This window comes from Halichoerus grypus, chromosome 13 (genome assembly GCF_964656455.1).
Source record: "Halichoerus grypus chromosome 13, mHalGry1.hap1.1, whole genome shotgun sequence".
In the NCBI taxonomy this organism is placed as follows: domain Eukaryota; kingdom Metazoa; phylum Chordata; class Mammalia; order Carnivora; family Phocidae; genus Halichoerus; species Halichoerus grypus.
The window spans coordinates 87,876,868-87,947,792 of record NC_135724.1 but is presented as its reverse complement, the minus strand read 5'-3'; the positions used below and the strand labels follow the sequence as shown (position 1 = coordinate 87,947,792).

General features: G+C 45.5%; 2 protein-coding genes across 16 annotated transcripts in view; one reads left to right on the top strand and one right to left on the bottom strand.

The window, feature by feature from the left end:
* The window catches only part of KDM2B (lysine demethylase 2B), a 115,830-nt gene extending 90,424 nt beyond the window's left edge, over positions 1 to 25,406 (top strand). For 8 of the 15 annotated variants that reach the window (XM_078061020.1, XM_078061024.1, XM_078061022.1 and 5 more), the window contains 11 exons: positions 6,464 to 6,688; positions 12,065 to 12,208; positions 13,403 to 13,490; positions 13,655 to 13,923; positions 14,129 to 14,242; positions 14,882 to 14,920; positions 15,066 to 15,745; positions 16,442 to 16,605; positions 16,687 to 16,848; positions 17,552 to 17,770; positions 24,101 to 25,406. In XM_078061020.1, the coding sequence (XP_077917146.1) occupies positions 6,464 to 6,688; positions 12,065 to 12,208; positions 13,403 to 13,490; positions 13,655 to 13,923; positions 14,129 to 14,242; positions 14,882 to 14,920; positions 15,066 to 15,745; positions 16,442 to 16,605; positions 16,687 to 16,848; positions 17,552 to 17,770; positions 24,101 to 24,282 (2,286 nt within the window). In that variant the 3' untranslated portion in view covers positions 24,283 to 25,406. The remainder of the gene's footprint in view (positions 1 to 6,463; positions 6,689 to 12,064; positions 12,209 to 13,402; positions 13,491 to 13,654; positions 13,924 to 14,128; positions 14,243 to 14,881; positions 14,921 to 15,065; positions 15,746 to 16,441; positions 16,606 to 16,686; positions 16,849 to 17,551; positions 17,771 to 24,100) is intronic. The other 7 variants (XM_036085050.2, XM_036085055.2, XM_036085058.2 and 4 more) reach the window with 3 other exon arrangements.
* Positions 25,407 to 29,097: 3,691 nt separating this feature from the next.
* Positions 29,098 to 48,840, bottom strand: RNF34 (ring finger protein 34). The gene is made up of 6 exons (XM_036085067.2): positions 48,712 to 48,840; positions 36,733 to 36,951; positions 34,339 to 34,746; positions 32,749 to 32,850; positions 32,276 to 32,477; positions 29,098 to 30,033 (listed from the first exon to the last, which is right to left on the bottom strand). Exons 1-6 carry the CDS (start codon positions 48,715 to 48,717, stop codon positions 29,843 to 29,845), a joined length of 1,128 nt encoding a protein of 375 aa, XP_035940960.1. The 5' UTR covers positions 48,718 to 48,840; the 3' UTR covers positions 29,098 to 29,842.
* Positions 48,841 to 70,925: the final 22,085 nt, after the last annotated feature.

Below are 70,925 nucleotides of genomic sequence, written 5' to 3'. Positions count from 1 at the left end.
CAGGACCCTCTTTTCACTCTGTCTTTTCTCCCTGGACAACCTGTGGACTTAACTAGCCTAACGGTATGTGATGCTGACTCCAGTTGTGTATCAGCTCTGGTCCCCCCTGCCTGCTGGCCACCTTCCTCGAATGTCCCGTTGGCCCCTCAGAGTCTGCGTGTCCATGATGGAGTCCCTGATCTCTCCTCCCTTCCTAAGCCCCTTGTTCTCCTGTTGCTCAAGCCAGAAACCTCAGAGCTTTTCAGGACTCTTCCTGCCTGCTCACTCCATGTTTAGGCAGCCTCATGGGTCTGCTTCTAAAACATCTCCTGAATCGTCCCCTCTTTGTCAACCCGTGTGTGGCTTCTGTTCATGCCTTCATCATCTTCAGCCTGGGCTACTGTAGTATCCTCATCTCTTCTCCCTGCCTTTCATCTTGCTTACCACCCAAAAAAATATTCATGCACTTGCCACGATGTGATGGTGTTGCTCCTGAATGTAAAGTCCTTTAGCGGCTCTTACAGGAGACACCATTTCTCTGTGTCCTATGAGGCCCTGCAGGATTAGACTCCTGCCATCTCAAGGCTGTTTTCCAGTAGCCATATCAGGCTACTGAATGTGCCATGTAGTTTCACATCTCTATCTTATTACTCTTCCTTCTCTGCCTAGAATATCTACTCTCTCCCCCACCTCTATCCCAATGCAGAGGCCTGTTCTCCCTTAGTCACCACCTCCTGTGTCTATGACCCTCTTCCCAACCTCCCTTCCTAGTGAGATGAGGCATTTCTTCTGGGTCAGCACTTCAGGATCCAGACTTTAGAGCTCCTGCCCAGACTCCTATCGCGGCTTCTTGTTCATTGGTCTTATGACATTAGGCAGATGACTTAACTCTGCTGTGCCTCAGTTTCCTCACTTCTGAATGGAGATAATAATTTCTATCTCATAGATTACTGATGGCAAATATTGAAAAGAGTGATTAGTTACTTTTAATATCATTATCATCATCACTGTCACATTGCACTGTATTTACATGGTTGTCTTTCTTTCTCCCCGCCCTGGACTGTAATGCCTTTGAGTATGGAACACATCTTACTCATCTCTGTAGTCCCAGCACCTAGCACTGAATCTGGTACATAGTTCTCAGCCAAAAAACACTTGGGTAGGCAGGTGGGTGAATGTGTGACTCATTAATGAATGAGTCTCCAGTGCAGATTACGTGCTCTGTTGGCTAGTGATGTTGAACATGTTTTCATGTGCTTATTCCCCATTTGTATATATGGGTTTTTTAGGTTTTGTTTTGTTTTGTTTTAGAGAGAGAGCGTGGTGGGGGGAGGGCAGAGGAAGAGAGAGAATCTTAAGCAGGCTCCATGCCCAGCGTGAAGCCTGCCACAAGGCTCAGTCTCACAACCCTGAGATCAAGACCTGAGCTGAAATCAAGAGTCAGAAGCTTAACCGACTAAGCCACCCAGGCTTCCCTATATATGTGATTTTGAAGAAATTCCTATTTAAATTCTTTGCCCATTTTCAAATTGGGATGTTTGTCTTTTTATTGTTGAGTTGTTAGAGTACTTTATATATTCTAGGTACTAGTCCCTTACTAGAGGTATTATTTGCAGTACGTTCGCCCATTCTCTGGGCTTTTTCACCTGATTGTGCCCCTATTAAGCACAAAAGTTTTTAGTTTTGAAGTCCAGTTTATCTGTTTTGTTGTTGTTGTTGTTGTTGCCTGTGCTTTTGGTGTCATATCCAAGACATCATTGCCTAATTCAAGGTCATGAAGATTTACCCTTAAGTTTTCTTCTAAGAGTTTTACAGTTTTAGCTCTTACATATAGGGCTTTGATCCATGTTTGAGGTAATTTTTGCAGATAGTGTGAGGTAGGGGTCCAACTTCATTCTTTTTGCATGTCCCTGCACCATTTGTTGAAAAGACTATTCTTCCCCCCACTAAATTGTCTTGACACACTTGTTGAAAATCACTTGGTCATTGAAAATTGTTCGGTCATAAGTATTATAAGGTTTTATTTCTGGACTCTCAGTTCCATTGATCCGTATGTCTTTATGCCAGCACCATGTGGTCTTGTTTACTGTAGCTTTGTAGTTAAGCTTTGAAATCAGGAAGTATTAATCCTCCAACTTTATTCTTCATTTTCAAGATCATTGTGGCCTTTCCAGGTCCCTGGCATTTCCACATGAATTTTAGGATCAACCGGCTGGGGCTTTGATAAGGATTGCATTGAATCTGTTGATCACTTTGGGGAGTATTGCCATCCTGACAATATTGTCTTTGAATCCATGAACATGGGATATCTTTTCATTAATTTAGGTTACTCCAAGTAATTTTAATCCCAGAGTTTTAGTGATGAGGGATTGAAGAGGTTCTGCCCATGAATATTCAGGAAGAGAGGATCTGATGGATAGGAGGGGCTCCGTAAATATTTGTGGAACGAATGAAAGAACTGCTGTACTGATGTTCCCTTTAAGGAAGATGCTTAGGAGTAGCTGGTGGAGAAGAGGTGTTGGAATGCTATGATTTGTGTGTGGGGGCATGGGGGCTGCAGATTTCCTTAGCAGGTGGAGCTGGGCTGATAAAATCAACAAGAGGCCTTGGGATTGAGAAGACTGGTTTGTAAGGGAAAGTCACTGAACGCCATCATTGCCTTTTGCTGAGAAGACCAGTTCGTGCTGAAATTAACAAAGATGCATTCTGGGTTACTTGAACAAATAGAGGCAAAGGTAGGATAGAGTGGAATTTAGAATTGGGCGATGAACCTTTAGATATCACACAGAAGAGATTAGGACAGAAGCTTCACGCCAGAATGACAGGGCTTTGGCTTGTTTACCTTCCTTCATGGAGACCCTCCAATGTCTTTCTCACCTGTTGATTTTTCTGGGTGGTCTGTCTTAGGCTCCAGCATTTCAAGTGTTGCTCGATTGACTCCTGACAAGCCAGCTGGCGCCCACTTCCCACAGAAGCTGGTCATGAGGCTGTAGGCAGCAGCAGCTTTTCTGGCTTGACTTGGCAGCCGGCTAGAGACCGCCTAAGTCGAGGTCTTCGGAAAACAGGGCCTCCTCACACCTCTTCCAGGACATTGTCTGTCATTTGCTCTGTCATTTTCCAGGATGTCTTAGCTGCCATCAGGATCCAGGAGGATTTGTTTTTTCCATGGGTTGGAAAAGTGCTTCTCTGGATGGGAATGTGCTTTGGAAAGCACTGGAAGGTAGGCTTGTTTCACAGTCACATTTGAGCTCTGTGACACTGGCTGGATCGGCCCAGCGTGTCACTTCAGAGAGACGCTGTCCTCGCGGCCAGTAACGCCAGAGGCGCCCAGTGGCTGTTTATGCCTGATGTTCCTGAGTGGGAGGAGAGAGCCATGTTTGGACTCTGGGAATTTTTTTTCTGTCCTTCACCAAAGCAGCTAGTCCTTAGACTCTCCTGCTCTGGGGGTCAGAGTTTGAGCCCTTCACCCCGTTTGTCCTTGGATGTTGGACTACACTGTCCTCTCTGTGCCCGACTTGAGGCTCAGAATCGTCCACCTTGTTGACTGTGTTTCGGGGCTTAGAGGAGTGAGCTGCTTCCAGGACATGCATTCTTTATAGGGGTGGGACCTCTGATTCTTGCGCGCTGTGAAGAGAGGGAAAAGCCTTCTTGGTGTCCGTTTCTCTGGAAGTGAACGTGCTTCTCCGTACATCTTTTCGGCACCTGCCCTACTGTGGGTGTGAAGGCACTAACCGTGGGCCCATTCCAGGGGTGTGTGCTCCCCTCCAGTGGACTCTCACCCTGCTCGTCGGCTCTGGTTTATGGTGTTCAGTTTGGGTGCGTGCTCATCCTCTGCTGGCTCCGTCACCATGGGCAAGTTACTTTGCCTCTCCCTCCAGTCTCCTCGTCTGAGAAATGGCATCTCTCATGGGCTTCTTGTTGGGAAAATAAGGTCTTATCATACGTAAAATGATCACAGTAGCAGGCATTCAGCAAATATCTGCTGTCACTGCTGTCACCATCCTTATGGCTGCTTCCGCCTGGCACACTTGCTGCTCTTTGGTCAGCTGCTTAGTGTTCAGGTCCGTGGCCCCTGTGTATCATTCTCTAACTCCAAAGGCTCTGAAACCTCCTTTTTTTTTTTTTTTTTTTTAAACTACTCCTCTGGCAGCAGTACCTGACTTGAATGGACGCGTGTGATGTGTAGGCCGATTTGTCCCTCTTCCGGGGTTAGGGCTGCTGAGCTCCTCCCGTGTGTGACAAGGGGGGCCGCAGGACCTTCACTGCTGGAAGACAGAGCAGCGTGCATGGGAGCCGCCCCTTCCCCGACGCAGCTGGTGGCATATAGGCCCAGTGGTGACAGGGCCGCTGGCCGGGCTAGCTGAGGGGGGCCTGACTGAGTGTGGAGTGGCTCTGTGGGAGCAGGCTGGGGTCGGTGAGGACGGATGGGCCACTGGAGCCATGTCTCGTGTCTCCCTTTCCTCGAGTTCAGAGCAAGTTGAGTGGGATAAAGATCCAGAGTAGCAGGGCTCCCTTGAATGTTGCAGGCTGCTAGGAAAATAAATTGGAGGGAAGGATCCAAGGTGTCGGTACCAAAGGGGGTTGAGGGGGGAGTGTGAGATTTTCAGCTCTCTGCAGGGACCACTGCTCTGCGGAAGAAATGGATGATGGTGAGGCTTTATTCACAGAGAAAGGTGGACTGTGTTTCTTCCTGATGTGGTTATAGGTTTCTAGATAGCCCCTGTGGTGTTGCGGGAGGGGTCTCTGGAAGGAGGACCCTTTGCACTGTTGTGATACATAGTAACCACACTTCTGGGCCCGGGAGCTGACAAGAGGAGGGGCTTTTGTTAGGGATCCAGGTGTGGCAAGCAAGTAAAATTAAAAGGCTAGGACTGGACTTGAGATTAATTGGCCGGGAAGGGGCTATTGTAAGCATTAGATGCCAATTCGATCAGATAGTTTTGGGGTAAGGAGTTGTCTCCCTGACTGACGAACCATTTTTCAGCAGACTCCTGCTGTTTGGAAAGGTGCTTCAGACAGCACACACTACCATCCCGGTCCCTCCCACTGCTGGTGCCAGGTGTGCAGGGGACCTCAGCAGACGGTGTCCTCTGGCAGCTGCCCTGGGAGCTCCCCGACGGATCCTGGTTGGCAAGGGGCTCTGAGGCTGCCCTCCCGGACAGCAGGACCCTGAGCAGGACCTGTGGCTGGCTGGTTCACTCTTCGGCATTTGTGTACCGCTCTTCTGTTCATCTCTGTTTCTCTCTTTTCTTTTGTTTCACTAGCTTTTGGAGATGTATCTTGAAAGAAGTTGCTGTGGGCTGTTTCTCTGTTTTCTGAGTCGCAGGGAAAGAAGCATTTGGAGCCCGTTTAGAGAAGAGCTCAGAAGTCAAGCCTCCTTAGGGTTACTGTCTCATTCTACCAGGCTTTGTTCAGTTCACTGAGCACATCCTTGTGTGCTAGGCCATCTTGTCAAAGGACAGTGGTGACAAGACACTCTTGATAACTGCCTTCCTGAGCTCTGTGTCTCAAAGGGAAGGTCCCTGAGAACACAGCCCGTAGAAGGCGCCCCGAACACAGGACAGGGAGGGCTGTCAGAAGAAAGCAGCGTGTAGACTGGGGCCTGCAGAATGAGTAGGTCTTAGCCAACTGGAGTAGGGAGGGGGTTTGTGTTTCTGGCCGAGGGGACAGAGGCCTTCCGTGTGGCCGTGTGCGGCCTCTCGGGGGAAGCAGAACCTGGCCAGAGGCAGGCAGGGGCCTGTGCTGAGACGCAGCTGCCACGGAAGGGTCTTGAACCAGGACGTGCTCTCAGAAGCAGGGTGGCCTCTGTTCACTTTCTGTAGCTGCCATAACGAAGTACCCAAAACGGGGGCGCTTAAAACAACAGAAACTTACTCTCTCTCAGTTCAGAAGCCAGAAGTCTGAAATCAAGGTGCTGACAGGACCATGCTCGCTCTGAAGACTCTAGGGGAGGATCCTGCCTTGTCTCCTCTAGCCTCTGGGGGCTGCCGGCTTCCTTGGCTTATAGACACTTCCAGTCACATGGCCATCTCCTTCCTGTGTCTCCACACGCACTCCCTCTGTGCCTGTGTCCAAGTCGCCCCTTTCCTAAGGACGCCAGCCCTATTGGATTAGGGCCACCCTAATGACCTTATTTTAATTGGATCACCTCTGTAAAGGCCCTGTTTCTTTTTTTTTTTTTTTTAAGATTTTTTTATTTATTTGGCAGAGAGAAGCACAAGTAGGCAGAGAGGCAGGCAGAGGGAGAGGGAGAAGAAGGCTCCCTGCTGAGTGGGGAGCCCGATATGGGACTCGATCCCAGGACCCTGGGATCATGACCTGAGCCGGAGGCAGCTGCTTAACTGACTGAGCCACCCAGGTGCCCCAAGGCCCTGTTTCTAAATAAGGTCCGCCATCTGAGGTCCTGAGGTTGGGACCGGAACACATCAGCCCCAGACACCCGGCCCTGTGGCCCATCTCACCGCTCCTGTGTGCTCTCCTGCAGAACCGGGCGGTAGGTCGGCCCAAGGGGAAGCTGGGCCCGGCCTCGGCCGTGAAGTTGGCCGCCAACCGGACGACGGCGGGAGCTCGCCGGCGCCGGACGCGATGCCGCAAGTGCGAGGCCTGCCTGCGGACCGAGTGTGGAGAGTGCCACTTCTGCAAGGACATGAAGAAGTTCGGGGGCCCTGGGCGGATGAAGCAGAGCTGCATCATGCGGCAGTGCATTGCGGTGAGTGCGGTGGCGCGACCTCTCCAGGGATGCCCCTGGGGGCAGAGCCCCGGGGGCAGCTCTGCCTTCCCCCAGGAACACCCTGGCCCTCCTCTGCATCCAGACCCCACCTCCCTGGCTTGTTCTGCTCCTTGGTCTGGTCTCTCCCTTAGAGAGAATGTTCCAGTTGCGGAAACCCCTAAAAGGTGCTCTCTCTGGGAAGAAAGGGGGCTCAGACCACTGCTGTTTCAGATTCCACATTGTAGGACTGGGGGGCAGACTTAACCGTGCTAGGCTCCTTTTTCTTCATAGGCTGCTGGTCTTAGAACTCCTTCCTTCCCTAGATGACGGAGTACTTTGAAGTCTCTGCCATTAAAGATGTCAGCCTGTCCTGTCTGTGACCCCATTGCCAACATTTATGGTCCAGTTCATGACGGTTCTAGGCCCTCCCTTCCTTCCTGTCCTGCCTTCAAAGTCAGAGGTCTAGGCGAAAGGTCAGTGCCCCTCCTGAGGGGGCTGCCCCAGATAAAGAGGACTGATTTATGGTGCCTAGGAGCTGGGCTGCTGCAGAGCTTGGCCCCTCCAGCAGACTGTCCCACTGTCCCCAGCCTTGCTCCAGGACAGGGCAGTGGACACAGACTCTGGCAACGGCATGGTCCCGGGGTCTGTCCGTGCATCCAGGACCTCCAGCACATACACACGCCCTGCCTTCCGCAGGGTGCTGCTCCCCGGGCCTCCGTGATCTCTCTGCTCCTGTGGGAAAGCAGGCTCAGCAGGAGGGACAGGATTCCTGGGTGAGCTCCGAAGGCCCAGCCTGGCATCGGGTACGCCTTTCTATCTGGCTGTGGCTGTCCCTCCGAGCCCAGGGGCACCTTCCCCTTCTCCCTCCACACGTACTGTGCGTGTTTTTTAGTTTTATGGTTTTTTTGTTTTCTTTTTTACTATGGTCAAAAACACAGAATTTACCATTTTAACCATTTTTAAGTATCCATTGCAGTCATATTACCTATATTCTCAATTGTTGTGCAAGCTGATCTCTGGAACCTTTTCATCTTGCCAAATGGAAACCCTATATCCATCGAACAACTCCGTTTCCCCTCCCCCAGTCCCTGGCAGCCACCTTCCTACTTTCTGAGTGTGACTGCTTTAGATACCTTATATAAGTGGTGTTTCTCCTTCTGCGACCGGCTTATTTCACTGAGCATAATGTTCTCAAGGTTCATCTGTATTATAGCATGGATCAGGATTTCCTTTTTTTTTTTTTTTTTTAAATAAGTGAACTCTGTGCCCAACATGGGGCTTGAACTCACGATCCCAAGATCAAGATTGCATCCTCTACCAACTGTGCCAGTCAGGATTTCCTTCTTTTTAAAGACTGAATAATACTCCACCGTTTGTATATGCTGCATTTTCTTTACTTGTTCCTCTGTTGGTGGACGTTTAAGTAGCTTCCACCTCTTGGCTCTTGTGAATAATGCTGCTGTGAACAGTATCTCGTTGAGATCCTGTTTTGAATTCTTTCGGCTATATAGCCAGAAGTAGGGTTGTTCGAACATACGGCAGCTTTTTTTTTTTTAAGATTTTATTTATTTATTTGAGAGAGACAGAATGCACGCGCATATGCGCGCATAAGTGGGGGGGAGGGGCAGAGGGGAAGGGGGAGAGAGAGAATCTCAAGCATGCTCCATGATGAGCATGGAGCCCATCCTGGGGCTTGATCTCATGATTCTGAGATCATGACCCGAGCCAAAATCAAAAGTCAGATGCTTAACCCAACTGAACCACCCCGGCGCCCTAGTAGCTCTATTTTTAATTGTTTTGGGGACCACTATATTGTTCTCCGTAGAGGCTGCTCCACCTTACGTTCCCCCCCCAGCAGTGCACAAGGGTTCCGTTTTCTCTACATCCTCACCAACACTTGGGATTTACTGTTGTTCTGGTCATGGTTACCCGAATGGTTTTGATCTGCATTTCCCTGATGATTGGGGATGTTGAGCATCTTTTCATGTGTGTGTTGGCCGTGGCTTCTTTGGAGAAATGTCTGTTTAAGTCCTTTGCCCATTTTTAAATTGGATTGTTTGTGTTTTTGTTATTGAGTTGGGGTTCTTCATGTATTCTGCATATTAACCCCTCATCACATACAGGGTTTCTGAATATTGGCTCCCATTCCATAGGTTGCCCTTTCACTCTGTGGATCGTTTCCTTTGCCGTACAGTTTTTGTTTCATTTCTTGTGTTTTTGTTACCTATACCCAGGTCATTTCAGTGGATTTCAGGAAATTTGGGAGTCCCCTTGAAATTAAATACAGCTTTTTGTCTCTGTGCGTGCCTGTATATACGTTTTTCTGGAGTGAGGGTCCACGTGACCTGCTGCACTGTCAGGATTTAAGAGAGGTTATCTGTAGGGACTAGTGGTTTTGAGGACAGTGTCGTCTAGAACTCGGCACGTGGGCCGTGACCCAGCACGGTCTCTTCAGCCTTGCCCCGCCCCGTGTTCGCGGCCGTTACGGGACCTGTCTCTGCTCTGGTGCCTATCCCGGTGCTGGCACAGGAGTGTTGAAGGAAACCTCACTTTTGTGTCTTTCTCCAACCTGACGGGTCTTCTGGAACTAATAGTAAATGTAGTCGTGGCCTGACCCTTGGCATCCTCCTTACTCTTCTTCCAACCTTTCCACTTTGTTGGGGCTCTTCCTGCCGTGCTTTACCCACCTCTGACACATGCAAGCCACCTCTCTTCCCTTTCCAGGCCCTTCTCTCTTGATGTGCCAGAGTCTCTCTCTCCCCATGACCAGCCTTCCCTTTGCTCCTCCTTGCGAGGTTTCATCCCTTCACACTGTCCAGCTCCATCTCCCTGCTGGCTTGGGCCTGGGGTCCCCTCCCGAGTCTCTGTGGTGGCTTTGCCTGTGGTTCTACCTGCTGATTCCAGAATCAGTCCCCTAGCCTTGCCCACCCCATCACACACCATCTTCTGGCCACCAGGTGTTCCCCACCCAGTACCTCCAGCTTTGGGCTCGCTGCATCCCCCGCCCCGGCTGGCCAGGCCTGCCCCCCTGTTGCCGAATGCTCTTGCTCTTTCTTCTCTGTCCCCTTTCATGTGGGTTGGAGGTCTCTTTTGCTTTTCCTGCTCCCCACTTCTCTGCCTGTAGGAGCCCAAATTCCCCGTCCTGGGAGTCCTGAAATCAGCCGCTTGCTGCTTCCCATGGCACTTTCCCATGTTTTCCTAGGATTTCAGCGTGTTCTGTCTCCCAGACAGCTCGAGGAAGCAGCTGCCTTTCTCGTTACTGTTCCCCTTTTGGTTGCTTGCTTCAGGCTTTAGCAGATGTTTATTAAGTATTTGTTGAACAAATGATGGCTCTTTTGCCTTCAATGTTCTATTTATTTGAACTCAAATGTTTGTGCCATCTTATAGACTTTTCATTTAGTGGAGCATATATCCCAGCTTATTTGAAGCTCTTCTAATTCAGTGTAATAAAAATTGACTGTGTGTTTCCTCTGGATCCCAGGTACTGGGACGTGGGTGTGTATAAGGGGAGGGTCTATGTGTTGACCCTCCCGCAGTACCTCAACGTTTGTAGCCCAGTACCTCAACGTTGTGGTCTTGGGAACTCTTGAAAATTATGAGGACCCCGAAGAGCTTTGTTGATGTGGGTTATTATTATTACTGTATTCAGAATTAAAACGGAGAAGTTTAAAAAAAAACTTTGAATTTATTTGAAAAGAACAGACTTAACTACATGTTAACATAAAGAACATTTTTTTCAAAAATAACATTTTTATGAGAAATAACTCCATCTTCCAAAACAAAAATGATTAGGAAGAATGGCATTGTTTTATGTTTTTGTATATCTCTTCTTTTATGTTTGGTTCATTAGACAAGACCTGCATTTTCGCATATGTGTCTGTTCATTCTGTCGTAATACGTTGTTTTGGAGGAACTATGTGAGGAAAATGTGGCCTCACACAGATCTGTAGTTGCAAAGGGGAGGCGGGTATTTTCATAGTCTTTTCAGGTGGTGGTGGGTAGCGGTGGATATCTCTGATACTCTGCTGGAACTCAACAGGTGGTAGTTTCTTAAAGGTTAGTTGCAATGTGGAATCTGAAACTGTATCAGTGAAGTTTTCATACTGTTACATTAAGATTCATTAGTCTTTCTTGCCCCCGGAACAGCTCATTTGCTCATGCATGATGTTACAACATCGTCCATTGGTTATTTGGAAAACACTGGCTCACTGAGTTATACAGATTTTCCAAATATGGGCACACAGTGTTACACAATATAAAAGAAAAAAAAAAAGTAATCACATTTGTTAACACCACCACCAGTCTCCTTAGAACTAAGTCTGTCCAGTTCATGGTGGCTGATGTAAGTTTTCCAAAATTCTAATTTTTGTTTTAAAATGTGAATTTTATCCTTTGTAACAAATGCTATGAATTTGTTTTTCTGGAAGTGACCAGCTCATTTCATCTTTGAGAAATCTGCCAATACTCTTTTTTTTTTTTTTTTAATCAGTCATTCTGTCAAGTAGAATGATATTCTGTGGAGAAAATGACCAAGTGCAGTCACAGCGTGGTCACGAGTGCCTTTCCTAGAGATAAGCGCCGGCCCCCGGCACACAGCACCAGTGCTCTGTGCATGTCCTGCCTGTTCTGTCGTACGCAACCCTACAAAGATACGTACTCCAATAACAGTAAATACTTTTCTAAAAGACCCTTTACTCAAGGGTCAAAGTTTTAATAACGTGAGGCGCTTTCTCTGCCCCATCAGAGCCCTTCTTCAGTGAAACCTGGCCATCTCTGTAATAAGCGTGCGGCGCTGACTAACTCAGTGCCGTCCTGACGAGTGCCAGAGTTTCACTCACCAGAGCAAATGTCAACATAGTTGGAAAAGGCAGATAACATCTTAGTGTTCCTCTGACGATGGTTTTGACCCCACGGACCTCCCTGGAAAGGTGGCGGGGACGGTGCGGTGATCGCGCTGGTGACGTGTGGCCTCGGCCCCCCCTCGGGTCTGGGCGCAGGTCACGCCCTGCCCTCCAGGTGACGCTGGCCCTGGCCTCCGTGTTTCCAGGGAGCCCCCCTGCCCCCCTCACCCCTGGGCCTCCTCGCTGTATTTTTCTCCATATCCCTTGTCACAACACACGCTGTTGTTCTCCGTTTGTCTGCCTCCCTCCGCTGAAATGTAGGCTCAGGATGGCAGAGATTTCCATTTGTCTTGTTCGGTGCTGTGCCCGGCACTGAGTATCTGGCCCACAGAGACGGTAGCGGCTGAATACCGGAATGAGTGAGTGGATGAACGGTGGGCAGGGCTTGGGCCGGGTCTCTGCTGCCCGCGGGCCTGTACTGCTCCCCGCCGTCCCGGCCCCTGCTGACGCGGCTGTGCTCTCTCCGGCCCTTCAGCCAGTGCTGCCCCACACCGCCGTGTGCCTGGTGTGTGGCGAGGCAGGGAAGGAAGACACGGTGGAAGAGGAAGAGGGAAAGTTTAACCTCATGCTCATGGAGTGCTCCATCTGCAATGAAATCATCCACCCTGGATGCCTTAAGGTGAGCAGTCCCGGGGGCTCTGGCCGTGCGGCTCAGCACGCCCACTGAGGGCCTCCGGTGGTGCTGGATGCTGGGGGGCCCGGTGAGCTTCCTTCCCCGGACGACCTCCAAGTCTGCGGGGCTCTGTGTGTCAGATAATGAGCTGAGGCCAGGAAGAGTCTGGAGTAGTTCAGACCTCCCCCACCCGTGTCTTCGAGGGAATGAACACGTACCCCCCCACCTCCCGATACCTCAGAACCACAGACAGTTCCCAGAGTCTTGCACCCAGACCAGTGGTTGTGCCGCTTGCTGGAATCCTGGCTCCGGGCTTCTGGGAGAACAAGGCCTGGGCCAGGGGAGGGCGGGTCCTGTGACAACAGGTGGTTGCGTCAGAGTTGCTGTGTGCCAAGGACCTGCTCCCTTGGTGTGCCCGGGGCAGGGCTGCCTTCTCGTGGGGACCGCCGTGCTGTGCCTGCCTGTCTTAGGCAACAGGTTCCACCGCTGAAGGGAAGAGACTGCTCTGGGCTGTCCCCAGAGAATGTCATCATGCCTGGCACCTCCCCATCATCCCAGGTGTCAGCCTATGTGTATCTGTGTGTTTTAGCAAGTTTGAGGTCGGCCTGCCCCAGATGTTAACTCAGCTCTGGAATGTCTCCGTTCCTCCGTGGTGGTAGTGGGGGTTTGCCTGGAGGCTCATCCTCCTGCACACACCTCCCACTCTGAAGGGAGCACTGTGATTTCTCCCTGCCTTTGGAAGTCAGACCTTCATGGTTTATTTGCCTGGTGACTTCAGTCTCCCAGATCAGATACAGCGCCTCGGAGCTGCTCACACTTAGCACCCAGGACAGTGCTGCTCCATGACTGAACAATTGGTGGGGTCCTTTCTGGGTGCCAGGCCTTGAGCCAGTCGCTTTACCTAGGTTATCTCCCTGACCTGTTGCAGAACGGTGGTGAGACAGGTACATTCCATTTCATGATCGAGGGCACCGGCCCACGGCAATGGAGTGATTTGCCCACGGTCACTGAACTAGTAAGAGGCAAAGTTAGGATTTGACCCCTGGCCAGAATCAAGAGCCACCCGTCTGAGCCACCTTTGTTTTCTTTTGGTCAGGGATGGGCTAGAAATGACATTTGGGAGGGGGCTGTTGATGTTCCTCGCAGGTGGGGCATCTTCTGCCCCCTCCCTGCTTGCTGACTGGCGTGTGTCCCCTGCAGATTAAGGAGTCAGAGGGCGTGGTCAACGATGAGCTTCCAAACTGCTGGGAGTGTCCAAAGTGTAACCACGCCGGCAAGACCGGGAAAGTGAGTGCCGGGCTCCAAGTCCCAGGGGTCAAGCCTGGGAGGGGAGGACCTTGGCCTTGCCAGATGCAGCCTGTCCCTGCGCTGTCGGCCAGTGGGGTGCTGCGGGTTCCGGGAGGGGGGCAAGTCCAAAGATATACAGTTGGTTTGTTCCTTCTCTCTTTTTGGCCTACAAGCAAAAGCGTGGCCCTGGCTTTAAGTATGCCTCCAACCTGCCCGGCTCCCTGCTCAAGGAGCAGAAGATGAACCGGGACAACAAGGAAGGGCAGGAGCCTGCCAAGCGAAGGAGTGAGTGTGAGGAGGCGCCTCGGCGCAGGTCAGACGAACACCCCAAGAAGGTGCCCCCGGACGGCATCCTGCGCCGAAAGACGGACGACGTGCACCTGAGGAGGAAGCGGAAATACGAGAAGCCCCAAGAGCTGAGTGGACGCAAGCGAGTACGGACTGGGAGGAGCTGGGCAGCGAGGGGTGGCCTGGCTGGTCCTGGGTGCGGGGCGCACGGGCGGGGGCGGGGATGGGCAGCGGGGAGAACTCGGGGTCCTGGCCTCTGGCTGCCCTGAGCAGGTCACATAAGTCCTGAGAGCCCGGCCCAAAAGAAAGGAGGGGAAAACCAGCGAGTCACTCCTCTTCCCACCCCTTTAGGCCTCGACGCTGCAAACGTCCCCCGGTTCCTCCTCTCACCTCTCGCCGAGGCCCCCTCTAGGCAGCAGCCTCAGCCCCTGGTGGAGATCCAGTCTCACTTACTTCCAGCAGCAGGTGCTCCCACGTCGCCCCGCCCTCCCGAGGCCCTGGGGACTTGCGAGTCCCGGGCCGCCCCCGCGACCCCCCTTCCCCCCGGGTCCTCCAGCCCATTGCCGCAGCCGCCGCAGCTTCCCAGGCCCCAGTCCCGGATCGCTGGCTCGTGGTTCTGGCGAGGAGCCTGGGAAGCTGAAGCTGCTGCGGGGAAGCCCTGTGGATCTGGGAACCTCGGAGGATCCTGGCGGCCCCGCTCCGCCCACCGGCCTTTCCCGCTTCGGCCACGAGGTGGCGCCTGGTTGTCTTCCCAGCTCCAGCCATTAAGGCTCTGCTGGGAACCCCACAGGCCCTGCCTCCAGGACTGGCTCCCAGGGCCAGGTCTGACCTCAGTGGGCCAGTGCACATCTCAGGGTTTGTCCAAGGGTGGGAGGTCGGTTGGGTGGGAACAGTTCGACCACATTTCTCCCTTCCAACTTCTCTCTTAAAAGCAGCAGGGAGGGCCCACTGTCCATCAGTCACAGTAGAGATGGGATTTGGGGGAAAGGTGACCCTCCAGCCCCTACTCTAGAGACTGTGGTTTCGTGGTGGGATTGGGGGTAGAGGGAACCAAATCCCATGAACCCTGGGAGCAAGCTCTGCATGCTTTTATTCCTGTGACAGCTAAAACCTGGCAAAGAAGATAAGCTTTTCAGGAAAAAGGTACCGTCTTCCATTCTCCTGTCTTCCCCTCCCCCCCACACCTGCCCCTGGGTCAGTGGGTCCCACGTGGGAGGGTGGAGAGGCCTGGGTGGGTGCAGCCCTGAGCCTAGGGGCTTAGCTGCCCTCGCTCCCCCTCCTCCCTCAGCGGCGGTCTTGGAAGAACGCCGAGGACCGGATGGCTCTTGCCAACAAGCCTCTCCGGCGCTTCAAGCAGGAACCGGAGGATGACCTGCCCGAGGCGCCCCCCAAGGCCCGGGAAAGCGACCACTCCCGCTCCAGTTCCCCTACCGCTGGGCCCAGCACGGAGGGGGCAGAGGGCCCCGAGGAGAAGAAAAAGGTAAAGATACGCAGGAAAAGGCGGCTTCCCACCAAGGAGCTGAGCAAGGAGCTGAGCAAGGAGCTGAACCAAGAGATCCAGAAGACGGAGAACAGCCTGGCCAACGAGAACCACCAGCCCATCAAGTCAGAGCCTGAGAGTGAGAGCGAGGAGCCCAAGCGGCCCCTGGGCCTCTGCGAGCGCCCCCACCGCTTCAGCAAGGGGCTCACCGGCACCCCTCGGGAGCTGCGGCACCAGCTGGGGCCCGGCCTGCGCAGCCCACCCCGTGTCATCTCCCGGCCCCCTCCCTCCGTGTCCCCGCCCAAGTGCATCCAGATGGAGCGACACGTGATTCGGCCACCCCCCATCAGCCCCCCGCCTGACTCGCTGCCCCTAGATGATGGGGCGGCCCATGTGATGCACAGGGAGGTGTGGATGGCCGTCTTCAGCTACCTCAGCCACCAAGACTTGTGTGTCTGCATGCGGGTCTGCAGGACCTGGAACCGCTGGTGAGGGGCGCTGGCTGAGCTTGGATGGGGAGGCAGCGAGGGACTGGCCCGGTGTCGGGCTCCAGGCTCAGGCTTAGACTAGCCCGGGAATGGCACATGCGGGGTATGTGTCCCCACCTTAGTCATCGTGGTGATCTTTCTTTCCTTCTAAGCTCAGTCCAGCTTAATTCTTCTCAAAGAGTTCCGGGTGGCTACAGCAATTTGGTCACGCTGGTCTTGTCAGAAGAGGTGAACCCTAGTTGATTGCCTGATTCAGCCCTTGGAAGCTGAGCTAAGGACCAGGCGGAGTCCTTGTCCTTAAAGAGGTAGCCCAGGTTCAAAGCAAGGGTTCCAGTTACTGATCTTAACTTCAGCTTTGGTATTTCCTAGCTTTCTGGCCTTTGCCGGGTTACTTACCTTCACCTGTAAAAGGGTATAATACGATGTCTGCCTAGAGCACTGTTGTGAGAAGTGGCCTGTAGGGGGTGTAGTAAAGCCCCCAGTAAATACTTAATGCAGAGCAGGTACTTGCTTCTCCCATGGGGGCCCGTGGCAGTCAGAGCAAAGGTGCCCAGGTGTGGGCAGGACAGGCGTTAAACAAAGGATCCAGAGGGTGGAGTTAGGGAGTCCCCCACCCCCGACCTTGGTAGTGGGGAAGTTGCCACAGCCAGAGCCCCCAAGTTTGATGATGCCCCCTCTGCTGGGCCTGGCCCCCAGGTGCTGCGATAAGCGGTTATGGACCCGCATCGATCTGAACCACTGCAAGTCCATCACACCCCTGATGCTGAGTGGCATCATCCGGCGGCAGCCTGTCTCCCTGGACCTCAGCTGGACCAACATCTCCAAGAAACAGCTGAGCTGGCTCATCAACCGGTTGCCTGGTGAGCACTGGGCCAGGGACCCCAGAGGTGCGGTGGTCGGGGCTAGGGTGCATCTCCTGACCTGCCACCTCTGTCCCCCAGGGCTCCGAGATTTGGTGCTGTCGGGCTGCTCATGGATCGCGGTCTCAGCTCTCTGTAGCTCTAGCTGTCCGTTGCTCCGGACCCTGGATGTCCAGTGGGTAGAAGGACTAAAGGATGCCCAGATGCGGGATCTCCTGTCCCCACCCACAGATAACAGGCCAGGTGAGTGGCCAGGCCCAGGGCGTGCCCAGGGGGGTCAGCTTAGAGGCGGTGTGACCAGGCTGTGCCATTGGATCTGGTTTTCACCACAGGCCCCACCTGGTGCATGTGTTCTCAAGCCTCCTCTGGTCTCAGCCCTTTCCCAGAAGGTGCAGAGATTGTCCTGGCTGACATGTTCTCGGGCACTTTCAGGAGTAGAAGCGATGCGTGAGAGTAGAGGCTTCTTTGCACGCCGAGACTCCACTGGGGGGGTCTTCGCGTGCATCTGACTGCTTCTCTGTTCATCTATCCTTCGTTGGCTTTAAGCCTCCATAAGCACGGGGGTCAGAGTAGTTAGAGATGGGGTCCCAGGAGGGAGCCTTCCTGGGCCGGGTTGCGAGAGTCATTGCTCCCCACCTGTCACTTACACAAGGAAAGCGTGGTGATCCAGAGATGCTGTGCTGTCCTGCCCCAACTGGCTGAGTACTGCTGGGTAGAGTGAGGGCTGTGTTTCTAAAATGTTCGGATTTTTCAAGACTCCAGAAGTGTGAGATTTGATGTGGAATCTTTAGATTTTTAAATGTAGGAACTAATGTGGGGAAATACTCAATGGCCAAGTGAAACCCCAGTGTGACACGTGGCTGGTCGGCCTTCGAGTGTTAGGTTAGTGTGACCAGATCTCCCCGGTCAGGTCGACATGCTGCCTCCCTCCTTCCTGCCCCCTCAGGTCAGATGGACAATCGGAGCAAGCTCCGGAACATTGTGGAGCTGCGTCTAGCAGGCCTGGACATCACGGACGCCTCCCTGCGGCTCATCATACGCCACATGCCCCTGCTCTCCAAGCTCCACCTTAGTTACTGTAACCATGTTACTGACCAGTCCATCAACCTGCTCACTGCTGTGGGCACCACCACCCGAGACTCCTTAACTGAAATCAACCTATCAGGTCAGTCGGGGGCACCCAGCAGGGTCTTTCTGGGACCCTGGGGGACAGGCTGGGACCTTCACATTTGTGGGGAAATAGTTTGTGTGCCTGCTCTCGGAGGGTCCCGGTGTTAGGGCGACGACAGATCTGTAACAATACAGACAGACGGCCTAGGCCAGAGGAGAAACATGAAACACAGCACTTACTGCTGGATTGCTAATACCTGCTGCCAAGAAACGGTGCTGGTAGCAGCCAGAGCACAGAGCCGTGGTTCCTGACCCAAAATACCGACTTGAGGAACTTCTCCCGGGTGGTGTAGATAGGCTGGCTCGCGCTGCAGAGAGGGGAGCAGGGCAGCGGCGGGCGGTGAGGCCGGGCAGGCTGGACCGATGAAGTAGCTTGGTTTCTGTTGCTGTTGTCCGCACTTACGTGCACCCCTCCTGACCCCGCTATCAGGGGCCTGTCGGAGGGGAGAAAACTCTGCAGCTGGCACCGGGGTTCTGCGTCTGCAGGATCCTCACTCTACTTGCTGATGGGCTGGAGTCGGTTTGCAAGGCCTGGGGCGTGACTGATGGCGAGCTGGACAGAGAGCGCGGCCCCCCTCCGCCCAGCTCAGCCAGATCTGGTCTCATTGCTTAGGATGTCAGATTGTGTATGTAAGATTTACACAAGACCTAAAAAAACACTTTTTTCCTCCAGAAATTAGCAACTAATAAAGGACACCTTCACTTCATGCTTGGTAGATACACACATTCCTGTCAACTGTGCCACACTTGAGGAGGAATGGGGAGGTTTGGCGGTACGAGACCGTTCTCTACCTAGGAAGCCATTCCTCCTCCTCCTCGGGGGGGTTTTGGTGGCAAGGGTTGTCCCTCCCTGTGGAGGCGGAGAAGAGAGCTCCTCCTGGTCTTGCACGGATGCTCCCCCCTGGGGAGAAGGGCCTGGGCGGGGCTGGGCATTGCGGTGACTCTCTCCTAGGAGTCCCCTGGCCGTGGGGCCGAGATCCCAGGATCAGTCCTCCTCCCCTGCGGTGCCGACCACGCCGTGCCTGCACGTGTGGAAACCCGCTTCTGCATTCGCTTTTCCACGAAGGCCCTCCCTTCGTCTCCGTACAGGGAGCTCTGCGTCCCGGTGAAGGGCTCTGCTGTCCGTGGCGGCAGACCTCTATACCCAGTCTCTTTGAGAGGCGTCTCTTTTTACAAAGTTTTCCCTTGCCATCAGTATAACTAATGATAAAAGTTAAGTCTGTGGCACAAAATAGAGGACAGTGGACATGCTTCAGGATCCATGAACTTGCAGGATCTGCTCTAGTAACAGAGTGAAGTCACAGTTGTCCAGCTTTTGTTATTCAGGCTGAATTTCACCGCAGAGTATTTATTTGGGTGCACAAGGCAGGCCCTTCCCTTCTCTTCCCCTGATCCCCCCCACCCCATACACAACCGCCTTAAAGTCTTTCTTCCAGTGTCTGTACTTCCACACAGCAAGCCTATGTTGCTATTTCTTGATTTTCTTTTTCCACTCGGGCATGCTGTTATTTATCAGCTTGCTGTGTAGAACACAAGGATTACTATTCTTACATCTTCTCCCCGCCTTATCTTTCTAATTCACAGTTAAGTCTATCTTTTTATGGCCACATAAGTACTGTCCACTGTTGAGCTAAATAGTGTACTGTAAGTACATTTCCCTTCTCGCACAAATTTTTTTTTCCTGGAGTTAATAATAATTGCCTTTTTTTTATTATGTTATATTAATCACCATACATTACATCATTAGTTCTTGATGTAGTGTTCCATGATTCATTGTTTGCGTATAACACCCAATGCTCCATGCAGAACGTGCCCTCCTTAATACCCATCACCAGGCTAACCCATCTTCCACCCCCCAATAATTGCCTCTTTTTTGCGTAGTCTCTAAGCGGACTCTGCACCAGACTCGAGTACTGTTCTGCCCCCACACAAATCCCTCTGGCCCCGACCAGTTTCTGCAGGAGCCCTCCTTTGTGGACTTTCTCCCAGACTCCTGCCTTCTGTTCAGCCTGGGACTGTCTCCCACTACCATCCTAGAAATTTTCTTGGTCTGTGTGTTGTGTAGGGTCCCCACTTTCCTTGATCCCACATTTTTGTCCAAAATGTTATTCCCTCACATTTAATTGATAGCTTAGCTGGATCTAGGAACCATGTTGTTTCAGAAAGTGGAAGGCAGGGGCGCCGGGGTGGCTCAGATGGTTAAGCGTCTGCCTTCCACTCAGGTCATGATCCCAGGGTCCTGGGATCGAGCCCCACATCAGGCTCCTGGCTCAGCAGGGAGCCTGCTTCTCCCTCTGCCTCTCTCCCTGCTCATGCTCTCTCTCTCTGTATCTCTGTGTCTCAAATGAATAAATAAAAACGTAAAAAAAAAAAAAATTCATGGCTTTAAAAAAAAAAAAAAAGTGGAAGGCATTGCTCCTTTTTCTTTGCCTTCCAGAGTCTAATCCAGACCCACTTGATACTTCATCCTTCGGTGAATATTTTCTCTACTCGGAAGTTTGTTAGGACATTTTCTTTGTTTCTATTTTTCTGTAATTTTTTTTAAAAGGTTTTGTTTCTTTTGAGAGAGCAAAGGAGCAGGGGTAGGGGCAGAGGGAGAGGGAGAAACAGACTCCTCACTGAGTAGGGAGCCCAATGTGGGGCTCCATCCAGGGACTCTGGGATCATGACCTAGGGCAGAGGCTTAACCCACTGAGTCACCCAGGTGCCCCTAGTTTTCTGTAATTTTTGATGATGAGCCTTGGTTTGAATCTTTTCATGCAGCACGCTCATGAGCCCTTTCGATCTAGAAACAAATGTCCTTCAGTTCTGGGAAATTTCCTTGAATTATTTCTTAATTTCCTTTTCTTCTGTTTTCTCTGTATTAACTAGTGCTCTGATACCCTTTTTTTTTTCCTTCTTTTTTTTTTTCCTCTTGTTTTCCACCATCGTGTCTTCTTTTTTCTTTTCTGGGAATTTTCTTCTACTTTATCACACAATTCATACAGTGTTTTGTTTTTTTAAGATTTTTTTTATTTGAGAGAGCAAGTGGGGGGAGGAGCAGAAGAAGAGGGACAAGCAGACTCCCCACTGAGTGTGAGCCCAGTGCAGGGCTCGATCCCACGACCCTGAGATCATGACCTGAGCCAAAACCAAGAGTCAGACACCTAATCGACTGAGCCACCCAGGTGCCCCGGTTTTTATTGCTGTTGTTTATGTAGGTCAAAAACAGTCAAAACATGGGCAGTTTCATATGGTTCAACCTATATTTTTAATTTTCCAGCTTTATTTTATTCACTGAACTCACACCCTCCCCCTACATCCCCCCATCCTCTCCCCTCACCTGTTCTTTGTACTTTTGTAAAGAGGCCTATTCCTGTTTCTTAGATCCATCCTGAGGATATTGATAGTTTTATTTTCTTCTCCCTGCATATACTTTTTCCTTCAGACGTAGTCAGTGGCCCTCATGAGAGATCCTCCTCGGATTTAGTGTCAGTGCGTGGTTGTCCGCTTTGGGGTGACTGGAGGCTGTGGACATCAGTCAGTGTGTGGTCAGCATGGGTTATTTCTTTGGGGAAACTCAGAGGTGAGATCTTTCAGACTTTTCTCTTGAGCTGGTCAGGGCTGCCAAAAGGATTCTCTTTGACCTCCCAACTGGAGGGTGCAAGCTAGGCTGCCCGGTGTCCTAGGGCCTGGCAAGGGAAGGCGGCTGGGGCATCTCAACAGTCAGCAGGGAAGTTTCCCCATAGACCCTGATTTTGGCTGGGTGCTCCAGCCTGCTGTGCCAGATGGTGCCCAGACCAGAGACTGAAACTCCACTCTTCTGCAGAGAGAAGAGCAGGTGCACGAGCCAGGGGTGGGCAGAAGCAGGCTCCATGCCCAGCAGAGCCCAATGCAGGGCTCCATCTCACAACCATGAGATCATGACCTGAGCTGAAATCAAGAGTCGGAACTGAGCCACCCCGGTGCCCCAAGCTGTAGTTCTTTATATATATACTCTGGATATTAATCTCTTATCAGATACATGATTTGCGAATACTTTTGCACATTTTTTGTGTTGTCTTTTCACTCACTTGTAGTGCCGTTTGCATAAATGTTTTTAACTTTGATTTAGTTCAGTCTCTTTTTGTTTGTATTTTTGGTGTGGTGTTAAGAAACCATTGAGAAATTCAGGGGCGCCCGGGTGGCTCAGTCAGTTAAGTGTTTGCCTTCAGCTCCAGTCATGATTCCAGGGTCCTGAGATTAAGCCCTGGCTTAGTGGGGAGACTGCTTCTCCCTCTGCCCCTCCCACCACTCCCCTGCTCATGCTCTGTCTCTCAAAATCTTTAAAAAAAGAAAAACGAAAGAAACCGTTGACTAATTCAAAGTCATACAGTTTTTAGCTCCTATGTTTATAGGTCTAAATAATTTTGAGTTAATTTTGTGTATGGTATGAGGTAGAAGGTCCAGCTTCATTCATTTGTATATGGATATCCAATTTTCCCAGCACCATTTGTTGAAAACTTTGTCTTTTACCCACTAAGTGGTTGTGGCACCTTGCCAGAAATCTTCGAAGATTCAAGGGTTTAATTTCTGGGCTGTCAGTTCTGGTCTCTTCGTCTATATGACCTTAATGCCGGTAATACATGCTGTGGCTTTGTAGTGAGTTTGGAAGTCAGGAAAATTGAAAACAATTTTGTTTTCTAGACTGCTTTGGCAATTCAGGATCCCTTACATTTCTACATGAATTTTAGGATGGATTTTTGTATTTCTGCAAAAAAATGCTGTTGGTATTTTATAGCAACTTCACTGAATCTGTAGATTGCTTTGAGTAGTGTTGACATTTTGACATTTTAACAATATTAAGTCTTCCCATGAATATGGGGTAGCTCTCCATTTCTGTCTTTAAATTCTTGCAGCACTTTTTTAGTTTTCAGTGTAAAGTCATTCACTTCATTGGTTAAACTTATTCCTAAGTATTTTATTCTTTTTGATGCTACTGTAAGTGGAATTGTTAATTTTCTGACTGTTCATTGCTAGTGTATAAAAATGCAACTGATTTTTGCGTGTTCATTTTGTATCCTGCAACTTGGCTGAACTTGTTTACTTCTTTTTTTTTTTTTTAAACCAATTGTTCTTTTTTTTTTTTTTTTTTTTTTAGATTTTATTTATTTATCTGAGAGAGAGAATGGGAGACAGAGAGCATGAGAGGGGGAGGATCAGAGGGAGAAGCAGACTCCCCGCTGAGCAGGGAGCCCGATGTGGGACTCGATCCCGGGACTCCAGGATCATGACCCGAGCCGAAGGCAGTTGCTTAACCAACTGAGCCACCCAGGCGCCCTGAACTTGTTTACTTCTTTATGCCACCTCCAACCCTGGGACGTGGATAATCATGAGGCCTACACTAGGGCTGTATTATTTTGATAGTTTGCCTGTACTGTTTTCATTCCTACTCACCTGAATGGAAAAAGGAAAGTGCAGATGCTAGTGATGAGAAATAGAGGCCTCCATCTGAACACCAGAGATGAAGGAATTTATCTGGCCCAGAGGGGGAGCTCTGAGCCCCAGTTGGATGCTAACTGGCATTGAAGCCAATTGACTATGGATTCAGTTCTAAAACAAAAGAGGGTGGTAAAAGCAAAATATAAATTAATAGAGTATGGGTAGAAGAGCGTGTCTCTAAGTGAGGGCATGATGAAGGATTGCAAATTCTGGGTTTGCTCGCTGTCAACAGAATCTCGCCAGCCCCTTTTAACACCCAGGTCTTCTGCATGGGTTTCCAGTAAACATTTAGTAAGGGGGCTCACAAGCACGCTGTGCCTCGCTTGAAAGCCCTGGTGCCCGTATCAGGGAAAAGGATCCCAAGATGACCATACAGATGTTCTCACTCTCACCCTTTGCTCCCTACCTTCCCCCGGAACTGATCTGAAGGGAATAAGCTGATAAGTGCACAAGAGCGTACACAGGGAGGACTTACCGACAATAAATTAGATAGGAAAAGCAAGCTCTTTAATATATCGTGTGATCCTGTCTTTGTTAAACAGCATAGACAGGAGACCTATTTATGTGAGAATATATACATATAAATTATGAGGCAATGATTTAAGCTTGTAAGTGATTTTACTGGGAAGTCTGAATGCTTTTCAAGCATACATGAACCTTTATAATGGGGAATTGTTCCAACTACCAATTTAATGAGAGCTTTCCAGCAAGTGCAGTTTTCCCTCGGGCACTAGGGACTGGACTATGCTCAAGGGCTCTGTCCTGTTTCTTCATTGCTCGGTGCTGGGGTTGGGGCGGGGGCGGTAGGGGCCTGTGGCCTCTGTCTGCAGTCCCTCCACCTCACATTGTCTCCTCTTCCCTGCAGACTGCAATAAGGTTACTGACCAGTGCCTGTCCTTCTTCAAACGCTGTGGAAACATCTGTCATATTGACCTGAGGTACTGCAAACAGGTGACCAAGGAAGGCTGTGAGCAGTTCATAGCGGAGATGTCTGTGAGTGTCCAGTTTGGGCAAGTGGAAGAAAAACTCCTGCAGAAACTGAGTTAGTCCAAGGACAAGTATGTAAATAAGGGGGGGGTGGGGGGAGGGGACACGGCCGGGGAGGGGAAAAAACTTTACAGAAACTAGGGCTTTTATTTTCAATTCGGAACTTGAAACAACAGACCACACGATTCCATTTGGCAAGTCTCGCTGAGGGAGAAGCCGTTCCACCACCTGTTTGGGGGATGAGTGAACCGGACACTTCGCTTTGGGCTCTGAATTATAACTGCACTGCTTTCTGGACCATTTCTAAAGGCAGCCTTTTTCAAGAAGACATTCCCACGGGCGAGGAGGATGGATGTTGAAGAAATTCTCTTACTGAAGCGTGAGCTTAGGAGTTTGGATGGTGGTGGTGGTTTGGTTCTGGACGCCTCATTCCTTGCAACTCTGGGGGGCGGTGTCAACGTCAAGTGGACCACACACCACATCTGCTGCCGCTGTGACACTTTTTGTTTGTTTGGTTTTGTTACATCTTACATTATGCAGAACTATTTTTGTACAAATTGTTTAAAAGTTATTTATGCAAGGTTTGAATGCATACCTGTGTTTTTATTGTTTTGAGATTGCCAACTTTCCTGGTTTCCTTAAGGTAGGAGAGAACTTAACCTGTACTTCATCGATACAAATAATCGTCTCCACACGTGCCCAGATCTGGCAAAGCAGGTGAAGACCTTCCAATTAAAAGCATGTTTAACTGGAAGTTGAGAGCCTGCTTTGTACGTCAAGAATTACATAAGCATGTGGATATATGTTAATTATAGTCGAAGTAAGACACTTTGCCAAGTTTCCTCTGTATAGAATTCACCCATTTCTCAAAATTTTAAAATTCAGACTTCAGCCTTTGCACTCAGGAGGGTTTTGCGCCGGCATGAGCTCTTGTACTCTACACAGATCTAATTTATACAGTGGGTCAAGAAGTAGAATAAATGATCCAACATAGCCTTTCTTTTCCTTTTTTTCTCTCCCTTGAAGTGAGTTGAGTTCTCGTTCAAAGTTGAGAACATGGCTGTTTCCGCGCTGTCAAGTTACGCCTTCATCGGTGCCATTGTTGTAAGGTGGTGTTTTCCTAGACCTTCCCCGATGCGGTTTTACCTTTGTTGAATTTGTATAAACAATTGTACAAAAAAGCACTCTTGGCCTTGGAGAGTTTCTGTTTGAGTGGACTCGGAATCGGATTGAGAAGTCCAGAGGCAGCGGTCTCGACATGGTATAAACACCCTAGCTCCGTCCGCAGAGGAGCGCGGCCCGTGTGTGCCACCAGCGGCAGGTGGCTTACCTGCGGGGCTGCCGGAAAGAACTGCCAGAGCCCCAGGGGCGCGGGGGGGGCTGTCCTCTCCTCAGCCTCTCCCTGGAGGCCACTGATGCACTGGGGCCAGCGGGCGAGGGAGGAGCCGACTCTTGGGCCAGGGCGGCGGGAGGCACGTGGTTGTGAGGGGACGTCTCCAACTGGAGACACACAAACCAGGGAGAAGGCCTTTTAGATCACAGAATTTTTTTAAAAGGGTCTTACAACCTTCTCCCCTTTGGAAAGGACTGCTCCAGTGAATCTGAAAATGGAGAAGATAACCCACCTTCCTTCCTCCGTAATTTGTTGCGCCCCCCCCCCTTTTTTTTGCCACAAAATGGTTTTAGATCCTACCCAGTCTCATGCTGCCTGTCAGTTTAAACCCAGAGATCCTTTGATGCAAACTGGAGACCTCTGCAGCTGTTACACCCCAAAATTGAACTCGGGAGATGCACTTTAAAGAGGTAAGATTCGTTGAACACTATGTTTTGTTTGTTTTTTAAGATTTTATTTATTAGAGCACCAGGCGGGCGTGGGGGCAGAGGGAGAAGCAGACCCCCCACTGAGCAGGGAGCCCAATGTGGGACTAGCCATCCAGGACCCTGGGATCATGACCTGAACCGAAGGCAGATACTTCACCAACTGAGCCAACCAGGGGCCCAACGCTATGGTTTGTTTATAAAAGTGTGGCTTACCTTTGCAAGCCTGTTCATTCATCATGGAGCAACCCCCCCCCCCCCCCAGAGGCCAGCCTGAGTTCTCCGAACTTCCAAATAAGTGTTACCCTGATGTCCAGTAAGGGCCTCCTCTTCTCTGGGAATTGCTTTAAGGATAACTGTGTTCTCCAGGTGAACAGTCACTGGGGCCGGAGAGCCCTGTTTCTCCTGTAATGTTTCCAGGAGTCCGCAGGTCTGCCAAGAAGAGGCAGAGAGGGCTGCCAGGGCTGGGGAGCCAAAGCTACCATAGGGACATGCCTCAGAACCAAGACACTGGTCTCTCCAGGCTTGAGGCAGGCCACCATCCTGTAGTGGTCGCATATGAGCTCCCCTGGGTGTCCTGAACAAACCAGTCAAAGATACCCCATTACAGTTTCGGTACAGACATATTATTTTTAAAAATGAGCTTTAGGGATACCTGGGTGGCTCAGTCAGTCATGATCCCAGGGTCCCGGGATGGAGCCTCGGGTCAGGCTCTCTGCTCAGCCGGGAGCCTGCTTCTCCCTCTCCTTGCCGCTCCCTATGCTTGGCTCTCTCTCTCACTCTCTGTCAAATAAAATCTTTAAAGAAAATAAAAATACAAATAATAGTAAAGGGCACCTGGGTGGCTCAGTCGGTTAAGCGTCTGCCTTTGGCTTAGGTCACGATCCCAGGGTCCTGGGATCAAGTCCCACCTTGGGCTCCCTCCACGGGGAACCTGCTTCTGCCTCTGCCTCTTTGTCTCTCATGAATAAAATCTTTAAAAAAAAAAAACAACAACACAAAAAAACAATGAGCTTTAGATGAGGCCAGCCTGAGCTAAATGCTTGTAAATAGTTGCTGAGTGCATAGACCATAACTGATGAAGCCAAAAAAGGACCATAAGCCAGAGGCAGTGCTTCATGGATTAGATCGCAGCTTCCTAATCCAGAAAAGAGGCTCCGCTCCGTCCCTCCTTCCTCTAGGGAACCTGAGGTTTACAAAGGATGAAACACCATGGCATGTCCAAAGCATCAAATGCTATCCTATATTGTGAGGATGGGAGCAAGGGAACAGCACTGTATTCCACTGTAGACCTTCACACACTTATCCATATATTACCTGTTCAAAAAATTAAAGAGACAGCATGCTAGCTAGAAAATGTACATTGCAGGGAGACATGTTTGCCCTCTGCCAAACAAGTCAGTCAGTATTGTGAGCTGTCCAGCCTGTTAGGCTAAAAATTTCTGTTGCCTACTCACTAAACCAAGATTAATTCAAAACACTACCTTAAAAAAATCCACCATTAAGGGGCGCCTGGGTGGCTCAGTCGGTTGGGTGTCTGCCTTCCGCTCAGTACGTGATCCCGGGGTCCCCAGATCGAGTCCTGCATCGGGCTCCCTGCTCAGTGGGGAGTCCGCTTCTCCATCTCCCTGCCACTCCCCCTGCTTGTGTGCTCTCTCTCTGACAAATAAAATTTTAAAAGACACCATTAAGAGTTTTTTGTTCTCTTGCTAACAACAAGTACCTAAGACAACTTCTATAAATCCAAGAGGAAACACCAAACAAGCTGTTTGAAGCTGAGGCCATGTACAAATGAATCTCAATTTTCTAATTTAAGACAATCCAGCACCTGCTGCTCAGCTTCTACTCTAGTGTGTTTATCACCTGCCGGCCAGGCTTTGAAGACGACTTTCCACCAAATCAGCGATTTGAGGGCAAGGTTGAATTTCTGGAGTTCACACTCTCACGAGAGGTATAGATTGGGTAAGTGCTCCTAAAGCTTCGGCAGGGGGTGAGTTTTATTGCTTCTGTGGTGAGGTAATGATCTGCTCAGGCTGCTTACCATGAACTGTGGCCAACACCCACCCTGGGCTCTGTAGGCAAACAGGAGAGAAGGTTCTTTGAAATATCCACGAGGCCTGGGTTTGCACGCTTTGACCCTCAAAACCAGAAGACATGGGAAGGCATGCTTTTTTTCACAACTAGGCAAACCTTCCCCCCTACACCCAGGGGCAGACTATCTGCCTCCCTTGCTATAATCTTCAGATTTGTTGACTGACTTGTGGATCCTGAGCACTTAAAGGCATGTGCAGTATATTCACTGCAGAGTCAAAAAATAAAACCCAATAGGCCTCAGCTGAGATGTTAGGCAATTCTTAAAAACATACCTGCCCACTACCAGTGGGAATGAGTCCACAGTTGGTTTCAACCAAACACCACCCTGGCTGGAGTTAGATGTGAAAGTAAAGCGATTTCAGATCATTCATATCCTAGGAACTGTTCTCCGTAAGCCCATGTCCAGTTTCTCATTTGCTGGGTGGTAGCGGAAGAGTTAAGAAAACATTAGCATCAGAGCCAGGTTCACATCCTGACATTAGCCACTTCCTTTTTAAAGTATCAAATATTTTATTACCACTTTTTTTGGTAACAGCTCTATTAAGAGATAGTCACATACCAAATAATTCACCCACTTTTTAAGTAATCTCTACTCCCAACTCAGGACTCGAACTCATGACCCTGAGATCAAGAGTCGTATGCTCTTCGACTGAGCCAGCCAAGTGTCCCAGCGACTTTCTAAGATTTTAGACAAGTTCTTTAATTTCTCAGACGTTCCCCATCTGCAAAGCAAGGCAACCGATTTCAGAATGCTGGAGAGAACCAGAAAGCGCCCAGCACAATACCTGGTCAATGGAAACAGCAAGTCCGTAGTTAAGCTTACTGGTAGTCAGCAGCAAAGACCGCACGTCTTTGAAGGTGCTCCCGTCCCTTGCGAAGAAGGGTGCCAGACCGGACGCAGACACCCATTCGTGCTGTACCCAAGTGAATTAGGAACTGACTAGGACAATGTAAGCAAAAGCATTTCTTAAAATCTAATTTTATTCCTAAAGTTCAAATTAGCTAGCGGTAGCACTGAAAATACACTTTGACTATACAAAACAGTGTAAACTGATTACACATTAAAAAAAAGAATTTCACACACACACTTCTCTAACGAAAGAAGCTAGATGCAGCCCTTGCTCTAAAAAGCTGTACCTGAACAGAAACGGACATGTTGAGTCTAAGGCCCTGGCAAGTTGACTACAGAATGTCGGTTGTTCCCAATTATGTTTAAACGCAGAAATAGCAACAATGTGGAAACTTACATTCATCAAATAGTAGCATTTAAAATCTACACGACTAATAAAGTGACCATTCCGAGGGGCCACTGCTCAGTGTGTACCATGTTGGCCACTTGTGGACGTGATCTCATCCAAAGAGAACAGAAGTTTCAAACATCTGAATAGTTTAAGTTAAAAAGAGCATGAAGGAGAAATAAGAGAACAGGATAAACGTTCTCCGAAGAGAGCAGGAGCTGATGCTGTAAGCAGTCTGACTTCATCAGCGATCAGTGATCACGGACATGGGATGGAGCCCCGCACGACCTGGGAATCGGCCCGGCCACAGGCTGGCGGGCGTATGGTGCAGACCAACGTCACCACCACTTAGCAGGAATCTTTCTGTCCCCAGTTAGTAGTGAAAATAATTTTTTAAAATAGTTTCAGCCTTTGAACACTGAGTTTCCAGTCGCTTCTGTACATTGAAATGCCTGGGATGGAGCCTGGCTTCAGGACTTGAACACGTGCACGGCGCGCACCACGTACTGCCGACAGATGGGACACTCGCTCATGCGCTTGCCACACTTGGTGCAGGTGACCATGTGCCCGCACTCGAGCAGGACACAGTCGATGACTGCGTCCATGCAGATACGGCACAGGCGGTCGTCTTCCTCGTCCTGCAGCGGCAGCCGCTCGCCATCTGAAAGGCAACAGAGAGCGGGGGCTGCAGGCACAGCGCTGCCCGACGGGGGCCGAGCCCCGGATGAGCCCTGTGTTGTAAGAGAAATAATCCAGCTTCTCTGCACTTCGGCTCCCTCCACTAGGAATGGCAGTAATAATGCCCATGCTTCAGAGTTTTGCAAAGAAGAAATGAGAAATGCTTAGCTTAGGGCCAGGTAGGAAGGGCCCAACAAATGTTAGCTACTTATTTCTATTTTATAGCTGTAATTCAAAGTTTATGTGATAAGGATAGATTACTTCTGTAAGTGAAAATGAAGAAACCCAAGGTTGTCCTATACATGGGCCTCAGAGCACATGACTGGAAATTTCCAACCCAACTGTGTGGCCTCGGGAAAAGTCAGTCTCCAGAGCTTCATCTCGGTAGGAAGAGCTTTATTTCCACACTGATAGGAAAGTTATGAAGAGTCGTATGTACATCAAGTAGTCTGTACTTGGGGGAAAGTTTAGAAGTATCTCAAAAACCAGTTGGAGTCTGTCTAACTGTAAACAGGCCATCCTGGTTCTGTGGCCCAGATTTAGGTTCTGAGAAGATCCAAGCTCTGAATAAGAAAGGTGCTGGATGAGTTTAAAAAGTTCACCTCAGCCTGAGATTTGGTCCTAGAGCTATAGACACCGAGGCTTCCCTTTTTACAAGTCGTAGAGGGGACTGATGGGAATATATCATGAAATACAACAGTCAGAAAGAACAAGAATTCAACCCTAAAGGGCCAGTAGTCTCTGGATTTAAGAGAAATAACAATGCCATGTCAAGAGATTCTTATAAACCAGGGACTGGGGAGAAAGGATTCATGGGATAAAACAACGGATGAGCCAGTGGAGAAGACACTAGAGGGCTCCTGAGTAAACCAGAGTCTAGGCTGTGGTCCCCTCTCCTGCATGGAAGTTTCCTTCCAACTCTTTTAAGTTCTGAGCATAAAGCAGAGGAGCCAGGGTCTGTCAAGGCTATTAGGTAAGGCCACTGGGGTGAATCTCAACGTAAGTGACTGAAGCCAGTCAAACTAGGGAAGATTCCAGCTGTGCTCAAAACAAAATGAGTTTTCCACAGGCCTAGAGATTGGACCAGGGATAAAGTAAGCAGTGAGTTAACTGAAAAAGGCACTTTGGCAAACGTGCATGTCTTGGCCTCCTCTACCATAAACCCCTGGAGGCGGGGGATGGCCATGCACGACCAGTGCGCGCTATGCACAGTTGTACACACGTTACACTAAGCAAACGGACTTCTCCCCTCACTGCCAGAATACCATTTCCCAGCCACAGCCTGGGACCTCTGAAGGCTCTGAGGATTGATTCCTGTGTTTACCCTTGTGGCATCATCTTAGAAATAGGTATGTCAAAATCCTGCATATTCTGGACACAAAACTGTTTATCAGTAATTGCTGTATTATAACCAGATTTAAAGAAAAAAAAATCCAAGGTGATAAAAGTTAATGATGGGAGGACCATTTAGATAGGAACATAATAGGGCACCTGGGTGGCTAAGTCGGTTGAGTGTCTGCCTTTGGCTCAGGCCGTGATCCTGGGGTTCTGGGATCGACCTGCATGGGGCTTCCTGCTCAGTGGGGAGTCTACTTTTCCCTCTCCCTTTACCCCTCCCCCTGCTCGCTCGCTCTCTCAAAACAAAAAAAAATAGATAGGAACATAATATTTGTCAGTCTAAACACCACTGAAATCTTTTTTCTTGCTTATAAATGCTCTATGGCTTGGCCCTGCTACTAAGGATTTCTGCTCCATGCCTCATCAATAAATAGATCAGAAATTCTTAACCTCAGCTTTTCCCAACTTACACAGAAACCTAATACCTGATGCTAAGAACTACTTAACTTCTTGGCTCTAGGGAATTTCTTTTCCAGTGAGGATTTAAAAGCTACAACTGAGATAACCAAAGTACTGGCCTGCCAGAAGGGTTAGTGAGAAAGCATGCATTTTTATAGAGACAAAGAATTTCATTAGAGTTCTAACAAATTATGGCAAAGAAAACCAGACTGAACAGACGATGACCTAACTCACCTGGCAATGGCAGTCTCAGAGCCAACATCACATAATAAACCTACTTCTTAATAGATCGACAGATTCATACATCTTATTTGTTCAGTAAAAGGATAATTTTCTCAAAAAATCTAACTTCATTGTGATAGAAACAGCCCAATTTTTAAAAGCCTAAAGAAGGACAGTATAGGGGAAGAAAGAGAAAGGAAACCTACATGACTTTTGGTTTTCTTCATTCTCTTTGTATAACCGGTTTACTTTCTCTACCAGCTCCCATTTTTCACAACAGCCAGAATAGTTGACAAAATTCCGAGCCAGGATTTCCTTCAGCTGTCTCACGCTCATTCCTTCCACATCTTCAAGGCTTGACAGGTCAGACAGCGAAGCTCGTACTCGCTTCTTAGAGAGGCCAGGCGTCTGCGATCACAGAGGGCTTCCATTAGCTCTGCTCCTGCAAAGGCAGACCTCCCACAGCAAGGACAACTGCACGCTCCCCTCACCCTCCAGTCACCACTGGCCCTGGCTACTCTTCCCAGACTTCTCATCAGTTCTTGAAGTGTTGTCTATATTACGCTTCATTCAAACCAGAAGAAACATCCCGTGCTAATCTAGCAAAAGTCCACATAGGCACTTTCCCTGCCTGCCAGGTTGGCATGTCAAGGAAAGCAAATTTTATAGGAGCACTCACCCCCTCCTCTAAGTTTTCTTCATCGTCATCATCCTCATCATCTTCGTCATCATCTTCCTCATCCTCCTCTTCTGTGTTTGCTGAAGCTATTTCACTTTGTACCTACACATATCAATCTGATTAGGTCAGGAATCCTATTTTCCTAAGTATCAACCCTGTTTGTCAATATTTGACACTGGAGAAAACCCTTCCATAGATCCTTCCCAAGAATGATCCCAGCACCTGGCATACTCCACAATGACCTTGGATCTGGAGTGCTGCTGCCTCTCCCAAAGAGCTGGGCCCTATATGATTTCATAAATAACTTACCTTCCATAAAGTTATCTCAAAAGCCAAATTCCTATGTGTGTGTGAAATCGTACAACCTAACCAGAGAAACCTAACTCCCTGAGAAAGGTGCCATCACGAAATGCCAAAGCCGTCAGTGTATGCAACTGCACTGCTTCGTCATCAAAGGACCCGCATGAGGCTGGTCTAGCTGGAGCCTCAAAGATAACGGATAGAAGCTAAAGCGCTAAGTTCAGCCCGATCGATTTGGAAGACGTCAGTCCTACTACATCATACCTAGACATTCTGATTCCACAGAATGCTTTCTAGACTTCTTCACTGATGACTGATGCTAGTTCTAGTTTTTAGAAATTCCTCAACAATCAGAACAGAAAGACCTTTGACTTGGGTTACGTACCTTCTTCCATATCTTTCTCTTCAGACTTTGACCATAGTGCTACACTAGTCCAGGTCAGTTCCCAATTTCAAATATTCCACCCCACTGGCTCACAAGCACCATGTTGCAGCATCCAAAGACCCACACCTTCCAAGAATGGTCATATACCCAAAAGTGGCACACAAGTCAAATGTGTCTTGTGTTTGCATCATTGTTATGCCAGCTCTCATTTGGGAAAATAATTAAAACTCCTAGGTTGGACTTATCTAATTTGTGACTATTTAGAAGGCAACTAGACCAGATTTCCCTCTGCTCTTAACTGCTTTCTTCAGGGAAGAGAATTAAATGTGGAGAGAATTGTTCAAAACAATCCATTCAGCATTTCAGAATCATTCATACATCTAAACTGAATTATTAATTACGAGCCCTTGCACGTTATTCAATCAGGATGCCCAAGGACCTCACTGGGACAATATTCTGCCCTGGCATTTCTTTGAAATTAGTAGATAATCACATTATTTGATTAATTCACATGGCTTTTTCCCTTATCTAAATTAGAATTAGAACAATTTTACTGTAGCAAGGCAACTGGGCATTAGGTTAACTTATACTGCTGTGTCCACGGTCACTGACAAATAATCCTGCAAACATTTATACACTACTTTTCAGTCATTACTTCAATAGTTAGCATTTAACTTATAAGGAAACTGAAGTAACTAGAGTCAAGAGACTGATGAGCTTCAGACAGTTGACTTTGGGGCTACCCGGCACCTAGGCTCAGAGACTCACAGCGGGAGAGCCTGCACGTACAGAGTTCAGCAGCTTGTGGAATCCTCTGCCCCCACGGGGAGTCGTGAAGCCCTAAAGGCGCCACCCTATACGGCCAACTAGCGGGGCCAGGCCTTTGGTGTAGTTGTACCTCGTACCTGTGCCAGCGCCCCAGATCCGAAGGTCCGGTCTCCACCCATAAGGTCTCCCTGAAATGAAGACATGGTAGCAGAAGGGGCTGTATAGTTTGAAAAAAATGAATTTGTAAAAAAGCTAGAAGTCTGGGACCGCGAGGAATTGAGGCTGCTCGTGTCCAGGTCATCCTCAGAGCCCAGCCCATGGTGGCAGAGTACCAAATCTACCAAGTCTTCTTTCTCTCGACAGGTATCAGTTGGGATATTTCGAAGAATGAGATATTGCCGGAGATCCTTGACTTTTAGTCGCATTAACTGAGGGCGCTGAAAGGCCGTCTCTTGTAATAAGTGACACGTGGAACATCTGCGGAGATTTTCTTGTAAGACTGAACAAACGGAGCAAAAATCCTTCTTGCAGTCACAACATACATGCTAAAGAAACAGAAAGAAAAGAAGCAGCTAATGATAGCCAGATATAGGCCATTGTGAAAGCACTCCTGTTCTTTTTGCCTTCTATTAAAATTCAATTTTAGTTCTTATGAAGTCTTCCGTGGCACCTGGCTACTCTCACAGCCACCTTCGGGTTCCAAAAGCCATGAAAATCAAAACCCTCATGGCTGAGGCAGTTTGGAGTCACCGAAGTTCAAATACAGCCCTTTAAGAAAAACATACACTCTTGTGCTAATGAATTAAAACCTTTCCACCCCTTGGTGCAAACATGTAATTAGCAGAACAGAGATGAGTTGAATCACGTGGAGCAGAAAGCACAAACTCTTCCTACTCTTTTCCTATGTGAACAATTTCCCCACTTCAAGAGAAGCTGCAGCCGGGGCGGGGGGGGGGGGGGGGGGGAGAACACAGAGAGGGAAAGAGAAAGGCAAATTATCTCTCAAGGTCATTCAAAGCAAATAGAGGATCTCACTATTATAGTAATCTGTATCCTACCGAGCTTTAATCACACGAAAAGCCATTGCACTAGCAAAGCTTAAAGGAGACACTAAGATGTGCCCTTTCTGCTTGCCCCATTGTTCAAAAGCTAACACCTTGTTCCTGACATATTTTGGAGGACTGAACTGATGATCAAAGACTGACATGGCCTCACAATATGAATGGTTCTCAGAAAAAATGACTTTCTGTCTTAGAGAAGGTAACTGTCTTAGCCCAAGTGTTTTATGCTGAATCTCTACACATTGGTTATCTTATAATAATTTCTTCACGCGTTAAGAATGTGGGTAGGGGGCGGGGTGCCTGGGTGGCTCAGTCGGTTAAGCGACTGCCTTCGGCTCAGGTCATGATCCTGGAGTCCTGGGAATCAAGTCCCGCATCGGGCTCCCTGCTCAGCGGGGAGTCTGCTTCTCCCTCTGACCCTCCCCCCTCTCGTGTGCTCTCTCTCTCTCTCATTCTCTCTCTCTCATTCTCGCTCTCTCAAATAAATAAATAAAATCTTTAAAAAAAAAAAAAGAATGTGGGTAGGGGGCACCTGGGTGGCTCAGTTGGTTAAGCGTCTGCCTTCGGCTCAGGTCATGATCCCAGGGTCCTGGGATCGAGTCCCACATCCGGCTCCTCACTCAGCAGGGAGCCTGCTTCTCCCTCTGCCTGCCACTCCCCCTGCTTGTGCTCTGTCAAATAAATAAGTAAAATCTTAAAAAAAAAAAAAAAAAAAAGAATGTGGGTAGATATATTTTTTGAAACGAAGTCAGTTATAGTAAATCATCTCTGAACAAAACTGCAAACTAATTAAATCTCTTGCTCCAGAACATAAGCATAATCAGGAAGAATCGAAGTATAAAGAGCTCAAAGGCAAGATGCCTGAGCAACATGAGAACAACACCTTGTCAGAAAACTTGAGCAGTAATACAGTCCCTTCAACTGAGTACTTTTTTAAAAAGGTTTTATTTATTTATTTGAGAGAGAAAAAGAACATGAGTGGGGGGGGGAAGGGCAGAGGAAGAGAGAGAAGCAGACTCCCCACTGAGCAGGAAGCCCATTGTGGGGCTCGATCTTAGGACCCCGGAGATCACGACCCAAGCTGAAGGCAGACACCTAACCAACTGAGCCACCCATGCACCCCCAACTGAGTACTTTTCTGAATAGGAAATGGTTAATAAGGATTTTTGGTAATTTTCTTTTCTTTTTTTTTTTTTAAGTTTTATTTATTTATTTGGCAGAGAGCGCGCAAGTAGGCAGAGCAGTAGAGGGAGAGGGAGAAGCAGACTCCCCACTGAACAGGGAGCCGGATGTGGGGCTCGATCCCAGGACCCTGGGATCATGACCTGAGCCGAAGGCAGAGGCTTAACCAACTGAGCCACCCAGGCGCCCCAGGATTTTTGGTAATTTTAATAAAAAGAAATGATTCATTAGCATTCAACATATAATCAAGAAATGTATCTTTTGTATAGAACATTTCATCCAACTCACCTTCTTTCTAAAGACTGAAAATGAAAGTCCACAGGCTTTGCAAACTATGTTAGGCCCTTCCGTAGGTGCTGGTGGATAAGTGGAAAAATCAGAGTTTGGTGCAAATCTGAATGGACCGGTACCTCCTGCAAATCCTGCCTGCTGGCCCCGGACAGCTCCGGTTCCCATGACTTCATTCAGCAGCCCACAGCAGGAAGCCCACATAGACGTGGCACCCGCCTGGAAAGGAAAACAAAGACCACAGTTTAAAGCTGAGTGGAACCTGGGCTCTCTGCAAACTTCAGGGAATGCCACTCTGGAGAGGTACATTTGCCCTAAATAACTCTGAGATTATTCTTCTGAGGAATAAAACTGATATATAATGAATTTTAGGTGTACATTACAATTCGATTTTGTATACACTACAAAGTGATCACAAATCTAGTTCCCATCCATCACCATACAGTTGAGCCCCTTCACCCATTTTACCCCTCCTCTTATCCCTTTCCCCTCCGGTAACCAGGAATCTGTTCTATGAGTTTGTTCGTTTTTTTAAATTCCACATATAAGTAAAATCATATAGTATTTGTCTCTCTTTGCCGAACTTACTGCACTTAGCATAACTCCCTCAAGGTCCATCTGTGTTGTTACAAATGGCAAGATTTCCTTCTTTTTGATGGCTGGGTAGTATTCCATTGTATGTACCTACCACCTCTTTATCCATTCATCCACCAAGGGACACTTAGGTTTTCATATCTTGATTATTGTGAATAATGCCGCAGTGAACATAGGGGATGCATAGATCTTTTTGAATTAGTGTTTTCATATTCTTCAAATAAATACCCAAAGTGGAATAGCTGGATTATGGTAGTTCCATTTTTAATTTTTCAAGGACCCTCCATACTGTTTTCCACAGTGGCTATACTAACTTACATTCCCACCAACAGTGTACAAGGGTTCCCTTTCTGCCACATCCTCACCAACACATTATTTCTTGTCTTTTTTATAATAGCCATTCTAGTAAGTGTGAGAGGATATCTCACTGTGGTTTTGAGAGATTAGTCTTGGAAGCATCAAAAGTTTAAGCTCTTTGGAAAGATATAATTTTCTGGTATTTTCAAAGAATGTTTGGCGATGGGGAAACTTGCGACATCATTAAACAAAAGGAAAAGATACAATATGAACCCAATTTTTGTAAAAAAAGAAAAAAATCCACATACACTGAAACAGAGACACGTGTGTGCACGCAAAGAAAAATGACTGGATGGACGTACGGGTTGTGTAGCATGTGAGATATGCTTACACCAGAACAGCTGTTTGTTGTTTATCTGAAATTCAAGCTTGACTGAGCAGCCTGTATTCTATCTGGCACCTTCCCCTGGTGACTGTACTAGATGGCGCAGTTCTACAGGTTAAGGAAGATTTTTCCCAGCTATCATTTAGCAAACCAAATATAAACTCAAATTACTTAATTTCATTAAACTTCTGTTCTCTCAGGTGTAGCCGTGCATAATAAACTATGGCATATATAAATTTTATTTTGAAAAAATGATTGGGAAAACATCAAAATGCCAACTGAAGCTCTAGGGTTTTAATATAACTTGTATAAATCTATTTTCTTTCTACTTTCCAAGCTCTTTATAAATATACTACTTTGACATTAAAAATATATTTTTAAAAAGCAGTGATCCTATCTTTTCAAAATGAGAACACTAAACACAATTTCTGATGACTGGATAACCATAATGACCTTCCAGGGCAGAAGGGCTATTTGTCACTCCACTAAATGGCCTGAAATTAATGTATTGCCTTTAGTTTTTTTTTCTCCTGTCTCTTCCCTGTGAGGCACCACCGCTCACATTATACTCACCTCCAGCAACCTGTCTCCTTTTTTACTGCAGACTCAGAAACCTGATAACCAAGCTGGTCAGAGTATATATGAAAATATATTTTCAATGAGCACTCAAGGTACTTTCCCATGCAAAAGTATAAAAGCTATAGTGTTTGGAACCAATGAGCTTTTACCCCTTGTCCTAATTCTTAAGCACATTCTAGACTCTAGATAATGTGATAGATAATGGGAGTCCAGGTAGGTGAGATGTGATTAGTTAAAATGGCAACACGGTTCCGTATTTTATTAACTAACTCTATCAAATATTTACTATTTGTCCAACAAGCTCTTTAAAAAAAATTTTTAAAACAACCTTAAAAGGCTATTTAGAATGCTATAGAAGAATCATGCTATTCTTGCTATTTCCCACACGTAATATGCTATATTAACTATAGGGAAAGGAGAAGGTAAAACAATAAGAAACCACAATACAGTGTTCAAACAGTCTCAAGTTTCAGGGTCACTGACTTGAGTATTATATAGCTTCATACCCTATAATTCTAGAGAAACAGTGATGCCTTTAAAAGTCAGGTTGAACTATAATTAATAGTTCATACCTTTAAATAAATATATACCTCAGACTCTAGAGCCATGATATGTTTAAACATAAAAGCATGAAAATCCAGATTAAGTTCATTTAAAGTGCGTGTTCTTTTTTGCGGTGAGCACAGCATAACTTATAGAAGTGTCAGTCATTATCTTATACACCTGAAGCTAAGGTAACATCATATGTCAACTATACTTCAATAAAAATTTTTAAAATTAAGTTTTAAAAAAGTATTCTTTTCGCAAAAGATTCATCCTCAGTGCTTTAAACAATGAGCTCTTGGAGGGCCTGGCTCCCTCAGTGGAGCATGTGACTCTGGATCTCAGAGTCCTCAGTTTGATACCCACGTTGGGCGTAGAGATTACTTTAAAAAAAAAAAGTGAGCTCTTAAAACTGAAAATGTTTTTAAAAATTCAATTTGTGGGGTGCCTGGGTGGCTCAGTAGGTCAAGCATCTGCCTTTGGCTCAGGTCATGATCCCGGAGTCCTGGGATGGAGCCCTGCCCCCATCAGACTCCCTGCTCAGCCGGGAGCCTGCTTCTCCCTCTCCCTCTGCCCCTTCCCCCACTTGCGCTTACACTCTCTCATTCACTCTCTCAAATAAAATCTTTAAAGAATAAAATAAAATAAAAATTCAATTTGCATTACACCTGAAACTAATATAACACTGTGTTACTTATACTGGAATTAAATGTTTTTCAAGTTTGCTGTTGGGGGAAAAAAATTCAACATGTACATATCATTTTCAGGGGCGAAATACCTCAATTGCAGAAAGTACCACTGGGATAAACTCTTCTTCATTCCAAGAGTTTAAAGTAGTAGTATTTGGTGAGCTTCAGCTTCCTGCTGGCCTGGGTACTAAACAGTTAAACAGCCGTGTCGGCTTTTATCCCCTTTCTGATTCCCAGTGACGCTGCCTCCCCAACTCAACTGAAAGTTCCTTGTGAACACAACTCCCTTTTTCTACAGCATCTAGCTCCACCACCATTACTGATAAGAAAAGAACTGTGTAACAGGTTTCTTTATATTACCTCTTTCCAGGCAACGTAACATCAAATTTTGCGTGCTGCCTAGAAAGATCCACTTGTAACTAGTTGAGAAAGTATTAAAGGTAAAAAGGATTCTGACCTAGCAGGCATGAATTCTCAAATGATACCTCCTCTTACAAGCACCACTGTCACAGTTCGTTCTCCCAGAAAGCAGTTTTACAATGAGAGTTAAGGAAGAATATACATTTCAAACTCTATTAATGAGTATAATCATTAAAATTCTAAGCTGAAAATATTCACAGCTCTAGTGAAGGGAAAAGAATTTACTTTGGGAAAACAGGTAGAATCTCTATGCAGGCATCAATATAGGAGAGTAACAATTTCATCCCATTCCTCGTTTCTATAAAGGGGAGGGAATTTCCTCTTCATTCCCCAGAAGGGAAAACAATGAAAAGAACACTCCTATCTTCTTTTGGCCATCTCATTACAAAATAAAAAACAAAGCACAAGCCAACCACCAAAGTGTTGTCCCAGGCAAAAATATGTTGCTGCAACCTAATATTTGGCATAACTCAGCCAAAGACCGTAGCAAAGGGAAAGAGGAAACACAGAAAAGATCTAGGTCTCAGCTTCATTAGGTCTGTAAACTTAAGACAAAATCTCCCAATAAGAGAATACTCTGATCACACTCAAGAGTAAACCTACCTACATATACTGTTACCCTTTTAACGATAGCATTTGCAACACTCCAGCCTTCTTCAAAGTTCAGAAATTTGAAATCGTGGAAGCCCCAGTCACTAGTTTTATTTGAAGTACCTTTCTTTTGCATCCAGCATATTTTTTAAAAATTAATTTCCATTTCCCCCTTAAGCCCCATGTTTTCTGGCACACCAGTGCTGAAATGAAGGTGATTTCTTTAGTGCTTCGACATCCCTGACTTCTTGGGAGCAGGTGTTTTCAGTCTTGTATCACAAAGGCTACTGCCAAGGTCTCTTGATAGGAAATTGCACAGGCCTGTTAAGTGGCCCAGAAAGTCGTGGCTGGACTCAACAAGGGGGCCTTAAAAAATCCTGAGGCCTGGGTCCCACCCCAGAAATTCTGACTTAACTGGTCTGGGGTATAACCTGAGGCATCAGAATTTTTTTTTTTTTTAAGTAATCTCCACCCCCAACGTGGGGCTTGAACTCATGACCCAGAGACCAAGAGTCACATGCTCCAGCAACTGAGGCAGCCAGGTGCCCCTGGAATTTTTTTTAAAGTTCCCCACGTGGGGCTCCTGGGTGGCTCAGTTGTTAAGTGTCTGCCTTGGGCTCAGGTCATGATTCCAGGGTCCTGGGATCGAGCCCCGCATTGGGCTCCCTGCTCCGCGGGAAGCCTGCTTCTCCCTCTCCCACTCCCCGTTTGTGTTCCCTCTCTCGCTGTGTATGTCTCTGTCAAATAAATAAATAAAATCTTTAAATAAATAAATAAATAAAGGTCCCCACGTGATTTGAATTACAGTGGAGGCTAACGGGTTAACGGCGGCTTGGTTTAGGTGCTCTCTTCTTCCTGCCTACAAGATTTTAGCTGGAAAACCACTCAGTGGAGTGCTGATAAGGGGCTATGGTTACTTCTGAAGCCTGTGCCTCTCTCCAAGACCAAGACATTAGCCAAACACGCCTCACAACCTGTGGACAATTTTTCCCCACAGGAGTGGGTCATGTCTCTAGGGTTTCTCCTCCCTCTATGGTCTCCCCTAATACCTTCAGGAAGGCTTGGCTGAGTTTTTAACAATCTCATCTGATTCTTAAATTAGTTCCTTTCTATATATTGGCCCAGAATTTTTGCTGAAATTGGTGCCTTCCTTCATTTTTAATTTATTCCCTCATTTTATTTACTCTTTGCTTTCTGGCCCTAACTTTTTATTTCCCAACTTATTCCTCTACATGTTTTGTGTGAAATCTCCAGTACTAGGAGAAAGGCAGTGATTTTTGGGACAAAAACCACCATTGTTCAAACTATTTTTGTCCTTCACCTCCAAGTTGAAGAATCCACTCAGAAGATGAATCTCCCCAGCCCTGGTTGGGCTCCATCTCCTTGCCTCCCCTTTAGTAGGTTTCATCTTCCAGCACTTTCCCGTAAAGTCCCAACTTCCTAATTTTTTTTTTTTTTAAAGATTTTATTTATTTATTTGACAGAGAGAGACACAGCGAGAGAGGGAACACAAGCAGGGGGAGCGGGAGAGGGAGAAGCAGGCTTCCCGCGGAGCAGGGAGCCCGACGCGGGGCTCGATCCCAGGACCCTGGGACCATGACCTGAGCCCAAGGCAGACACTTAATAACTGAGCCAGCCAGGCGCCCCACCCTCAGGGCATAGGCATCCCTACCTCACAACCATCACCTTGACATTCAATTAATAATGCTTGAAGCGTCCTATACCAATCTTTCCCCTCTCAACTCTGTCCAAATTTTGTTACTACTTGACATGACAGTCCCAATTTTCAAGTAACAGAATCTATAAAAGCAATTATGGAACTATTTCAGAGAGCATTGTCCCAACAGTTTACTGAATGTGGGCTCTTGAAGGGGGTGTGGAAAGGGAACATGTTAGCTGATCTTCTGAGCTCCTGACTCTGCCTTTATTTCCTTGGAGCCCAGTTACCATATCTTGTAAGGTAATAGCCAAAAAGCTTCCTCCCTTTGCATCTTTCCTTTAAAAGCTTTAGAGACCCAGGTTCATGTTCTTTCCCTCTGTCTTCCCTATCCTTTAAGATCTTCCACCAGTTTAAGCAGCCTGCATTCCCTTGTCTTTTACTCACTCTCTGTTCACCTTCTGGTGGTAAGACTGAAACATATTTTCCAAACTACTCCATTTCCTCCTAGATTTTCTGAGCAAACCTAATTCCTAGACAGTACACAAGGCACAGCCCTTTGGCTCCTAAATTTGCAATAAACTGAGTTGTTGCTTTGCCCTGGTTCCAAGCACAAGATGAATGGTGACCCTTGCATGCTTATAAAAATTAAAAAAAGAAGAAGAAGAAAAAAAAGCTACCCTCCCATGAGTAAGGCCAAAGTCTGGATCTCTGAAAACTATAGCTATGATCTGGGCTTATGTGACTAACAATTCCAAATCCTACTTGGGACCATGGCTGAGAGGACTCCACAGGCTAAACCCCATGAATCTAAGAGGTTGGAAGGACCACTGTAAAGATGGCTACATTTCCTCACTTGACCATAAATGTAGTTCAAAAATGGAGAATAACCGAATAAGGCACCTATCTACCCATGCCTGGCACAGAGCTAACTCAGGGAATTTAGCTGTGTTTGCAGTTTATTTTCTACCCACCAATGACTAGTGAAAATAAATGATTTTCATAATAATCTAATCCCTTTCCTACATACCGCCTTAGGCCAAAATTGCTCCTCAATAATCATGGGACATGGCCTGCCTGGCTTGTATTAGCTAAGAACAAGGTATCACATTAAACACATACAAGGCCCATGGTAAAAAACCAATTCTAAAGCCTCCTGTCCGGACTGGCCCAGACACCTAGATCTCCTCATGCTATTCTGGTATCCAAAGCCAATGCACCAAGATTTTAGCGGGGCAGTAACTACTTTTTCCACTCCCAATTTGAAACTAAGAAATAATACAAACAGTAATTTAAATATTTGCTTTCTTCACTTATACCAATTTGAAAGCATGCCTTTAGCTCTGTAGCCCATCGGTCTTGATAATAGACCAATGACCAGCAAAGCTGACCAATAGCAGCTTACCACCTAGTTGACCAGAATGCTATCACCCCACAGGAAGACAGATCTGAGAAGGTCCCAGAAAGTGCTGTTTGGCTCCTCTGCTAAAACTCACCAACATAAACATTCCTCTTCTTTCTCTGGTAGCATAAAGTGTCTGTCCTGTATTGTTTCTTCCTAGAGGATGAATTAGAAAGTCTCTCCCCTCTGTAGGAATATAAAGGAGGCAAGGGGAGTGCACCCACAAACCTAAACAATTTGCATGCGAGTGGGACTGAGTTTCTACTGCTATGACATTTATTTCCATGATACACCACCAATATTACAAGCACTCTCTCAGATTCCTCAGTCAGATTCACACAACATAAGTCCATTCGGAATCACCATTCCAGTCAACAAAAGCAAGAGGAAATGTGTTGTTTCTTTGCAAGAGCAATAACCCAGCACCATTCTGGCACAGTGCCAGTTTTCAAATGGCCTCAAGTTTCAACCATCTTTGAGAGAGTGTGTGTGTGTGTGTTTCAGAATCCCTGTGGGTGGGGGGATAATTCCAAAATGCTCAATTAAAAAATTTTGCTACAAATTTTGAATCCTATCCTAAACCACATCAGGATGTGATCCTTTCTAATGATTCCAAGTATTATAGTCACCAGGCAAACTAGAATGAATAACAAGAAAAGCCATGCCGGGGCGCCCGGGTGGCTCAGTCGTTAACCGTCTGCCTTCGGCTCAGGTCATGATCCCAGGGTCCTGGGATCCAGCCCCGTGTTGGGCTCTCTGCTCAGGGGGGAGCCTGCCTCTGCCTCTGCCCCTGCCTGCCGCTCCCCCTGCTTGTGTGCTTGCGTGCGCACGCACACTCTCTCTCAAAAATGGATAAACAAATCTTAAAAAAAAAAAGCCATGCTGGTTTCCATGAAGATTAAATAACAATCAATGAGAAAGCTGATGGATTTGAAAACAGCAGAAAACTAATGATCATATTCTAAATCATTTGCCTTTTTTTTAAGTAAGCTCTACACCCAACATGGGGTTTGAACTCACAACTCTAAGAGTCACATGCTCTACCAACTGAGCCAGCCAGGTGCCCCTCTATCATTCCCGTTGATTAAAATAGGTAAAGAGCAGGCGCCTGGGTGGCTCAGATGGTTGGGTGACTGCCTTCGGCTCAGGTCATGATCCCCGAGTCCTGGGATCGAGTCCCACATCAGGCTCCCGGCTCAGCAGGGAGCCTGCTTCTCCCTCTGACCCTCTCCCCTCTCATGTTGTTTCTCTCTCTCTCTCGTTCTCTAATAAATAAATAAATAAAATCTTTAAAAAAAAAGAAAATAGGTAAAGAGCAATAATAATGCCACCTCCTAAGAGTTGCTTGCCATAACTCTAAATTAAATATAATACTGTATACAGTTATATTAAAGAAAAACCTCCAAATTTCAAATTCAAGAATATTAATTTTCTTGGATGTTGTATGAAGCTACTAGGACCAGGCAGGAATTCAGTTCTTCCACTAATGAAAGCTTCCTTGGAGAATTCACTCACCATAGGTGTTATTTTCAACTCCAAACAACTTTGTTTGCTAAAACTCAATGTCCTTGTGTTAAACAACATGAAAAGATGTTTCAAACCTTAGAACCAGTGATGTAAAAGAATAAGTTTTACAGTTTAAATTTCAATTAGGTTAAACTTTCCTGGGGCGCCTGGGTGGCTCGGTCGTTGGGCATCTGCCTTCGGCTCGGGTCATGGTCCCGGGGTACTGGGATCGAGTCCCACACATCGGGCTCCCTGCTCGGCGGGAAGCCTGCTTCTCCCTCTCCCATTCCCCCTGCTTGTGTTCCTGCTCTCGCTATCTCTCTCTCTGTCAAATAAATAAATAAAATCTTAAAAAAAAAAAAACTTTCCTACAGAACTTAGGACTAGCAGAAGTAACTAAGCAAAGCAGAAGAAACAGCTGAGAAGTTGAGATAATTATCAAAAATCTTTAACTTATTCAGAGCCACTTGAGCATATGTTCCTTAAAATGTGAAAGGATTTGTTATTGAAACTGCTGCTTCAACTGAAATAAAATTTGCAAGAAACTACCTTTTAAATTACCAAATAATCAGACCATATACCACAAAGGAGGAAATTCTACATCCTAAATTCTTTCTCTCATACAATTTGGACATTAAGCAGGCTGCAAAAACAGATGCTGATCTTAAAAATGCGTATTTTTAGGTAAGAAATTTGGCCAAATTGATGGATGGATTTTTACAGTAAGGTTTTCTGGAGATCATAAATGTTACCTTCCTCATATTTGGGTTTTGTTTTCTTTCTTTCTTTCTTTTTTAATATTATACTTGATCCTTAGCACCATTCCTCCACCTTTCAGAGAAGAAAAACAAAAAGGAAATTATATCCAACAGATTACTTTCTTCTTAATTTCTCATTTTGAGCTTGAAACAATGGACACGATTAGTACAATCAGGGGTGAGATCAATATAAATACGGAAAAACAGGAAGGAGGATTAAATCAATATAGGACACCAATTTGGATTTTTAAACCCCTTAGAGGGAATTAATTAAATGCTACTCTAAGGTTAAACAGTTACTTGAGTCTTTGAGAGGTAAAACTTACTTCAAAACATCAGTTTCTAAACAAACAAGTTAAAGGAAGAAAGTAAATACCCATTCCACACATATTAAAATCAGCTACTCCTGGGTTTGAGTGAAGATGTACTTTTCTGATTGTTTAACTCTCAAAAGTAATTTTAATTCCCCTGAAAGAAGTACTTGCTTCAATGAACATTCACATGTTAGGATTCCATGGCATCAGGAATCACTGGCCCTGCCCAGAAATCTACAGATGAGCATTGTTCACAATTTCAATTTTAAACAAAGTTAAATAATAAACAATAGCCCAAATCCTGTATTTCAGGAATCCACTTTCCATAAAAACATAAATGAAAAGCAGCTATCTTCGTAACAGTCCTTTTGCACAGACTGATGTCCATTTAGGTCTGCCTTTTTGCTTCATGAAGCATGTATCTTTTCTACTTTTTCAACTACCACCAAATTTTGTTTCTAAAATGTCAAGTCAGAAAGCAGTGTCTTCCACTTAAATTGATTTTAAAGAACTTGATTAAAAATTTCAACACTGGGGATGCTTGGGCAGTTCCGTGAAGCGTCTGCCTTCAGCTCAGGTCATGATCCCAGGGTTCCTTGGGAACCTCATAGGGGCTCCTTGCTCAGCAGGGAGTCTGCTTCTCCCTCTGCCTGCCACTCCCCCGCTTGCGCTCTCTCTGACAAATAAATAAATGAAATCCTTAAAAAAAATTTTATTAAAAAAAAAAATCCAGCACCAGACCTGTCCCTACTTCTCTCCTTCTAAATCTAGTTCATTGACGGGTGACAAATTTAATACTAATCACGATTTTGACATTCTTTAAGGCTATATACATATATATGTATATTTGTATTTGTGCGTGTGTATACATATATATATATAAAGATCCCTGTTTTGTTTCTGAATCTTAACACACCAAGATGATGGTTTGCAGCAAAGAAAGCTAGTTTTAGATATTTTTATATCTAATATCTTCATACTTTAACACACAGTTCAAAGTTTCCAATTTCCAAAAATCCTCCTTGTTTCCTAAGGCCAGAAATATCCTTTCTTGCTCCTGAGCGTTTTGTTTTTGATACCTTACATCATATTCTGCTTTTTAATGTGGTTAGCTGAGAATGTCTTTTCTCTTGATTGGCAAACTCCTAAAAGGTGGGATTGCATTTTCAATTACTCCAACTCAGCAAGTCTCCCTCTTCTTAACACATAGGAAACGTTCATGAAAATATTTGCTGAATTTCTCTAGCCACTTGACACTCCCTATCAATCTTCCGCAGCAAATTTTTGAGGCTTTGTGAGGGTACAGTTTTAAGCTAGCAATTCACTGTTACTTCCCTTACCCACAACAAGCACGCCTCTTCAGAGGGATTAATGAAATCGTCTAGGTCTGAAAGAGTATCACCTTATGACTCATCCCACTTGGTTTGAGTTCAACAAATGAATCAATACCTGAACTGATTGTCCTACACAGAGCTCTTTAGAACTCTGAGATCAAGTTGAGAAAATCAGCTCCCAAAAGTAGGCCAGAATCTTCCCCCTTCCCCCTTTTCTTAAACTTCTCACTCACTGATGCTCCCACGCTCTCACACCCACCTTGAAGAACTCAAGCTGTCAAATTACTTGCTGCGTACCTAGTGGCGATGGAGACACATCTAGTTTGCTAGCGCCCTCGGTCACGGCCCCAGTAATAAGCCTACGAAGAAATCCTTCAGAAGGGTGGGATCCCCGCCTGAAGGCATCTTTAACCTGTTAGCCTAGCCCCAGCCTCACGACTCTCCGCACTACTCTTCTTCCCCTTCGTCCTGCGGTCTCCGTCCTGCGACAGTCCCGTAGTGTTCCCGACATTTGGGTTAGTTCAAGGACTCGGGGCGGGAGAGGGCACGCTGTGGGCAAAGGCATGGAGGGCTGAGGCGGGAACTAGGGGGTCTGCCTCAGGCCCCCGAGGAAGCGGACAGGGCCAGGAGCAAAGACCGGCCCACCAGGCTTGAGCGCGGGGGGCGCCCGGCCTCTCCCCCCCCCTCTCAAGCTCGCGGAAGGGAGGCGCTGTGGGAGCTGGAGAGGTCCCGGAGCCCAGGATCTCCGCTGTGGGCAGGTCAGGGCCCGGACGCCGGCCCGGGACGTCCCCCAGCGGAGCTCTCCGAGGTGCCGGCGGGGTGAACCGCTGAGGCTAAAGGAAGCCACTTCAGGCGCCCCGGCCAGTTAGGAGAGGCGAGGAGGAACTGCCCGGCCCCACCGGCCCCTCACCTTCATGGCCGCGACCGCCGCGTCTCGGTCGGCTCTGCCGGGGAACTAAGCACCATAGCAGCTCCTCGCACAGCCGCCTTCCTGCCTTCTGGGCGGCGATTACGGCGCCTCTCGCGGCGACCGAGCGTCCCGACGCAGGGGCGTAGTCACGCCCGCCTCTCGCCCCCGGGAAGAGCGCCGAGCGGCGGCCGCGTCGGCCAATCCGAAGCCAACGCTCTGGGGGCTGGTCACCAGAGCCAATGAAGTGGCGGGAACGGGGCGGGGCCTCTGGCCTGCCGGGTAGGCGGAGGAAGACTCCATTGCGCCCAGAGCGGGGACGGGCGGGTCTGGGTGTGGCGGGAGGCGCCCGCTGGGACTGATTTCTTGGTTGGGTCGCTGAAATAGGAGTCAGCGTTCCCCGAGGAACCTGTATGGTAGAGATTTAGCTTTGGGGCTAGGTGGTCCAGTTTCCAGGGCAGTGAAGGCAGGAAGGGGCGTGGTAAATTTGAAAAGACCGGTTGGTTTGAAGGGTTTTTGGTTTTTTTTTTTTAAATAGCCGTCGGAACAGGGCCTCGGATTTCCTCCCGAGATGTTCAAGCCGCTCACACTGGGTAATGACCTTAGGTCTCCCCTCTGGAGGGTCGGGTGAGCAGCGGCAAGCTGCGCACTCTAAGACACGGCCCTAATAACAAGCTTTTATTGAAAACGCTTAAGCCAAACAGTTCTCAAATCCCAGCTGCTCTTTTAGAGTGACATTCAAAATAACCAAATCCTCTAATACAATGAGGGGATTCGGATGAGCCCTTGGAATTGACTTTATGTGAACAGAGAAAATTGAAGGTTGTAAATATCGATTTCTTCAACCCGACTGGATGACACTCCGTTGGTTTTCCTATACTTCCTCTCCCCTCTTAAATCCACCAGTATTTAAAGAAAGAGACATGAAAATGGCAATTCACTCACCTCTCATAGGACCTAACACTGTTCTTTTAAATATATTTGTTTATATGCACTATGTCAGATTAAATAAAACAAAGGCACTCCGCTTCCTTAGGCTGCAAGAATACTTATTTTTTAGGTTATATTTTAGCGTACTTAATGTTTAACTTCTTACCCAGTATAGTCCTGAATTTTCTTTGGAAAAAAAAAATGCAAAGAAAGCCTTTCATTCACCATGTCAGAGCAGTAGCTGAGCTTCATTGGAAAAGAGAGTATCAATTTATTCCTCTAATAATCTAGGCACAAAGACACTCAATAAAAACTTGCTGGTGGTACAAAGCCATAATTTTCCCTCCTAAGAAAGGAAGCTGGCAGGCCTACCTCAAAGTTAACGAATAAGCACATGAAAAGATACTCAACTTCATTAGCCATTAGGGAAATGCAAATCAAAACCACAAAGAGATACCACTTCACACCCACTGGGATGGCTAAAATCAAAGAGATAATAGTGTTGTGAGGATGTGGAGAAATTGGAACCTTAGTATATTGCTGGTGGGACTGCAAAATGGTGCAGCTTCTTTGGAAAACAATCTGGCAGTTCCTCAAAATGTTAAACATAGAATTACTATATGACCCAGCAATTCCAGTCCCATGTATAAACCCAGAAGAGATAAAAACATGTCCACAACAACAACAACAACAACAAAAACCTCTTTCACATGAATGTTCACAGCGGCATAATCATAATAGTCAAAAAGTGAAAAAATGTAAAGGTCTATTATTTGATGAGTGGATTAAAAATGTGGTTTATCCAGGGGTGCCTAGGTAGTTCAGTTGATTAAGCATCTGACTTTGGCTCAGGTCATAATCTTGGGGTCCTGGGATTGAGTCCTGCATTGGGCTCCTAGCTCAGCAGGGAGTCTGCTTGTCCCTCTCCCTTTCCCTCTGCCCCTCCTCCCGCTCGTGCTGTCTCTGTCCCTTTCTCAAATAAATAGAATATTTTTTAAAAATGCGGTTTATCAGGGCGCCTGGGTGGCTCAGTTGGTTGGGCGACTGCTTTCGGCTCAGGTCATGATCCTGGAGTCTCTGGATCGAGTCCCACATTGGGCTCCCTGCTCGGCAGGGAGTCTGCTTCTCCCTCTGACCCTCCTCCCTCTCATGCTCTCTCTCTATCATTCTCTCTCTGTCTCAATAAATAAATAAAAATCTTTAAAAAAAAAAAATGCGGTTTATCCATACAATGGATTATTTAGCCAAAATAGGAATGAGGTACTGACGCATGCTGCAACATGGGATGTACCTTGAAAAAAATGATGCTAAGTGAAAGAAGCCAGTCACAAAAGGTCACATATTGTATGATTCCATTTGTATGAAATGTCCGTGATAGGCAAATACATAGTAGAGACAGGAAGTAGAGTAGTAGTTGCCAGAGGTTGAGGGGGTTAGGGAGAAATGAAGTGACTGCTAATGGGCAGTTTCTATTTGGGGTGATGAAAAAATATTAAAGTAACTGTAGTGGGGGTGCCTGGCTGGCTCAGTCAGTGGATCATGCAACTCTTGATCTCCGGGTTATGAGTTCAAGCCCCACATTGAACACAGAACTTATATTAAAAAACAAACAAACAAACAAACAAAAACTTAATAAAATTATCCATGGTGATAGTTGCACAACTCCGTAAATATACTAAAAACTATTAAATTGTACCATTTTTATTTTATTTTTTTTAAAGATTTTATTTATTTATTTGACAGAGAGAGACACAGCGAGAGAGGGAACACAAGCAGGGGGACTGGGAAAGGGAGAAGCAGGCTTCCTGAGGAGCAAGGAGCCTGATGCAGGGCTGGACCCCAGGATCCCGGGATCATAACCTGAGCCGAAGGCAGATGCCCAACGACTGAGCCACTGAGGCGCCCCTGTACTATTTTTAAAAAAATTTTGGGGGCGCCTGGGTGGCTCAGTCATTAAGCGTCTGCCTTCGGCTCAGGTCATGATCCCAGGGTCCTGGGATCAAGCCCTGCATCAGGCTCCCTGCTCAGTGGGAGGCCTGCTTCTCCCTCTCCCACTCCCCCTGCTTGTGTTCCCTCCCTCACTGTCTCTCTCTCTCTCTGTCAAATAAATAAATAAAATCTTTAGAAAATTTTTTTAGGGCGCCTGGGTGGCTCAGTTGGTTAAGCAACTGCCTTCGGCTCAGGTCATGATCCTGGAGTCCCAGGATCGAGTCCCACATCGGGCTCCCTGCTCAGTGGGGAGTCTGCTTCTCCCTCTGACCCTCTCTCCTCTCATGCTCTCTCTCACTCTCTCTCTCTTAAATAAATAAAAATCTTAAAAAAAATTTTTTTTTAAAGAATATTCCAATCCCAACATGGGGTTTGAACTCACAACGCTGAGATCAAGAGTTGCATGCTCTACCGACTCAGCCAGCCAGGCACCCCTAAATTGTATTATTTAAATGAGTAAATCATATGGTACATGAATTAAACCTCAATAAAGCTTTAATAATAATAATAAAGATGTTGAGAAAAAAACACACCCAAAAAAGAGTTAATGCAACTGGAGAGTAGCCAGAGGAAGGCAATTAAAACAACTAAGGGTACACCTGAAACAAATATAACACTATGTTAACTATACTAGAATAAAAATAAAAATAAATGAAACACCAGCAACAACCAAGGGTAGAGAGAGATTTAAGTATTAGAGACCATTTTAAAATTTCAATTCTTTTTTTTTTTTTTAAGATTTTATTTATTTGACAGAGACACAGCGAGAGAGGGAACACAAGCAGGGGGAGTGAGAGAGGGAGAAGCGAGCCCGATGCGGGGCTCAATCCCAGGACCCTGGGACCATGACCTGAGCCGAAGGCAGACACTTGACAACTGAGCCACCCAGGTGCCCCTTAAAACTTCAATTCTTGAGGAATTCTTGAGGAAGACTTATTCTGGGCTCCACACCCAGAACAGAGTCTGCTTGGGATTCTCTCTCCCCCTTCCTCTGCCCCTCCCCCAACTCATGCTCGCCTTTCTCTCTCTCTCTCTCTCTCTCTCTCTCTCAAAATAAAATCTGGAAAAAAAAATCTTAAGGGAGTAAATAAGTGATTGTGAACTTGAGTTCACAATCTTTAAGTTGGGACCTCCTGAATCTTGAGAGACATTTTGTGCTTAAACATCATACTTTTTCAATAAAAGAGATACATTACATGATCAAAATTTTTTTCTTTGTTTCAAACTTTATATGACACCTTCCTTTCAATTGTGTACTAATCATACCAACGATGATTCAGGAAAATGTGGTCTGTTTGCTAACATAATCATAACAGCCTAATACTTTGTATTTCGGGGTCAAAAAGTATTACCAAGATACATGGGATAATTTATTGCAGCTCAACTACTTGCTTAGGATGTAATTGGACTGTTATCCAAGTTGGGTGTTCTAATCCCTCAAAAAATATTTTATTGAATCACAATATGCTGTAAGTCAATTAAATAAACCTCTTTCAAATTCAAGAAGCAGCAAAGATTATCTACATTTTTTGAAGCTCCTGAATAATCGATTTCTTTCAACATCATGTGTATTCATAAGACAAAGGGTAGAAATCTAGCTATTTTTATTCTAGCGATGGATTTACTCAAAGATAAAAAGTCATAGGGTGCCTGCGTGGCGCAGTCAATTAAGCATCCGACTCTTGATTCTGGCTCTGGTCATAATCTCAGGGTCACGGGATCGGGCTCTGCGCTCAGCACCGAGTCTACTTAAGTTTCTCCCTCTCCCTCTGCCCCTCTCCCCACTCTTGATCTCTCTCTATCAAATAAGTAAATAAATCTTTTAAAAAAAGATTTAAAAGATAAAAAGTCATGGAAGACCATGTGAGTCTTTTTGCAAAGTTGGTTAGCAACTTGCTACACCAAGCTATTTCTTATTTTGGAAAATTTCAAACATATATGAAGTAAATAGAAGAGTGTGATGAACTCCCATGTATCTATCACCCAGTTTTCACAGTTCTCTACCTTCTGCCATCGTCTCATATCCAGCACTTGCATCTCTCCACCCACGCCCCACCCCACCCCCCAACAATCAGAGTTAAGTCACCTCATTAGATCAGTGCATGACTCTGGTTGCCTAGATCTGAGCCAAATAAAAGTATCAGAGACTTGGATCTGGTTTGCTTGTTGTGTTTATTCTCGTCATCTTCACAAACATAACTATTTTATCCAGTCAATGTAATCCATCTTCTTTGTGGCCACTGCTTAAATTTCATGACTTATAAGACCAAAGGGATTCTCTAATTATCCTCAATTAACTTGCATTTGCAAATACGGAGGATGTAGATAGGGCATAAAATCTACTAGCCGGTAGAACGAGAAAAGCATCTCGTTGTTGAAATGCTTAAGCCAGGTCTTATCCGAATCCCAGCTGTCTGACTGACTTCTGCTACAGTAAAAATAGTTTCCACAATACTTACTGCGTTTTAGGGAACTGTCTGTGCAGCCCGAGGGCAGATGGCTCCACAGAATCATTTTGTTTTGGACTCAGTCTCTTTTTGGAATTCTGCTGGTGAATTACTTTGCCAACTTGAACATAAAACCCTCTTCTACCTTAAGTATCTCCATCTGTAAAATGGAGATGATGGTTATTAACAAGTCGCTTATGTCTTACACTTTGCTGGATGGTAGGAGAATCCTGATACCATAAGTGAAACAGAAACAGAACTTTAACTGTTTTCTAGAGAGGGAAACAAATCATGTGGGGCCATTGTATATCTCTCTAAAGTAAGTTGGAGCCCTTTGCAGGCTTTCCTCCTCCCCCTTGGTCCCCCTGAGTAGGCAGAAAGGGGACAGGGTTTTCTTTTCAAGCCTTGGGAAACTGAGACATGGAAGTGAGCCCTGTTGCCTGAGGCTTAGTGAGGCAGTGATGAAAATGGGAATAGCTGCCAAATCTTCTTTCTCCAGCCCACTCTTACACTCACCTGTATTACTACTCTTCTAACAAAGACACAGACCTTGTAAAACTAGTTAATACTTGTACATTAGATCCGCATTCACATATAGCCTCTGTGGATATTGTAAATGTTATACAGTATTGGGGAAATAATTCTTCTACCACTGCAATGTGGAGTTGGTACAATTTCCCCTGGTATTGATATCTCATAACATTTGATGATATTAAGCACCCACTATGAGGTGCCGAGCACCAAAAAGGAGACACCTCTCCTCATGGAGCTTAAATGGTCATAATAAAATGAAATGTCAGAAGTGGTGTATTGGTGGGGCACCCGGGTGGCTCAGGCAGTTAAGCGTCCGACTCTAGATTTCGGCTCAGATCATGATCTCAGGATTGTGAGATCAAGCCCTGTGTAGAGCCCCACTTCCGACTCCATGCTGGACATGGAGCCTGCTTAAGAATCTCTCCCTCTGCTCCCCTTACCCCGTGTGCATGCACACACACTCTCTCTCTCTTTCAAAAAGAAAAAAAATAAAATATTTACATAATTAAAAGAAGAAGGAGGAGGAGGAGGAGGAGAAGTGACATACTGGTTTCCGGGTTACCATGTCAAACAACCACAAACTTGGTGGCTTTAAATAACAGAATTTATTTTCTCACAGCTTTGGAGACCAGAAGTCCTAAACTAAGGTGTTGGCAGGATTATGCTTCCACCAAGGTCTCTAAGGGAGGATCCTTCCCTGCCTCTTCCAGCCTCTGGTGGCCGCAGGCCTTCCTTGGCTGTGGCCGCGTCCCTCCGGTCTCTGCCTCTGTCTTCACATGGCCGTTTGTGTACATTCTTTTCTTCCATCCTCCCCCTCCTCCAATTTCATTGAGATATAATTGACATATAATGTTGTGTTTATGTGTACAACATTTTTCTTCTTATAAGGACACTGGTCATCGGGGTGGGGGATGGGTGAAATGGGTGAGGGTGGCCAAAAGGTACAAACTTCCAATTATAAAATAAAGTCATGGAGATATAATATACAGCATGGCAACTATGGTTAAAAATACTGTATTGTACATTTGAAAGTTGCTAAGAGAATAAACCTTGAAAATTTCCCATCACTGAGGTGCCTGGCTGGCTCAGTTGGTGGAGCATGTAATAAGTTCAAGTCCTACATTGGGTGTAGAGATTACTTAAAAATAAAATCTTAAGGGGTGCCTGGGTGGCTCAGTCAGTTAAGCATCTGACTCTTGGTTTTGGCTTGGGTTGTGATCTTGCGGTTGTGGGATCAAGCCCCGTGTCAGGCTCTGTGCTCAGCTCGGAGTCCGCTGGAGATTCTCTCCCTCTGCCCCTCCTCTGTTCACTCATGCGCACTCTCCCTCTTTCTGTCTCTCTCTCAAATAAATAATAAATAAATAAATAACATCTTGAAAACAAAAAGTTTCTCCATCTCTGTTCTCCAGAAACATCCTCTCTTTTTCATCACTGTGACCTAGAAAGAGGAACTCACTGTTACAGTTAGAGACTTCAACACCCCTCTCTCAGAAATGGACAGATCCAGCAGGCAGAAAAATTAGTAAGGACATAGTTGAACTCAACAACATCATTAATGTCAACGGGATATAATTGACATCTATAAACGACCTTATCCAACAATAGCAGAATATACATTTTTCTCAAGCTCACACAGAACACTCACCAAGACAGATCACATTTGTTAAACACACTTTAACAAATTTAAAGAATAGCAATCATACAGTGTCGGTGTAACTAAACTAGAAGTCAGTTAAAAAAAAAAAAAAAGACCAACCTTGGGCTTTCTGGTGACCAGCTCCATCACTAGGTCATTCATTAGCATAAACTCAGATGTGCTCAAAAGGGGCCCCATGAGAAAAAGAATGAAAAGACACTCCTATCAGGAAATTCCACCAGTTTTAGCTCTGTGCCAGGAACCAGGGATGAAGACCAAATATATTTCTTATTATGCCATACAGACATTTACCAGTAAACATCCCTGTTAGTCCTTGGCTATCACATTCAGCATATGTTCCGTGGCTAACAATATATGAAAAATAGATCAAGTCAACTTTCCCCATCCTCTTAAGAAGTGATGGCAGGTACTAAGCCTCTCTCCTAAGGTCATAATAAACACATTTATTAAATCTCTAATTGTGTGTGGTGCTATGCCATGCTAAATGATTCACAGAGAGAATTAGCTAACCCTTGCCTCGTCTCTAACAGTTTAGAATCCAAGGCAGACAGGCTGATATGCATTCACATTACAGACACATTGGGCAGACAGAATGGAATGCAAACGTTAAGTCAACTCATAAATGAACAAGATAAACGTTTCTCTCTTCTCCATCACCACATTCATTTATTACATAAGAATATACATGCTTCGTCATTGTTCCCTAAAATGTCAATATTTTGTCCATCCTCATTCTAAACCCTTACACCTTCTAGAGTCACAGTGCTTGCAGTAATTTTATTCCTAAACACCCATCTGACTGCATTTCCTAAAATAAAATAGGCTTTTCTTTTGAGCATTGTTGGAAAGATTTCCAAAACAGAGCTCTTTTGACCTCGCACTGAAGATTTTTGTTTCAACTGACTCAATTCTACTTGATTTTTATCTATTCTAACTCAAGGTAACTCTTGATTTAGAATGGCCTCTTTTATTTGAATAGTTAATATTTCATTTGACATTGAAAAAACACTTTCTGTGAAATAGGACTAATCCTAGGTTAAGTTTAGACAGGATGGAAGGACAGATTAAGAGAGGAATGTTGGCTGGGGGCGCCTGGGTGGCTCAGTTGGTTAAGCAACTGCCTTCGGCTCAGGTCATGATCCTGGAGTCCCTGGATTGAGTCCTGCATCGGGCTCCCTGCTCGGCAGGGAGTCTGCTTCTCCCTCTGACCCTCCCCCCCTCTCATGTGCTCTCTCTCATTCTCTCTCTCTCAAATAAATAAATAAAAAATCTTTAAAAAAAAAAAAAAGAGGAATGTTGGGGTGCCTGGGATCGAGCCCCACATCAGGCTCCCTGCTCTGCGGGAAGGCTGCTTCTCCCTCTCCCACTCCCCCTGCTTGTGTTCCCTCTCTCTGTCAAATAAATAAAATCTTAAAAAAAAAAAAAAAAGAGAGAGAGAAGAATGTTAGTCTTAGAGATACAGCATCTTGTTCAATGAGCCATAACTGAAGAAATATGTGCATGACCAATGTGCCAAACAATCGTGTTCGATTTTAAATAACAGTACTTCCTCCACTTACGATGGAGTTAAACCCATCATAAATTGAAAACACTGGGGGAAAAAAAAGAAAAAGAAAACATTGTAAGTCGAAAACGCACTTAATGCATCTAATTTAGTGAACATCATAGCTTAGCCTAGCCTACCTTAAACATGCTCAGAACACTTACAGTAGCCTACAGTTGGGCAAAATCAACTAACACAAAGCCTATTTTATAACAAAGTGTTGACTATCTCAGTAATTTACTGAATGTTGCACTGAAAGTGACAAACATAATAGTTGTATGGGTGCAGACTGGCTGTCAGTGTATCAGTTGTTGACCCTCATCATGGTGTGGCTGACTCTGAGCTGCAGCGGCCCAACATCAAGAGAGGATCCCAGGGACTGTGGATAGATCACTAGCCAGGGATAAGATCCAATCCAACATTCAAAGTATGTTTCGACTAAATACGTTATCTCTTTGCTTCATCCTAAAGTTGAAAAATCCTAAGTCAAACCATTGTAAATCAGGACCATCTGTACTTACAATCTAATGTATTTCTGATTAATTATCATTAAGATCTTGGGGCACCTGACTGGCTCAGTAGGTAGAGCATGGGACTCTTCATCTTGGGAATGTGAGTTCCAGCCCCATGTTGCATCTAGAGATTACTTAAAAAAAATAAAAACTTTTTAAAAATTATTGTTAAGATCTTGCCTCTTTTGGCTTTTTTATTTTTTCCTCCTGTATCAAGACCCTTTAGTGGCAAGGACATAGCAGAAGTGGACATAGCAGACAGCAGCCTCAAGCTCTGAAGCCACATCATTTAACTTCCCTGGTTAGTGGGAAACAGTTGAAACAAATATCCAGGACTGAGTCTGATTGGTCTAACCTGGGTCTTGTGCCCATCGCTGAACCAATCACTGTGGCGGAAGAATAGGGGCAGGCCATTGGCTAAAAGTGGGACTGACTCCACCTAACCACATGGCGGGGAATTTCCCACCACATCTGAAGACTGTTAAATACACAGATCCTGGGGCGCCTGGGTGGCTCAGTCGTTAAGCGTCTGCCTTCAGCTCAGGTCATGATCCCAGGGTCCTGGAATTGAGCCCCACATCGGGCTCCCTGCTCGGCGGGAAGCCTGCTTCTCCCTCTTCCACTCCCCCTGCTTGTGTTCCTGCTCTCCCTATCTCTCTCTCTCTGTCAAATAAATAAATAAAATCTTAAAAAAAAAAAAATACACGGATCCTTCCCTGTCGCCTTCCTTAGTTTCCTTTTCAACTACATATATTGTAGTGACACCTAAAGAACAGAATTCTTGGAATTTGCTCTTGACCCTTTAATCTGTGGGTATGAATTTAAAGTCCCAAAGCCAGAAACTCCAAACCTTAGATTTGAGAAAACAAAACAACAACAACAAAACACGTTTCAAGGCATCCTAAAAAATTATCTTTCAGATGGCTTACGTGCCTGGCTGAGTGAGGAATGTGTAGTTTCTAAATTAGGCAAACCAGTGCTATCAAAAATGTTAGCAGGTAGGTAGGGGCTGGCTGGCTCCGTTGGTGGAAAATGCTACTCTTGATCTCTGGGTTGTAAAATCGAGCCCCAGGTTGGGTATAGAGATCACTTAAAAATAAAATCTTTAGAAAAAAATGTTAGCAGGTAAATGATATAATCCAAGTTTTTTCATTTGTTTATGTAAATGAGTGACCCATCATTGAGTTTTTCAGTTTGTAGTACTTAATAAGAAAAAAGAGTCCAAATATGTTGTAAATCCTGGCTTTTCAAAATTCTTGCCCAACCTCTAAAGCACTGCTCTCTAAATCTTATTTCATATCTGAGAATAGAAATATCCTGGAGAGGGGCGCCTGGGTGGCTCAGTCGTTAAGCATCTGCCTTTGGTTCAGGTCATGATCCCAGGTGAGCATCTGCCTTCAGCTTCGGTCATGATCCCAGGGTCCTGGGATCGAGCCCCGCATCAGGCTTCCTGCTCAGCGGGAAGCCTGCTTCTCCCTCTCCACTCCCCCTGCTTGTGTTCCCTCTCTCGCTGTGTCTCTCTCTGTCAGATAAATAAATAAAATCTAAAAAAAAAGAAAGAAAAAGAAAAAAGAAATATCCTGGAGAAAAAGAAAAAAAAAAAAAAAAAAGAAATATCCTGGAGAGTTGACCTGATAGGAAGCATGTTTTAGTTGTCTGATCTGATAGCACTGTTTACCTCTACTCTTCTCAGAAGAGAAGGTAGCAAAGATTAGGATACCTTTGGAAAATATCAAAATCCATCTTCACTGTAGAACCACTTTGGCAGGGAAATAGAATTATCTTAAGCAGAATGATCTTGCTTGGAGAGAGTCAATACTTTTTTCTTTTAATATTTTCTTTCTTTTTCTTTCCTCTTTCCTGCTTACAAAACAAAAACACATTAATTGTGGAAAATATGGAGAAACATACAAAGGGAAATTACAATCACTTACAATTCCACTACTGGGGAATAACTACTAGCATTTTATGCATATCTTTTGATGACTACAATAGCAATGATTAACATTTACTGAATCCTTCAAATATGCTAGCCACGATGCTATGCATTGGAACATGGATGTTCTCATTGAGTTTCATCCTTGAGCACCAGGGTGGCTCAGTGGGTTAAGCATCTGCCTTCTGCTCAGGTCATGATACTGCGGTCCTGGGATGGAGCCCTGCAGCACTCCCCCTGCTCAGCTGGTCACTGCTTCTCCCTCTCCCTCTGTGCGCTCTCTCTCTCTCAAATAAATAAATCTTAAAAAAAAAAGAATTTCATCTTTATAGCCATTCCATGAGGGGCATACTATTATTACCCCCATTTTACAGAGGAAGGAACCTGACTTTTTAATGCTGTAGATCTTTTTCTTTTTTAATTTGGTATTGTAGTGTGCATATTATTTTTTTTATTTAAAAATATATCATGGACATTATTCCAAGTCATTAAATATTTTCTACCCAAAAAACAATTTGGCTGCACCTGTATTCTTCCTAGGCATGAAGCATAACTTATGTCTAATTCCCTATTGATGGACTTTAGATAGCTCTCAATTTTTGGTTATAATAACACTAAAAATGAATCACATATTTATAAATCATCATGAATATTCATGGATATCCTCTAAGGTCAAATACTCAGAAAGAGAATAATGGAGTCAAAGAATATAAACATTTTTTTAAGGAATTATATGTATTGCTCAATTTGTCCAGGGAAAACTTGTATCAGTTTGCATTCTTAGCAGTCTTGTAAAGAAAAGCCCTGATTCCCTGGATCTTGATTAGCACTTACTTATCAATTTATTTAAATCTTGGTCAATATCATATCTAAATGATGGCATCTTTCATGTTTTGATTGCATATCTTTTATTTTTGGTAGAGTTGAATATTTTTTTCATCAAGCCAAATATTTTAGTGACTATACATTTGAAGGGCAAATGAATCTTGTAATGGATAAATAGGCCTTTGACCTTGAACGATTTGGAACTTTTAAAAAAATTTCATTTATTATTATTATTTTAGTAATCTCTACACCCAACATGGGCCTCGAACTCACAACCCCGAGATCAAGAGTCTGATGCTCTTGCAACTGAGCCAGGCAGGTGCCCCAGGACTGACTCTTGAATATGAAAATTAGCTCCTATAACTGTCAAATCTTAAATAACTATATTTTCGAATATCTTCTAAAATATATGTACATCTCTTAAGAGTTTTTTCCTTTTTATTGTCTGTTGAATATATCAGACTCTTGTTCTTAATAAATAGAATTCTTCTACCCTGCTAATGGCATTTGCTTCTCCAAGAAGCAAGTAGCCCAGGGACAGGTTATGCTGGATTCTATGAGCAGTGGGAAAAGTTAAAGAATTAACAATTCTACCTCTAGGGATATACCCAAAAGAATTTAAAACAACTACTCAAACAAAAGCTTTTTCATGAGTTAATAGCAGCACTATTCACAGCAGCCAAAAAATGTATATAACCCAAAAGTTCATCAATTGATGGATGGATACATAAATTGTGATATACATATACAATGGAATATTGTTCAGGCATAAAAAGGAAGGAAGTACTGATACATGTTACAATGTGGCTGAATCTCAAAAACATTATGTTAACTGAAAGACGCCAGACACAAAAGGTTACCTATTGGGTTGGTTTTTTTTAAGATTTATTTATTTATTTGAGAGAAAGAGAGCGAGTAGGTGTGCACGTGTGTGGAGTGGAGGGGCAGAAGGAGAGGGAGAGGAAGTCCCAAGCAGATTCTGCGCTATGTGCGGAGCCTGATGCATGCTCGATCTCACAACTCTGAGATCATGAAAAGGTCACCTATCGTGTGAGTCCATTTATATGAAATGTCTAGAACAGATACACCTGTAGAGACAGAACGCAGATTAGTGGTTTTCAGCATCTGAGGGGAGCTAGGAATGGGGAGAAATTGCTTAACATTTATGAGGTCTCCTTTTGAGGTGATGAGGATGTTTTGGAACTAGGTAGATAGAGGTGGTGATGACACAACATTGTCAATGTACTAAGGGCCACTGAATTGGTCACTTTAAAATGTTTCATTTCATCTCAATTTTTTTTTTTTTAAGTAGGCACCATGCCCAACATGGGGCTTGAACTCGCAGTCCCAAGATCAGGAGTCACATGCTGTACTGACTGAGCCAGCAAGCAGCCCCTTCATCTTAACTCTAAAAAATAAAATAAGTAGGGACCCTTGTGTGGTCAGTCGGTTAAGCATCTGCCTTCGGCTCAGGTCATGATCCCAGGGTCCTGGGGTCAAGTCCCACATCGGGCTCCTTGCTCAGCGGGGAGCCTGCTTCTCCCTCTGCCTGCCGCTCCCCTTGCTTGGGCTCTCTCTCTCTGACAAATAAATAAATAAAATCGTTAAAAAAAATAAAATAAAATAAGTAAATAAAAAGTCTTTCTTTTCATTCCGGCCCTGTCAAAAGTTTGGTAAGCCCTTTGATATAGTAGTGGTATTATCGTACTATAGTATAGTATACATCCAAACTATCTTCTTTTCCCTATCATATTTCTACTCTCAATACTTATTTACATGTAGAAAATTATTGGCATGATGTTTTCCAACTTAATTTTCTCCTTAATTCTTTCTCTGGAAAAAAATAAGTAAATTGTAATCTATGTTCTTAGGATAATTTGTACTTGGAAAGGAAGAATCAAATCCAGAAGTTTACCATTTTTTTCCCTATTACCCTAGAATGGCTGTAGTGAAGATTAGTTGAAAATTTACATTCCAAAATGGATGCATTATCAACAGGGGAAAAAATGAACTGTTCAATCATCTCTCCAAGACCTGTGCTTGGCACCAGTTTGCCAAAAGTATTTTTGGAGGAGGCAGGAAAGGGAAGGATGTTTATCGTTTGTGCAAAAGATATTAATGATCAGGTCTATAATTTTGAAGGTAACCCTAAATCCATGTGGGAAAGGCCCCTAGGTTTGGTATTAGTCTCCCCTCCCTCCTCCTCTGCATATCCTACCCACTCCCTGCCCATTCCTCAAATCTGGTCTACTTCCTTCCCACCCTGAATGATCCTGAACAAAGAGCATTCAGGAAATATATTGGAGAATGAATAAGTGAGGGCAGATGTACCAAATAAGTGTTGAAGACTGTTGTTCCATCAATTCTGGGGAGGAAGAAATCATTCCAGCTGGGGTGATCAGGCAAGGCTTCAACTCCAGTATGTCTAGGCTTCTGATCTTGACATAACCTGACCCATCTGCTTGTTCTTATAGTTGTCCTCGTGACTTCTCCTGCAGATTCTGAGACGGAATCACACTTCAGGTAAAACCAGAGAAAGTCACCGCCTTATCTTTCAAACTGACACCCTTCCTAACTAGTATATCACAGCTGATGAAAGTGCTCCTAGACCCCTAGGCTTAAGTTTTTAAGTTTGGGGAGTAATTTAACATTCTTCTTGATCATCACTAACCCATTGTAATATCTTCCTTCAAAATATCTTCAAATCCCCCTTTCTTTCCATTTGTCTTTTTTTTTTTTTTTAAGAGAGAGAGAGAGCATGCACACAAGTGGTGGGCAGGGGCAGAGAGAGAGAAGGAGAGAGTGAATCCCAAGCAGGCTCCACACTTAGCGCAGAGCCCGACTCAGGCCGACTTTATGACCCTGAGATCAGGCAGGACCTGAGCTGAAATTCTAGTCAGATGCCTAACTGACTGAGCCACCCAAGTGCCCCTCCATTTCTATCTTTTTTTTTAAAAAATATTTAGTTATTTGACAGAGAGAGATAGCGAGAGAAGGAACACAAGCAGGAGGAGAGGGAGAGGGAGAGGGAGAAGCAGGCTTCCCGTGGAGCAGGGAGCCCGATGCGGGGCTCGATCCCAGGACCCCAGGATCATGACCTGAGCTGAAGGCAGATGCTTAATGACTGAGCCACCTAGGCACCCCTCCATTTCTATCTTTTAAAGACAAATGATATAAATACTGACTGCTGTTTATAGAAACTTGGAAAAAAAATATATATGTGTGTGTGTTATGGACTGAATGTGTCCCCCCCCATTCATATGCTGAATTCCTAAACCCTCAATGTGACTGTATTTGGGATAGGGCTTTTAGGGAGTAATTAAGGTTAAATGAAGTCATAAGGCCAAGGCCCTAATCTGATATGATTGATGGGAGAAGAAGAAGAAGAAGGAGAAGAAGAAGAAGGAGAAGAAGAAGAAGAAGAAGAAGAAGAAGAAGAAGAAGAAGAAGAAGAAGGAGAAGGAGAAGAAGAAGGAGAAGAAGGAGAAGAAGAAGAAGAAGGAGGAGGAGGAGGAGGAGGAGAAGGAGGAGAAGGAGAAGAAGAAGAAGAAGAAGGAAGAAGAAGAAGAAGGAAGGAAGAAGAAGAAGGAAGAAAGAAGAAGAAAAGAAGAAGAAGAAGAAGAAGAAGAAGAAGAAGAAGAAGAAGAAGAAGAAGAAGAAGACGACAGATACCCCTATTCCCATCCCTGGCCATGTGATGACAGCAAGAAGGCAGTCATCTGCCAGCCAGGAAGAGTGCTTTCACTGGAGACTGAATTGGCTGGCACCTTGATCTTGGACTTGCCAGTGTCCAGAACTATGAGAAAATAAATTTCTATTGTTTAAGCCCCTGAGTTTATGGTATCTTGTTATGGCAGCCCAAGCTAGTACAACATGTAAGAAGAAGATTGGTATTATTCCAGAATCTTTTAACCCAAAAGATAATTGGTAACACCATTTTTTTCCAGATTTTCTTTTTCTTTCTCATCCAACAACTATCTTTGAGTCTTGGACACTTGCCCTCTCATGCTTTCCCCTTCTTCCCAAATTACAGCTCTCTTATTGGGCTTAAAGTGTTCTCCTTAATCAAATTCACCCAGCTCTGCCTATACTCAAGGCCTTTCTTGTCTGGATTCCTTTAGTATGAGGCCAGAAATCTTCTTGTTCAAATCCCTGCAAGAGCATAAATCAACACTAGTATTTATTGCTTTAAAATAAAGTTGCAGGGACACCTGGGTGGTTCAGTCGTTAAGCATCTGCAAAAACAACAACAAAATAAAATTGCAACAATTTGTGTTGATTAGGAAAATGCCTGTCTGAATTAGTGAAAAGTCTGAATTATGACATTTGTTTTAATTAATTAATTAATTAATTTTTAGAGAGAGAGCATGAGTGAGGTGGCACAGAGGGGCAGAGGGAGAGGGAGAATCTCAAGCAGTTTCCCCGCTGAGCCTGGAGCCTGTTGTACGGCCTGATCCCACAACCCTGACTGAGATCATGACCCTGAGACCATGACCTGAGCTGAAATCAAGAGTCAGATGCTTAACCGACTGAGCCACCAGGCGCCCCCTGAATTATGATAATTTGAAAGAGATATGATTTTTAGCACATTCAAATCTGTGCAACACCTGAACAAGCCAAACAAAATTCAGGAAAATTGAAATTCTTGAAAACTTGCTTTTATGAATAGATAACTATGATTTCCCTTGCATTCAATAACAAGTTTATGTTTGTATAGTGCTTTACTGTTTCCAAAGTGCTTTGCCTTTGTTATTTATTTTGATCCTCAGTCTCAGAAGTAGGGGAGGCAGGTATTATATTTTCCATTGTACAGGAAATAAGAAAGCTAGTGATTAACTTGGAAAGTCAAAAGTCACCCATCTTATCAGTTTTTTAAATCCAATAACAGGAGGGCGCCTGGGTGGCTCAGTCGTCAAGCGGCTGCCTTCGGCTCAGGTCGTGATCGCAGGGTCCTGGGATCGAGCCCCGCATCGGACTCCCTGCTCCATGGGAAGCCTGCTTCTCCCTCTCCCACTCCCCCTGCTTGTGTTCCCTCTCTCGTGTCTCTCTCTGTCAAATAAATAAATAAAATCTTTTTAAAAAATGCAGTAACAGCTAAAAATTTATTATGGTTTACTAAGTCCTAGGCACTATTCTAAGCACTGCACATGTTTCTTCTTATTTAATGCTTATAATAACCCCTGAGGTTTATACTGTTTTTATTCCTATTTTATGGACAAGAAAACTGAGGCACAGAGGATTCAGTAACTTGCCCAAAGTCTCATGATAGTAAGTGGTGGGGGGCTGGGTTCAAACCCAGGTCATCTGTTTATAGGGCCCATACTTCTAAACAGGTTCTGAAAAGTGGTAGGCTCATAACAGATATTTCAGAAGGGCAGAGATGTTTTATTTCAAATAGGTTAGGAGGAACCTACTATGGCCTGGTTTGCATGGTTCATTTACCTAGAATTCCTTCCCATGCAGTGAGAGAAGAAACCTCAGAATTGATTGTCCAAATAAATGCAGGATCCGTGGACCCTTTTTTTTTTTTTTTTTTAAAGATTTTATTTATTTATTTGAGAGAGAGAGACACAGAGAGAGAGGGAACATAAGCAGGGGGAGTGGGAGAGGGAGAAGCAGGCTTCCCGCGGAGCAGGGAGCCCGATGCGGGGCTCGATCCCAGGGCCCTGGGATCACGACCTGAGCCGAAGGCAGACGCTTAACGACTGAGCCACCCAGGTGCCCTGGACCCTTTGTTAATGATGTTTAACTGTACTCTATGTGTAATACTCTGCATTTCTCATAAGTCACTTGCACTCATGTGACAATTTTGTTTCCCTAGTTACATTGCAAGCATTGAGGTGCAGATCTTAATGTCTGGTTTCTTGCCATCCAATATAGTGCTGTGTTTAAAATTGTTTTTTATCCCATTGAGAGCAAACAAGGTAGGAAATAGGAAATAGGAAATAGGAAATCAAGAATCTGGGCTATATTCTGCCACCAAATAGCCGAGTGATCTCCAGGCCTCGTTTTCCTCAATGTCTAGGCCTTGAGTTAATTTTGAGAATTAAGAATGTAGCTTTTGTTAGAAGATGCAGAGTCCATATACATTTTTTATTGTGGTAAAATTCACATGACATAATATTCACTATTTTTACCATTTTAAAGTGTACAATTCAGCAGCACTTAGTATATTCACTATGTTGGGCGACTCTCAGCACTGTCTGGTTCCAGAACATTTTCATCTGGATATGGAATTATACGGAACAGCTAAATCCATAGAAATAGAAAGTAGATTAGTGGTTGTCAGGGGCTGGGGGAGGGGGGAATGAGGAATGACTGCTTAATGGGCACAGGGTTTCCTTTGGGGGTGATGAAAATGTCACTGAACTATTCACTTAAAATGGTTAATTTCAGGGTGGTTCAGTCAGTTGGGTGTCTGACTCCTGATTTAGGCTTGGTTAGTGATCTCAGGGTTGTGGGATCAAGCCCGGGGGCTCACTCCATGCTCAGCAGGGAGTCTGCTTGTCCCGCTCCCTCTGCTACTCCCCTGCTCGTGCTCTCTCTCCCTCAGTCTCAAATAAATAAATAAAATCTTCCAAAAAATGGTTAATTTCATGTGATGTGAATTTCACTTCAATTTTTTAAAAAAGAGAGAGAAATTAAATGTAGCCTTGTCCAGGCAGTGGTAAAGCACTTCAAATGAAGACAGAGGTGATTTAGATTAGTTAATGCGATAGACTCCACATGAGACCCAGCCTGATGCCCCTGTTGCATCTACCACGCTGGACTCCTAGATTTTTTTTTTTAAGAGGGAAGTTTACTGGGCGCCTGGGTGGCTCGGTTGGTTAAGCGACTGCCTTCGGCTCAGGTCATGATCCTGGAGTCCCTGGATCGAGTCCCGCATCGGGCTCCCTGCTCGGCGGAGAGCCTGCTTCTCCCTCTGACCCTCCCCCCTCTCATGTGCTCTCTCTCTCTCTCATTCTCTCTGTCTCAAATAAATAAATAAAATCTTTAAAAAAAAAAAAAAAGAGGGAAGTTTACTTTTTTTTTTTAAGATTTTATTTATTTGAGAGAGTGAGCAAGCCAGAGAGCGAGAGAAAGATCACAAGCAGAGGGAGAGGGAGAAGCAGACTCCCCGCTGAGCTGGGAGCCTGATGTGGGACTCGATTCCAGGACCCTGAGATCATGACCTAAGCTGAAGGCAGATGCCCAACCGACAGAGCTACCCAGGCACCCCTGGACCCCTAGATTTTAACAGTGGAGACCAGTCAGGCCATTCATCAGCTTTGTGTGATGGGACCTTACTTCTCAAAGTGTGGACTCCATCTGATGACCTGAGCCAAAATCAAGAGTCAGATGCTTAACCGACTGAGCCACCCAGGCATCCTTATTACTGTTTTTCTATTGAAAAAACTACTTAAGTATTATATATCCTGATCAGGATAGCAAGGCATTAATATGTACCTGATAAAACAGTTAAAAGTGGAAATTGACCTTGTGACTCTTCCCTGTGCATGCAACAAGGAACTGGAGACAGATTTTTCATGTGTGCCTTGTGGCACATAAACTACGCCTGCTTAGTTTGCAGTAACACCACATAGTTATAAACACACAGATATGCAGTCAAAATGATTGCAAAATGAAATAAGATATACTTCTGAAAAATTAAATTCAACTGATTTAAAAAAATCTCTTTAAAAGTATAACTTGGGGGCGCCTGGGTGGCTCAGTCGTTAAGCGTCTGCCTTCGGCTCAGGTCATGATCCCAGGGTCCTGGGATCGAGCCCCGCATCGGGCTCCCTGCTCAGCGGGAAGCCTGCTTCTCCCTCTCCCACTCCCCCTGCTTGTGTTCCCTCTCTCGCTGTGTCTCTCTCTGTCAAATAAATAAATAAAACATTTAAAAAATAAAATAAAAGTATAACTTGGAGTAAAATTATGATCTTAAGTGTACATTTGTGTTTTTTTTTTAAGATTTTATTTATTTATTTGAGTGAGAGCAAGAGAGAGTGAGAGAGCATGAGAAGGTGAGAGGCAGAGGTTGAGGGGGAAGCTGACTCCCCACCGAGCAGGGAGCCCAATGCGGGGCTTGATCCCAGGACCCTGGTTTCATGACCCAAGCTGAAGGCAGACGCTTAACTGAATGAGCCACCCAGGTGCCCTTAAGTGTACAATTCAATTAATATTTTTAAATTGAGGTAAAATACACATAACAAAATTCACCATTTTAAAATGTACAATTCAATGGCATTTAGCACATTTACCACGTTGTGCAACCACCGTCTCTGTCCAGTTCCAAAATATTTTCAACCCCCGCAAAGGACCTTGCACCCACTAAGGAGTCACTCCCCTTTCTCCCTACCCCCAACCTCTGGAAACAACCACTCTGCTTTCATCTCTGTGGATTTGCCTATTTTGGACATTTCATAAAAATGGAATCATTTGTGTTCACTTCTGTGACGTAGCATCATGTTTTCAGGGCTCATCCATGTCAAAACATGTATGTATCAGTGCTTCATTCCGTTTTATGGATGACTAATAGTCCATCACATGGACAGACCACATCGTGCTCATCCATTCACCAGGTGTTGGACATTTGGACCGTAAGTGTCTTTTGGCTATTATGAATGGTACTGCTGTGAACATTCTATTCATGTACAAGTTTTGCAGGAAACGTGTGTTTTAATTCTCTTGGGTGTGTACCTAGGAGTGAAATTGCTATGCCATATGGTAACTCTATGTTTAGCTTTTTGAGGAACTGCCAGACTTTTCCATTCCCACCAGTCACGCATGAGTGTTCCAATTTCTCCCCACCCTTGCCAACATTTGTTATTGTCTGTCTTTTTGGTTATAGCCCTCCTAGTGGGTGTGAAGTGGAGTCTCATTGTGGTTTTCCCTATTTATGTCTCATCTGAACTACGCTGTGACTTCCGTGAGGGCCTGAGCTGAATTTGTCTCACTCGTCACTCTTTTACCAGTGTCTGGCTGAGTGCCAGTATGTGCTAGACGAGAGCAGACTATGTGGTGAATAAAAGAATCAATGGCCATCGTTATTTACGTCGTAGTCTTTCTAGATATCTCCTCTGGCATTCATAAGTTTTGCCAGGGGCTGGTCAGAAACATTGGTAAACATAAAGCAGTTAATTAAAGGAATGTGATGTTAAAAGTGTTAAAGTTCCCAAAGCTAGTTTTCATTTCATACATTCCTTATACTGATATTAATATTGCTTTTGGGAGAATTCTAAATTTTCTTTTGCTGATTGAAGACTTATCAATAAAACTCTTGTCTATGTGATATTGATTGGGTTGAACAACAGCTTTCCCGAATGCCTGTCCCAAGGGCTACACCTCTCCAGGGCTGGAGGGTGGGTATCCAGGCTGTAAACACATCGCATAGATTAGTCTACCTTTAGTACACTCTCTGAACAGATTAATCTCATCATTTCTCTGGGATAATGGCTTTCTTCTCTGAAACCTTTCTCCTTAAATATGTTCATTCTTTTACTCATTCATTGACAAAATGAAAATGCTGAAGAAGTGTTTCCTTCCCTTCTCTCCTCACACACACAGTGAATAAAATACCTGTTCCAAGAACTTAAGATGAACAGGATATTAGGAACTTTCTCTTACAACTTAATTGCTTTTGTGGTTCAAGGCCATTAGGAGCCTAAAAGTAAAGAATGGAAAAATCATGCAGTTTTTAAGATTGAATGAGTAATGCTCAGAAGTTCTGGAAGCTCATGGGAAAGATGACCTCCAGTGCTTTGGCTGGGAAGCATGAAACTACTTTGAATTTTCCAATAAACCCAGCTTGACAAGGATCAGTTAATCATTCCCTCAAGCTTTAGATCAAGTACACACTATA

Bases quoted from the DNA above. Each gene is read 5' to 3' on its own strand.
- RNF34 (XM_036085067.2), bottom strand. The intron at 32,478-32,748 runs GTGAGTGCTCCT...CTGTGATCGCAG, and splicing joins AAGAAAACTTAGAGGAGGGG to ACGCCTGGCCTCTCTAAGAA. The intron at 30,034-32,275 runs GTAGGTTTCCTT...GTTGCCTTTCAG, and splicing joins TGAAGAAAACCAAAAGTCAT to ATGGCGAGCGGCTGCCGCTG.